General features: G+C 57.1%; 1 protein-coding gene across 1 annotated transcript; it reads left to right on the top strand.

Moving 5' to 3' along the window:
* The first annotated feature begins 23,730 nt into the window (after positions 1-23,730).
* ITGA3 (integrin subunit alpha 3) lies at positions 23,731-68,882 on the top strand. The gene is made up of 27 exons (XM_077806424.1): positions 23,731-24,034; positions 42,862-42,989; positions 43,617-43,699; positions 47,576-47,819; positions 48,441-48,524; positions 49,627-49,831; positions 50,372-50,565; positions 51,349-51,437; positions 51,820-51,956; positions 52,817-52,903; positions 53,134-53,201; positions 55,762-55,898; positions 56,222-56,368; positions 56,979-57,076; positions 57,351-57,516; positions 58,339-58,407; positions 58,768-58,847; positions 59,552-59,629; positions 60,148-60,250; positions 60,328-60,504; positions 60,939-61,046; positions 61,614-61,727; positions 62,571-62,669; positions 63,126-63,251; positions 64,986-65,140; positions 66,465-66,590; positions 67,257-68,882. The coding sequence occupies exons 1-25, from the start codon at positions 23,781-23,783 to the stop codon at positions 65,094-65,096; spliced, it is 3,186 nt and encodes a 1,061-aa protein (XP_077662550.1). The 5' UTR covers positions 23,731-23,780; the 3' UTR covers positions 65,097-65,140; positions 66,465-66,590; positions 67,257-68,882.
* The last annotated feature ends 706 nt before the right edge of the window (positions 68,883-69,588 follow it).

The following is a 69,588-nucleotide window of genomic DNA, read 5'->3' as shown; positions in this document are numbered from 1 at the left end:
GAGCACTCGGATCGTAGCTGGCAGCTGAGAACAGGTACCCTAAAAGCATGCACCAAGCACACAGTACTGAGACAAGAGGGAGGAGACGAGCACGGGCAAACTCAGTGCATGGCACAAGCCCACAGGTGCTGTAATCATGGCTGGGGGAAGGGGGAGTGAGTTCACCTCCTGAGATGGACAGAGAAGTCCAAGCTTCTTGGAACTATTATCAGCTCCACGAAGTGTCCTCAGTCAGGGGACAATCTCTCATGGAGATGAATGGGCCACTTCACAATGATGCGCAAAGGTATGTAGAGCCTTCTCCGTGTACAATAGGAACGGATTTGGGATTGGGTCTCTGCATCTCCCAGTCTCCTGGCATTGCCTGCCTCCGGCTGGGGCTATGGGTTGAGATGTGCCTCATCTGAGCTGTGGCCGGGGCGAGGGAGAGCCCAGGAGAGGAGCAGCCCTGGACCAGAACAGCAGTGGGGTTGCAGGTTAGGGCTGAAGTCTATTATCCAGCACACACGCGAACTAAGACTGGCTTTCACTGTTGCTTCCACTTCCCCACTCTCATGAGCTCCAACGCCAAGCCGGAGTTTAAAGGGCATGGAGCAGCGAATCCATGTGCCAAGGAGTGTCCCGTAATCCAGGTTTGAAAGGAGCACAGGATGGATCCGGTGGCCCTTGACTACAAGCCTGAATTCCCGTAGGACAGAACACAGGTACCCGTGTAATTTATAAAATGGGAACGTAACGCCGCTTACCCTAGTGTCAATTATTGGTACGGTCAAAGCAAGAACCACCCTGCCAGAGCCCTGTGCGAAGGGGCAGAAGCCAGGTCCTCAGCTAATGTAAACCAGCAGATCTCTGTCCTGGCCTACCCTAGGACTTTAGGTCGAATTTAGCAGCGTTAAATCGATGTAAACCTGCACCCGTCCACACGATGAAGCCCTTTATTTTGACTTAAAGGGCTCTTAAAATCGATTTCCTTACTCCACCCCTGACAAGTGGATTAGCGCTTAAATCGGCCTTGCCAGCTCGAATTTGGGGTACTGTGGACACAATTCGACGGTATTGGCCTCCAGGAGCTATCCCAGAGTGCTCCATTGTGACCGCTCTGGACAGCACTCTCAACTCAGATGCACTGGCCAGGTAGATAGGAAAAGAACCGCGAACTTTTGAATTTCATTTCCGTTTGGCCAGCATGGCAAGCTGCAGGTGACCATGCGGAGCTCATCAGCAGAGGTGACCATGATGGAGTCCCAGAATCGCAAAAGAGCTCCAGCATGGACTGAACGGGAGGTACGGGATCTGATCGCTGTATGGGGAGAGGAATCCGTGCTATCAGAACTCCGTTCCAGTTTTTGAAATGCCAAAACCTTTGTCAAAATCTCCCAGGGAATGAAGGACAGAGGCCATAACAGGGACCCGAAGCAGTGCCGAGTGAAACTTAAGGAGCTGAGGCAAGCCTACCAGAAAACCAGAGAGGCGAACGGCCGCTCCGGTCAGAGCCCCAAACATGCCACTTCTATGATGAGCTGCATGCCATTTTAGGGGGTTCAGCCACCACTACCCCAGCCGTGTTGTTTGATTCCTTCAATGGAGATGGAGGCAACACGGAAGCAGGTTTTGGGGATGAAGAAGATGATGATGATGATGAGGTTGTAGATAGCTCACAGCAAGCAAGCGGAGAAACCGGTTTTCCCGACAGCCAGGAACTGTTTCTCACCCTGGACCTGGAGCCAGTACCCCCGAACCCACCCAAGGCTGCTTCCTGGACCCGGCAGGCGGAGAAGGGACCTCCGGTGAGTGTACCTTTTAAAATACTATAAATGGTTTAAAAGCAAGCATGTGAAAGGATTACTTTGCCCTGGCATTCGCGGCTCTCCTGGATGTACTCCCAAAGCCTTTGCAAAAGGTTTCTGGGGAGGGCAGCCTTATTGCGTCCTTCATGGTAGGACACTTTACCACTCCAGGCCAGTAACACGTACTCGGGAATCATTGTACAACAAAGCATTGCAGTGTATGTTTGCTGGCGTTCAAACAACATCCGTTCTTTATCTCTCTGTGTTATCCTCAGGAGAGTGAGATATCATTCATGGTCACCTGGTTGAAATAGGGTGCTTTTCTTCAGGGGACACTCAGAGGAGCCCGTTCCTGCTGGGCTGTTTGCCTGTGGCTAAACTGAAATGTTCCCCGCTGTTAGCCACAGGGAGGGGGGAAGGTTGAGGGGTAGCCACGCAGTGGGGGGAGGCAAAATGCGACCTTGTAATGAAAGCACATGTGCTATGTATGTAATGTTAACGGCAAGGTTTACCCTGAAAGAGTGTAGCCACTGTTTTATAAAATGTGTCTTTTTAAATACCGCTTTTTTTTTCTCCACCAGCTGCATGTGTTTCAATGATCACAGGATCTTCTCCTTCCCAGAGACTAGTGAAGATTAGAAAGAAAAAAAAACGCACTCGAGATGAAATGTTCTCCAAACTCATGCTGTCCTCCCGCGCTGACAGAGCACAGACGAATGCATGGAGGCAAATAATGTCAGAGTGCAGGAAAGCACAAAATGACCGGGAGGAGAAGTGGCGGGCTGAAGAGAGTAAGTGGCGGGCTGAAGACAGGGCTGAAGCTCAAATGTGGCAGCAGCATGATGAGAGGAGGCAGGATTCAATGCTGAGGCTGCTGGAGGATCAAACCAGTATGCTCCAGTGTATGGTTGAGCTGCAGCAAAGGCAGCTGGAGCACAGACTGCCACTACAGCCCCTGTGTAACCAACCGCCCTCCTCCCCAAGTTCCATAGCCTCCACACCCAGACGCCCAAGAATGCGGTGGGGGGGCCACCGGCCAACCAGCCACTCCGCCACAGAGGATTGCCCCAAAAAAAGAAGGCTGGCATTCAATAAATTTTAAAGTTGTAAACTTTTAAAGTGCTGTGTAGCATTTTCCTTCCCTCCTCCACCACGCCTCCTGGGCTACCTTGGTAGTCATCCCCCTATTTGTGTGATGAATGAATAAAGAATGCATGAATGTGAAGCAACAATGACTTTATTGCCTCTGCAAGCGGTGATCGAAGGGAGGAGGGGGAAGGTGGTTAGCTTACAGGGAAGTAGAATGAACCAAGGGGCGGGGGGTTTCATCAAGGAGAAACAAACAGAACTTTTACACCGTAGCCTGGCCAGTCATAAAACTGGTTTTCAAAGCTTCTCTGATGCGTACCGCGCCCTCCTGTGCTCTTCTAACCGCACTGGTGTCTCGCTGCGCGTAACCAGCAGCCAGGCGATTTGTCTCAACCTCCCACCCCACCATAAACGTCTCCCCCTTACTCTCACAGATATTGTGGAGCACACAGCAAGCAGTAATAACAGTGGGAATATTGGTTTCGCTGAGGTCTAAGCAAGTCAGTAAACTGCGCCAGCGTGCCTTTAAACGTCCAAATGCACATTCTACCACCATTCTGCACTTGCTCAGCCTGTAGTTGAACAGCTCCTGACTACTGTCCAGGCTGCCTGTGTACGGCTTCATGAGCCATGGCATTAAGGGGTAGGCTGGGTCCCCAAGGATAACTATAGGCATTTCAACATCCCCAAGAGTTATTTTCTGGTCTGGGAATAAAGTCCCTTCCTGCAGCTTTTGAAACAGACTAGAGTTCCTGAAGATGCGAGCGTCATGTACCTTTCCCAGCCATCCCACGTTGATGTTGGTGAAACGTCCCTTGTGATCCACCAGAGCTTGCAGCACTATTGAAAAGTACCCTTTGCGGTTTATGTACTCGGCAGCTTGGTGCTCCGGTGCCAAGATAGGGATATGGGTTCCGTCTATGGCCCCACCACGGTTAGGGAATCCCATTGCAGCAAAGCCATCCACTATGACCTGCACATTTCCCAGGGTCACTACCCTTGATATCAGCAGATCTTTGATTGCGTGGGCTACTTGCATCACAGCAGCCCCCACAGTAGATTTGCCCACTCCAAATTGATTCCCAACTGACCGGTAGCTGTCTGGCGTTGCAAGCTTCCACAGGGCTATCGCCACTCGCTTCTCAACTGTGAGGGCTGCTCTCATCTTGGTATTCATGCGCTTCAGGGCAGGGGAAAGCAAGTCACAAAGTTCCATGAAAGTGCCCTTACGCATGTGAAAGTTTCGCAGCCACTGGGAATCGTCCCAGACCTGCAACACTATGCGGTCCCACCAGTCTGTGCTTGTTTCCCGAGCCCAGAATCGGCGTTCCACAGCATGAACCTGCCCCATTAGCACCATGATGCATGCATTGGCAGAGCTCATGCTTTGAGAGAAATCTGTGTCCATGTCCTGATCACTCACGTGACCGCGCTGACGTCGCCTCCTCGCTCGGTATCGCTCTGCCAGGTTCTGGTGCTTCATACACTGCTGGATAATGCATGTGGTGTTTAATGTGCTCCTAATTGCCAAAGTGAGCTGAGCGGCCTCCATGCTTGCTTTGGTATGGCGTCCGCACAGAAAAAAGGCGCGGAACGATTGTCTGCCATTGCTCTGACGGAGGGAGGGGCGACTGACGACACGGCTTACAGGGTTGGCTTCAGGGAGCTAAAATCAACAAAGAGGGTGGCTTTACATCAAGGAGTATTTCAGGCAGGACTTCACGGAGGGTTCCAATAAGAAATGGTGCACCTAAGTAATTGTTCTTATTGGAACAAGGAGGTTAGTCTGGCCTCTGATTGATACATGGCTAGATTTACCTCGCTGCACCTTCCCTGTGAGTGACTACAGTGTGACCTAGAGGAATGAGTCCCCTAGACGGGGGAGGGGGGGAAGGAAATGAGTACAAAACAAATCTGGTCTATTTCTTGTTTTGATCCACTCCATCTATCTTTTACATCTTTGGCTGGCAGCAGATGGTGCAGAAGAACTGCATGCCATCCACATCTCATGGCTGCTCGGCAGAAGATGGTACAATATGACTGCTAGCCATCCACATCTCATGGCTGCTCGGCAGAAGATGGTACAGTAGGACTGCTAGCAATCCGTATCGCCTGCCTGCTCACCATAAGATGGTTCAATAGGACTGACTGCAGGACTAAAGAGAATGACCTGGTCAAGTCACTCCAAATTTAGTCCCTGCTCCCATGTCTGCCCAGGCACTCCCAGCCTACGTGACCAGGAGCACCCCGGACACGACGATGACGGCTACCAGTCGTACTGTACCGTCTGCTGCCACAAGGCAATGGGTTGATGCTGCTGTGTAGCAATGCAGTACCACGTCTGCCAGCACCCAGGAGACATACGGTGACGGTTACCTGAGCGGGCTCCATGCTTGCCGTGGTATGGACAGGTAATTCAGGAAAAAAGGCGTGAAACAATTGTCTGCCCTTGCTTTCACGGAGGGAGGGAGGGAACGGGGGCCTGACGATATGTACCCAGAACCACCCGCGACAATGTTTTAGCCCCATCAGGCAGTGGGATCTCAACCCAGAATTCCAGTGGGCAGCGGAGACTGCGGGAACTGTGGGATAGCTACCCACAGTGCAACGCTCCGGAAGCCGACTCTAGCCTCGGTCCTGTGGAAGCACTCCGCCGAGTTAATGCACTTAATGCACTTAGAGCATTTTCTGTGGGGACACACACACTCAAATATATAAAACCGATTTCTAAAAAACCGACTTCTATAAATTCGACCTTATTCCGTAGTGTAGACATACCCTAGGACTTCATTGGCGCTATGGCTGATTTATACCAGCTGGGATCCAGCCCCATTGACTTCAGTGGAGCCACGGTGATTTCACCAGCTGAGGATCTGGCCCAAGATTTTCCCCTGTGTCCCTCTGTCCCAGCAGCTGCTGCTCCGTTTGTTTCTCTGTCCCTGCGGTGGAAAGGGATCTCTCAGCTCAGTAACTCTCCCACCAGCGACCCAGCTGCCAGACGCCCATGAGCAAGTCCCCGTGGGCCAGAGCAGATAGGATGCCAGCAGGAATTCCGGACACTCATCTGCCTTTCTTGGGATCCTGCCTTCTGGCAAGTTTTGTGCCTGTGGATCGTGGGGAATCCCTGGAGGATGGGCAGGACCTGGCAGGTTCGGGGCCAGTGGGACTGCATCCCTCTGTCTGACTTTTGTGTGTTGCTCGGGGAACCAGCTCCATCTAGTGTCCTCTTTGGTGCCACACAAGCCAGGGACAGCTCCTCATCGGCCCCCTTCACTGAGAGCTGCCCACTTGCGGCGAGCGACGGGAGAGGCATGGGGGTGCCTCTCAGGACTAGCAGGAAAATCAAACCAGAACCTCACCTCCTAGCTCTGTGGCTTGGGCTCATCCTTGCTCCGAGCCTCCGGGGCCTGCAAAATCAGACCGGGATTGTCCCACAAGCAGGCTGTTCGCACAGTCTGTGGCATTCCCTGCTGTAGGCTGGGCTGGAAATAGCCTTTCTCAGAGCGTCTCGCTGCTCCAGACCTAGGGCGGGAGCTGGGGGCTCAGAAGCAGCTTGAGGAATTGGTTGTCAAGAGGGCAAGGGGAGAGAGAGGGTATTTTAAACTGATCAGGGTGCCCAGGGAGTTTGGGCTCTGGTTTGAGTTTGGGCCCATCATCCAGACTGGGTTTTAATCTCCTCAGAAGGCCCGGTTCTTCCATTGCGATTAGAGCTGGGCCTGATGGTGATTCCTTTATGGCAGTAATGCCCCAAAGGCCCCAGCCTTTCTAGTCTCTCCTGCTCTAGTCGCATTCTTACAGGTGGTATCTGCGTACCAGGATACTACATTAACCTGGATTTGTGCTGGAAATGGCCTAACCTGATGATTACTTTAGATACGCTATTACCAGCAGGACAGTGGGGTGGGAGGAGGTATTGTTTCATATTCTCTGTGTATATATAAAGTCTGCTGCAGTTTCCACGGTATGCATCTGATGAAGTGAGCTGTAGCTCACGAAAGCTCATGCTCAAATAAATTGGTTAGTCTCTAAGGTGCCACAAGTACTCCTTTTCTTTTTGCGAATACAGACTAACACGGCTGTTACTCTGAAACCGTACATTAATGGGTGTCACTCTGAAAAGCTGGATAAGGCAGACAGGGGCCCCATCAAACTAAGCTGGGGAAAGAGACAGCCCCTACCTCAAAGAGCTCACGGTATAAACAGACAAAGGGTGTGTGTGTGAGAATACAACATACAAGCAAAGGGCCTGATCATGCATGGTGCTGAGTGCCCTGTAGGCTCATAGGAATCAGTGGAATAGAGGATGCTCAGTGTATCATAAGCTAAGGCCCAAAGGAATCAAGAGGGTGGTGGGCTGCTGACATGTTAGCCCCATCTCCCTCTCTCGCTCTAGATTTGTTTTAGTGAAATCACAAACACTTAGTTTTAGGGGTTTTGTATACTTTTAGAGGGGCAGTTTGGGGTAAAGGAAAAGGGAAAGAGTCAGGAAACCAAGAGTGAGACGTAATGGGTGATTGACACAAACAGATGAGACAGAGAGTGAGTTAAGTGGCTGGAGGAATATAAAGGGTAGAGCTAGTTTTAATTAAAAAAATCAATAGTTTTTGTGGGTTTTTTTGGGGGGGGTCTTTTAAACAAACCATGAAAAATTGTCCATTCACAAAACATCTTGTGATTTTTTAAAAAAAACAAAGGTAACTGGATACAATTAATTTAGGCTTGAATAAAGACTGGGAGCGGATGTGTCATTACACAAAGTAAAACTATTTCCCCATGTTTATTTCCCCTTCTGCTGTTCTTGTAAAGTGCTGGAAATGGCCCGCCTTGATTATCACTGCAAAAGGTCTGTGTCCCCCCAACCCCCCGGGCCCCGCTCTCCTGCTGGTAATAGCTCACCTTTCCTGGTCATTCTTGTTACAGTCTGTATGGTAACACCCATTGTTTCATGTTCTCTGTGTATATAAAATCTCCCCACTGTATTTTCCACTGCATGCATCCGATGAAATGAGCGATAGCTCACAAAAGCTTATGCTCTAATAAATTTGTTAGTCTCTAAGGTGCCACAAGTCCTCCTGTTCTTTTTCCATCCCTTGTTTTTCTTTTTTTCTTATTCATTCTTTGACAATCATTTTTTTTCTTCTAAACTTAAAAGGGGAGTGAGGGGAGTGTGTGTGTGTGTGGAAAAAGACCAAGAAAAGATAGAAAAAAAGAAATGAGAATGGTCTTGGAGGGAGACAAACGATCGGTCACTCTCAAACTCTGCAAAAGGACCATGTCAACATATCGAAACTTGCCCCAGAATTTTTTACCCGTTTTTCCATGAGCTCTAAGAGTGGGACAGTGACAACTCAAAGTTCACATACCCAATATGCCATCGCCACCGAGAACTTCAGGCCGTCTGGGACTAAATTTGTTTGCCAGAAGCGGGGAATGGGCGACAGGGGATGGATCACTTGATGATTCCCTGGTCTGTTCATTCCCTCTGGGGCGCCTGGCACTGGCCACTGTCGGAAGACAGGAGACGGGGCTAGATGGACCCTTGGTCTGACCCAGTGTGGCCGTCCTTATGTTCTTAAATTAATCCACTACTGTACTGTCTTTAGGAAGCTATGGCGTATTTATCTGTAGGAAGCCACAGCAGCCACGAGGGGGCGGTAGAAAGAACGCTTTGCACTTCAATAAATCATCCAAGGATCTGAAAGACTTTTATAGACTCTAATCATCCAGCTGTCCCCATGCAGCGGGTTAGGATTTTACAGATGGGGCAGCACAGAGAGGGGAAGTGGCTTGCCCACGGTAACACAGCAAGTTAGCAGCAAAGCAGGGATTAGAAGCCAGGAGTCCTGACTCCTCGTTCAGTGATTTAATCACAAAATCATCCTTTCTCAACTAGCAGAGAGAAAAGGAGAGAGGATTAAAAAGGCAGCGGGGAAGGATGGAGCGATAACAAAGGGTCAAGAAAAGTCTCTTAGTGGCAGTGTTGGAGGGGAGAGAAAGTTAAAGGGAAAGTGTCGGGTTGATTTATTATTTAATTGAGGCTGCATGGCCTAGTGAATAAGCAGGAGGCTGGCAATCAGGTTCCAATCCTGGCTCTGCCACGAGTCTACTGGGTGACCTTTGGCACGTCGCTTCACCTCCCCATGCATCAGTTTCCCTATCTGTAAACCCCGGATAAGGACACTGCCCATCTTTATAAAGCACATTGATAGCTACTGAGGAAAAGCACTCCATAAAGGCAGGCAGTATTCTCGTTAATCACGTTTACTTGTATTATAATAGCATGTCCTGGCCTTACACGGGATCAGGGATCCCTTTGTGTCAGGTGCAGCAGAAACACACAGTCATAGAATCATAGAATCATAGAATATCAGGGTTGGAAGGGACCCCTGAAGGTCATCTAGTCCAACGCCCTGCTCGAAGCAGGACCAATTCCCAGTTAAATCATCCCAGCCAGGGCTTTGTCAAGCCTGACCTTAAAAACTTCCAAGGAAGGAGATTCCACCACCTCCCTAGGCAACGCATTCCAGTGTTTCACCACCCTCTTAGTGAAAAAGTTTTTCCTAATATCCAATCTAAACCTCCCCCACTGCAACTTGAGACCATTACTCCTCGTTCTGTCATCTGCTAAAGTCCCTACCTTGAGGATCACCCCATTTAATTTTAAGGGACATTTGGTAAAACCATCCTTAAGAACAGCTATAAATGTTTCCATGATTCTAGTAAAATCAGTTTGGATCTAAACATCCCACTCCTACCCACCCCCACCCTTGACCCTGCAGGGAGACAGACCACCTTGAGTCCAAGGAGGAGAAGTGGAAAATGAAACTGACTAGAAATGGAAAGTGAAACTCATCATCCTGCTTTATATTCCTCCAGGGAACCAAGTGACAACCAGAAAACAAGCCTCAATATTGTAACTGACGCTTACACCCACCGCCAAATGTCACTTGATAACTGTGCAACAAAGGGCCCTTCTGCTCAGACTGGATTTATATCTTGACTCGATTTCTCCCTTTTACACATTCATTCAGATCAGAGGCCCGGGTCACCTGTAAGAGCTATTGGGAGCCACTTCCAGGTGAGACTGGCCAAGCCACTGGGAAACTTACAGTCGTCCTGATTGTCTTGGAGGAAATGACTCAAACTGAGACTGGCTCAGCACAGCTCCAGATGGCTTGGCCGGAGGGGGGAAGAACTCTGCGGGGACCAGTTCCACACCTTCCTCCTTGGCCAGGGGGCGGCTCCTTCCTGACTTGGCATGGGAGAGCTGCAAGAATCGGCTGTGGGAACACTTAGGACGAACATGCAGTGTAGACCAGGTGGGATTGCCTCTGCCAACATTTTGATCTTCTTTGATGAACAGAGATCTCTGAGCCGGTGACTGTCCCAGTTGCTGGGTCAGGTGCTCACGCCATTTGTCCCATGAAGTCATTGTCTCCAGCCATGCCAAAAGGCTGCATTGTTGTAAATGCTTCTTGCTAAGACTTCCTGCCTCTGGGATGCAGCCTCCTTCGCGGAGGGACGCCTAGGCCAAGAGGTGACGTCAACCGGGAAGGAGAGCAGGATGTACTCTGGGGATCCGCTGTGCAGTTAACAGATCCTTCAGCATGGACTAGGGCACAGAATGTCCTGCATCGTGGGATAGGTTTCCTGGAGCCAGCTGGGGTCACAAGGAGGTAGAGGATGCTGTGAACAGCCAGCTCTCTAGCGACCCAGAGCAGGGACTCAGACCTGAAAGCTTCGAGGCCAGGAGCTATTGCAGCCTGGCTTGTGAGCCCATCAGCTTGCAGGACAATGAGTTTATTCCAGGATGCAAATATGATTGTGGTTGGGACTGGATCCCAGGCCAGGTCCCTTTCTAGTTGCAACATAACTTTGACTCCTGGATCAGCTGCTGTGCAGAGTGAAGGCAGTTTTCAGCTTGGCTGACCTTACCCCCTGGGAAGGGGCTGTCTCTGGGCTTCCCCTCTGCCCTTCACAGACACCCCCGCTGACCCCACCCCTCCCAAGCAGAATCCAGGATGCTGCGTGGAATAATAGCATATGTGGCGAGGCTGCTGTGGGCTGGGCCCCAGCCCTGCAGCTCTCAGTGGTCCGGAGCTGATGGATTGACAAGGCTTTCCACGCTCAGCTCTTTGTGTGGCTGGCCAGTCCTGGAACCAGTAACATAACTACCCCTGCAGGTGGGATCCCAGCCTTTGGCTCTAGGCTCCTGCAGCCAGCCTCATTCTCAGCCCCGGAGTTGTGAGTTCCTGGGCCAGGTACCGCGCAGAAATCACAGCCCAGGGAAGCGGGGAGGGTAAAGGTGGCTTTAAATCACCTGAGTGCCCCCTGGATGCTGGGCTGCTCCAGAGCTGGTCGTAGATTTGGAGGCCGGAAGAGACCATCAGATAGTCTAGTCTGACGTGTATCTCGCAGGCCACTCCTGCATACCAAATCCAACAACCCTGGGTGTAAGTTAGACCCGCCCCGAGGCTGCTCCAATTTACAATGGTCTTGGCCAGCTCTGCAGCCCATTCCCCCTCACACCAAGGGCAGCAGTGCAGAGCTGAATATCTGATGCCGGGCCTGCCCTGCACTGGGGAGTTCCCCTAGGAGCCACTCCACCCCCGCTGTGCCCTCTGTCCGCTGTGGAAGCAACACACCGGCTCTCCGGCAGCCAGCAGGGAGCTCCTCTTGCAGCATTTGGGCCTGATCCTGCAGCCTTCCGCTGTACAGGTAGCATCCCTGGATTTGATAGCTTCCGGGGCTCGGGGCTGCAGGATTGGGCCTGTCCCAGCTTGTCACACCAGGCTCATCAGTAATAAGCCGGCAGCTACTGAGCATGGCTGGGTCTCTGCTTAAAAAAAGCTGGGGCCAAACAGGTGCGGAGAGGCTGGACATCGCAAAGGCTAGTGCCTTCAGTCTGGGCATGGGTCCCTTTTGGCCCCTAGGCCTGGGTGAACGCCCCTTGGCTGCTGTGTAACCATCCCCTTCCTCATCCCTGCCCTGTCACCCGAGCTCCGAGCAACCTCCCCTTCAACCAGAGCTAAGCGGTGGGGGGCGGGATGGGGGGGGCATCACCACCTTGCCTAGTACCAGGTGGCATCAGGTGGGAGGGGCAGTTGCACAGCCTCCCGCCAGGTGGGATGGGAGTGGGCCTTATCAACCCATCGCATTCCTGACGTTCCTCCCTGGGCAGGGGAAGGGAGGCGCCAGCTTCGGGTGTATTTTTAAAGGCTCTTTAATATCCTGTGATGTCGGGTCATGGCTCTCCCGCCCCATAAGGCCATGCCCGCGGCCCTCCCCAGTGCACAAACGCCGCTCTGCACGGCAAGCCCTGCGTGCTGCGGCCGAGACCTGTCATGATTTGGGGGGTGACTCGGTTTGGGGGGGGGGAGCTGGAGAGGTGTCTCGTCTCGTATAGGGGGCTGAGTGCCCGCTCCCTGAAAAGCAGGGCCGATTGGGCCCCCCGAGTCATTAATCGCTTCTGTAAATCATAGTCTCCGCTCGCGAGCCGGGTGTGAACAGCGTCCTGGGTCTTCTTTTGGTCGGCATCAAAAGCTGGGAGCCTCATAGGCCAGACACTTAAATCCCCATCCCCCTGCACTGCCTGGGGCTGCCTCTCTTCTGCCTTCCAGGCTGCTGGAGAATTTCGTCTCAAGAGGAAATGCCTCCCAAAGCGGAGTTAAAATCAGTGTTTATTCCTTTGCGTTCTCAGTTAATATTTAGCGTCCCAGGCCTCTGTGCACCAGCTGGGGGCTTCGCGAGCATCTCTGCTGTATCCCTGGCTGGGAAGGGTGTAGGGAGCAGGAACCGGGGTTTGAGTTTGTGAATCGCATCGTGGTAATGCCTCGAGGCCCCAGCCGGGGGATCAGGACCTTGCGATGCCAGATGCTGGGCACACGCGTAGGGATAAGATGGTCCCTCTGCTGTCTCTCCAGCTCCGCACCATCGACTTGCCATGTCACCTTCAGGCGCCGGGAGGGGGGCGACGGAGAAGGCGGACGCGTGTTAGTCAAACAGCGCGAGGGCTGGAGGGGCTACAGGGCAGCTTGGTGTGCCGGCTGGTGCAACAAGCCCGGCGCCATGCCCCCCCCTCAGCGCTGCAGCTCGCCCTTTGCAGATCCCGCTGCGCTCCCCCTTGTCAAAGATCTCGGCACTCCCGGCTTGTTCTGCAGGACGGGGCCTGCCAGCTCCTCCCGTGCCCCGACACGTCTGGAGTGGGGGCGAGATGAGCTGTTTCCTGGGGGGGTGGGCAGAGGGGGGGGAGAACAAACTGCCACTAACTAGCTGAGTCGGGCTGTGTGGGCCTGATTCTGCTCTCCCTCGGGTCAGCGTCAAGGACTGGCTCCAAAGCCCACGGAAGCCAGTGGACAGATTCCCAGGGAGTCCAGCGGGCTTGGGATCGGGTCCCAAATCAGAGCAGCTGCAGGGGAAGGCCATGCCATCACCTCAAAGACAATTGGGCCCGAGACCTTTACGGAAGGGATGGGAGCACACCAGAGCCTCAGCACCGAACCCCCGCAGCCTGCTGCCCGTTAGTTTATACCAGGCCAGGGAGGGGCGTTTCTGGGCCCTGGCACAGAGGGATTTGTTTGATCATACAGTGCACAGGAAAGAAATCAAGCGAGCAGGTCAGAGCAGAGGTGGCGGGCTGCATCCTGGCTCTGATGGCCGCGGCTGCTGCTTCCCTTCCTGCCCTGGCTGAAAAATGCCAACCCCCCGCTCAGCTCTGACTCACTTTGGGACTGGGTCCCAGCCCTGGCAGCAGGTGAAAACAAAACCTGCCTCTGGGTGACTCAATAGCTCAGGGTCGTTCCTGTAGGATGCCTTGTTGACACAGCCGCAGCCTAGCTAATCAGCAGCCAGGGCTTCGGTTCCTTCTCTGGAGGGGTAGGAGAGATGAGCCAGGCATCCTGCCGCGCTGCAATCCTGGGGCTCCCCCACCCCACTCCCCGGTGGTACCATCTCAGGGATCTCTCTCCCCCCCCCCACCCCACTGTGCAATCTCAAGGGCCTCCAGCTGATTGTTATGGGTATGGTCAGTGGGGTTGGGGACAGGCCTTGAAGGGCCTCGAAAGGGAAGACAAGCGCGAGAGAGGAGGGATGCACAGAGGCGGTGGAAAAAGACAGGAATCTGTCCCCACTGTGCTGTTTTGGGGGACCCCCGTGTCTCCCCATCTCAGAAGGGGGATCCCCCCCAGCACTCCCTTCTACCACTTGCCTTCTCTCCCTCTGCCTCCTCCAGGTAACAGCCATCCTCCTCCCCCCAGCCCCTTGTGACACGTCCCAGCCCTGTTTTTCCAGGCAGCTCTGTGCCTAGCTGCCCCCATCTCCAGGTGACTCAGGACTGGATGCCAGGCAGGCTCAGCTCAGTGGAGGGCCCCCAGGCGAGCACGGGGCATGGAGGCTGTCTTCTAGCATAGGGGCCTGAGCACCAGCACGGGGCAGGGAGGTGACAGACAACCAGCTCTGCAGGCTGGTGGCTGGCCTAACCAGCCCGACCAGTTCAGCAGCAAGAAGCAGGTGAGAGGCTTTCATTGTCCTCTGGTGCCCGACTCCCGGCATGATCCGGGAGGCTGCGGCTGAAGTATTCCATCACTGGGGTGGCGAGAAACAGGATCCATTTTGAAATCCCCCCACCTCCCTTCCCCCCAGTTGTGTTACTCTCAGGCCCTTTTAATCCACTCTGGCTGCACAAATGGTGTTAAAGGAGATGGAGAAGGCCCGCCGGGCCTGGGGCCCCCAAGTCAGCAGGAGGGCTCTGCATTGGCCCTGCTGGAGGCCAGGGGGTGTGTCTTGGGTGCACTGAACTATGGCTGTTCTCTGCAGGGCCCTGACATGCCTTGTGAGCACAAAGTTGGCTGAAAGCCGCCTTCGCCGTCCCCTCCAGCCCTTCCCCAGCAGCTGTGCAGGTAAGAATTGGGCCCCGAATTTCAGCAAGCTCTCGCTTAGCTTACTCCAACTGTCCCAGCCACCGTTGGATCCAGCCCTGGGAATTTCCCAGGGGGAGGGCCTTTCGTTCCTTTCCTCCCCCGACCCATTCTCTCTCTCTCTCTGCTCTTACATGAGGGATCAAAATCTGCCTCATAGCGGACTCTTGGTGCAACCTTAACTCTGCCGGGAATTATACACCAGCAGAGCTGGGCCCCTTGTCCTTCTGCTCTGCAGCCCGAGGCCTTGCCCACTGAGCTAAAGGAGAGCCTCACTCCACAGGTGTGGCCACAACGTTCACAAGAGTGCACTGGGCACTCCCTAAATGGGGGATCTGGCAGGTAGCTATTTAATGCTACAGCAACATTGCGGTGCTGGTTTTCATTGCCTCGTCCCCTCGGTGTTTCCCACAGCCCATCCCCGTCTTCCTCGCATCCTGCACCCTCACTCCGAAGGGAAACTAGCTCATCTTTTCCATCGCCAGCCAGTCCCATGCCCTCCTGTCATTCGCAGTAACATCCAGGAACGCTCCATAAACACAGCCCGGAGAGGCTGTTACTGTAAATATCCTTTGCAGATGAGCCCAGGATAAGAAACAGGAGCTGGGAGTGATGCCAGGACGGGGCACTGAGGATGATTCCCAATAGGCGGGGAAGATCTGTCAATTCCCAGCTCCCATGCCAAGGAAGTGAGTGGTATCCGGGAAGCCTGGTTTATCCCGGTGGGACTGCAGCCTGGTTGCTGGCCATTTTGCAGTCCCCCTGGGCTGCTGAAAAACTTTGTACAAAGGTTGATCCACCAGCTATAAAGCGGCCCTTTAATGCTTTGGCCCCGGGGTGATGCATCTCTCTGCCCCGCAGCCAGGGCTTCTCCGGAGCTTTGGGGCAGGTGCGATTCTGCTTCCAGGCTGTCTGGAGAGGTTGGGTGGCTGGGGTCTTCACTAGTGCCAGATGGTCCATGGACAAAGGAGGGGGAGGGGAGCTCAAAGGGTACAACCTGCTTTCTTTAGCATTCAAGGCCAAGAAGACAATGATGGTCCTAAAGGGCATCCCCGGGGCTGCTGGAGTTGGACGCTTGGGGTGTGATCACAGGGGTGGGCAAATTTTTGGCCCAAGGGCCACGTCTGGGTATGGAAATTGTATGGTGGGCCATGAATGCTCACAAAATCGGAGGTTGGGGTGTAGGAGGGGGTGCGGGCTCTGGATTGGGGCCAGAAATGAGGAGTTCAGGGTGCGGGAGGGGGCTCCGGGCTGGGACAGGGGTTTGAGGTGCAGGGGGAGGGCTCTGGCTGGGGGTACATGTTCTGGGGTGGGGCTGGGGATAGGGGGTGTAGGGTGCATTAGGGTGCTCTGGGCTGGGACGAAGGGGTTTGGAGGGCGGGAGGGGGATCAGCCCCTGGGGCACGGGAGGAGGTCAGGGTGCAGACTTCGGGCAGTGCTTACCTCAAGCAACTCCCGGAAGCAGCGGCATGTTCTCTTCCAGCTCCTACACGGAGGCACGGCCAGGTGGCTCTGCGGTTGCCCCGTCTGCAGGCACCGCCCCTGCAGCTCCCATTGGCTGTGGTTCTTGGCCAATGAGAGTTGTGGGGGCAGCAGTTGGGGTGGGGGCAGCGTGCAGAGCCCCCTGGCTGCCCCTACGCATAGGAGCCAGAAGGGGGACATGCTGCCACTGCTTCCAGGAGACACACGGAGCCACGGCATGCACGGAGCGGGGCAAGCCCCCGACCCTGCTCCCCGCTGGAGCTTGAGGGCTGGATTAAAACATCTGATGAGCCAGACACGGCCCACGGGCCATAGTTTGCCCACCCCTGTGCTAGCAACTGCTTCACAGATGGAGTTACAGAACCCTTGTTCTTTTCAGTTCTTTGTCCTACCAGTCCCTGGGCACATTTCTTCCACCAGCCTCTCCCAGGGCAATCTCCTCCTGCAGCTGATTATAACAAAGACCCCCTGTGACTCTTTCTCAGGGTAGCCAGGACTGAGAGTCAGCTTATTATGCCCCGTCTTCACCGTGAGGGAGTCCTACTTGTGCTTAGTTGGGAGACAGCTCCCGGACACCTGTTGCCTGGCAGCCACCCCAGCACTCTCCGCGGGTCTATGCCAGCCCTTACTTTGCCTTGTCGCTTAACAATAGGTGCACCCCAGTCCCCGAGTTCCTCTGATATCCCGCCCCTGTCACTGGCTACTCACAGTCATGCCTCCTGTCTCCAATGGGACAGTAAACATGGGAGCTTGGAAGATTCAGCGATAGATTCAGATAGTGAAAACAAGGATAAGTTTAGTCCCAAAGATTCAAGCTTGAAGGGGGAGTGAGTGAGGCTCTTGGAAACAAAAGGTTCCGTATAAAACAAAATCGTAACACGCTTTCTAGCACCTTAAACGGAACGTAGGCTAACCTCCCGTCTAAAGAAGTTTTATCTCACCCCCAACATCTTCCGCCGTGTTTCAAGCAAAGGTTTTGTTCTCATGAATGAAAATGCACTCCCTATTTACTTCCTCGGTAGAGGAGGAGGGGTGTCTTCTTTGTCTTCTGCCCCCACCGTCTTGTTGTCTCAGCTCAAAAATGGGACAGCCGCCCCCCCCATCGCCACACGGCTTGTTTCTCTGTGTGCTGCTCCTCTGTTGACTTCTCACCTCCTTGTGACCATTTGACGTCGTGTGTAAATGGACACCCATTGTGTTAACTTGCAATGCTTAATTTACATCCAACAGAGGGGGACAGGTAAATAAATGTCTCCTGTTTGAAAGAAAACCATCTTGTCAATGACTTTTTTTGCAGGCTTTCCAACTATATATACATAACTTCTTACATAGTTTCGGTACATAGACTTCACAATGACATTAATGACCGGTGTGACCTCAGCTTTCATTTAAGACCTGAGAGGACATTCTTGGCTGAGCCAGAATGTACGTGCCAGAATCAGGACAGTCCTGTGACACCCTCCCCCGCCCTCCCGCGCTTGCCAGCTGGCATTAAGGGAGTCTTTGCCACCCCCAAATAGCCGTTGCTTTTGCTCCTGCACCACAAAGCAGATCCCAGCACACGTCCCCATTCCAGCGCCTCCCGGCTGATGTTGGCTGGGGACAGTTTAGCCCTGTTTGGAATCGCTGCCTTTTCCCAACTTGCTCCCCAAGATGTGAGGCTCACCTGAGCCAGAAATTCCAGGGATTGTTTTTTGGGCACTAGACCCAGCCCTCTTATAGGGGTGGCAGATGGGGAGAGGCAGGGCTGGATAGATCAACAGCCCAGACCCTGCATGGCAAATCCTGCAGGGTCTGGGCTGCGTTCACCCGAGGGAAACCAGGACTCTCGTCTCCCTCCCATGCCACTCAGGTCCCCATTGACTACAGGACCAGGATCCCAAGCACCTGCTTCTATGGAGGTCCCCTTGTTCCCTGGCACTTGACACACAGGCCCCCACCTTAATCTCAGCACCCCACCCCATTCAAGACCCAGCCTTGGTGCACGGTGCTCATGCATTTCAGGAAGGGCATCTCTTTCCTGGGGCATGAAGTCATTCAGGAGTTTGCTGGGGGGTGGGGGGGTGGGTGGGCTTTGTGTGCAGGTGGGGGAGGGGGGGAGCCACTGCCAGGCAATTACAGGCCTGCCCTTTCCAAGGGGGATGTGTGGATGGAGTGGTGCCGGCTACATCGTGGGGGAAGTGAGTCACTTTTTTACAGGCCCAGGAATGCTGGGCATCGTCACTTTCCTTTTCTAGGCAGCCGGAGAGGAAACGGATTCATTGCAGGGTGGGGCACCGAGGTATCTGGCAGGATATTAAATGGGCAGTGTGCCTATTTATATTGGCACATCGCAGCATACCTGCCGTAGCATTCAAGCCTGCTTTGATTGGCTATTAAGCCTCCTGCTAGAGCCCTGGAAGGATCCCAAGGCCAAAGGCTTTGAGGCATCTTTACCTGCCTGTGATTTTTTTTGCCATGTGGGACTCGGGGGGCCACTGCCTTGCTGACACGCTCTGTGGCCATTCCCACAGTGCCTGAACTTGGGAAGGCAGAGAGCTGCTGCCTGCAGGCCAGAGCAGATGCTGCATTGCCCAGCTCCTCATTTACACCAGTTCAGAGTGAGTTCACGGCCAGGTGCTCTTTGCACAGGCGTAGATGACTGAACAAGGCACAGGGTGCTGGGGAATCATCCCAGGGATCTGCTGCCCAGCGGGGCCGAGTCCTAAGTCCAGCTGAATTGCAGGAGCTTGGTACTTCTGAGAATCAGGCTCACTTCCTTGGGGCTCGATCGCCTTCCCCTTCATACATTTCCTTCCTTCTTTGCTCCATAATTCAAGCAAGGGCAATGCTTTAAATCCACAAAGGTGGGGCCAACCAGCCAGCCCTCCCACACCTAACGGCATGGACAAATATTTGGAAAAGCAGGGAAGAGATAATAAAGACATAGCCCTAAAGGGCTCTCGCGGCTGTGGCTGGAAATGCAAAGTCTCCAGCCGTCCCCTAATGAGGAGACTCGAAGGGTTGGGCCGGGTGTATGAAACACCATGCGGTGGCTCCAAAGAGAAGGAGGGAAGAGTGAATGAAAGAATGGGGCTTGGAGCCTGCAGCTCCTGTGGTCTGTGCGACCTCTGTCACCAGTGGCTTCAGGCAAGTTATTTAACTTCTGTGCCTCAGTTTTCCCACCTGCAACACAGGACATTGTGAAACGTGACTGGTAGGTGCAAAATGCTTTAAAATCCTTGGATGAAATGGGCTAGAGAGGTTAGCCAAAGCCCTGGTCATCTAGGACGTGACACATGTCGCAGCACAACATGCAGAGCTATAGTTGAAGTAGAACTCAGCTCCGAAAGCATGAGCCCCGAATCACTGGAGCTCAAGGAGAATCTCCATCAACATCTGTCAATATAGGGCATATGATACACAGTCAAGCAGTTCTGAATCTATCCAGTGGAGGGCAGTGGAAGCATATACACCATAGCCAGTGTTACTGTTATTAGAGATTGGCCTTGATTGCAAAGTTCAGCTCCAAACTTGCCCCGTTTCTGTTTCAGGCCTAGCTTACTATTAAGGACACATCAGCTGTGCCCATGTGGCTCCCTTTTCCTAGCAAAATATTATGATGTATTATTTGTATTAGCATAGTGCCTCGAGGCCTCGTGGTGGACCAGACCCCCTTTGTGCTAGGTTCTGTACAAACCCAATCTTGGGTCCTTCCAGGTCATAGAAAAGCTGCCTTGCAGCAGTGATTTGAGGGAGACGGAGAACGAAGTGGCCAGGCCAAGGTCCAGGAAGGATTCTCATGAGCACCAGACCCTCCTGGGTCCTGTTCCATGTAGCTGCCGCTGTTTTGGTTACAAGAGACAGGTCAGAGGGCGAGGGCAGGAGGAAGTGGGGGGGGGGGGGATGACAAACTAAACATGACTTCGCCTTTTATCCCTGTCACTGAAACAATACGCATCGACTTGTACAATCAAACTGCACGGTTCAGTGGAGCAAGACTCTCTGCCCATGTGCTCGTCTGGAGCAGAGCAGATGTGATGCAATTGTACCTTGGAGCTGGCTGTTCAAGGATGCTGCATGCAAATATACGAGAGGTAACACAGTCGTGTCTGAATGCCGGAGACTCAAAGAAGCTGCGTTATCGTGGAGGAGATGCCGTCACATCTCAGGGCTAAGGAGGGTACTGTGGTGATGCCCTCACAGTGTGCAGTTACAGTCTCTAGGTAAACACCCAAACACAAATTTTTCCCTGTGTGCTTCCCCTAGCCTGGCAAAACTACACGCCACCCTTTCCTCAAAGCTTGCTGTTAAACACACTCTTGCCCTAAAGCAGCACAGTGAACCGTTCAAAAGCCAAGGCATGCTGCCTGTTTACCCTTAACTCTGCCCCTTGTGTGTGGGCAAGTTTCTAACCACGTGACATACTGCTAGATTTCAGCTCCCCTGGTGCTTTGAATGAGCCAGGGGTGTGAATGAGGTAGAACAGCAGGGAGGAAGGCAGATGCCCGCAGTGTGATTGCGGTCTCGCTACCCACCATGTACGAAAGAATCAATTCTGTGGAAATTAAATTCCCTCCTGATGACTTTTCATAAATAGAAACAATTGTTTGCATATCATTCTTTTGGTCAACGCTGGGCCACTCGTGCACCCACAGTGACCATTTGGGAGTCCGTGCAACCGAAGAGGTCTGTGCGAGATGGTGAACTCTCTGTCTGTGTCTGTCTTTCCCAAGCTGCAAACTCCCATTTGCCTCCTCCATGTGTAAGTGGGTGGCAAGGGGCTAACAGGAAAGGGTCGCTGGGTTTAAGTGCTCATCCACTGGAATGTAAATGGCTTTAGAAAAAAGCCCCTGCTCAGAGGAACTGGTTGGTCACCTAACAACAAGATCAGCTGGCAAAACCTGGTGAGGCTGACAGAGGAACTGGAAGGCTGTAAAGGGTGGAAGCTGCTGCTTCTCTACCTTGGCCTTTTTTTCAACAGCGTACAAGGAGCTGCCCCGAGGAATGGGTGAGATGGAGTGAAAGGCAATGCGCGTAGGGTTTATTTTGATTTGGGTCTGTGCACTTCGTGTGTGAGGAAATAAAGAGCACTTCCAGCATTCTGTGTGCCATGCCGCAGTGTGTTACGTGTTACGCCTACCACGTGCCTTGGGAGAAAGCTGAACTGTGACCCAGAACGCTCATGCCTTTGGGTGGTGGTCAAAGAGGGTGTGTTTAAACTACTTGGGGTTCAGTGTTGGTCCTGGGGGCTGAGGCAGATGGGCTGAGGAGGGGCTCCATTCACTACACACCCTCCCACCTGGATACTGGAGGAGGCTGGGGTCCTGTGGAAATAATTGTATGCGATCATTCAATTAAAGACTGTAGTATAATGCATACACACCAGGGGGTGCAGTTAAGGTTATGTGAGCAACTTTAGCCTTGGTGTTTCCTGGCTTTGTTGAGCAATTAACTTTGCATGCTTAATGGTCTCCCGAAATCGGTTGACAGAGGAGCTACTTTTGTATGCAATTTTGCATTAATTTGCCTTACTTAATATTTATTAATCAGCGTTCAATGCAGCGCTGTAGATGTATAGGGTATATTACAAAACAAGCTGCATGGCTTGGCAGGCTGCTCACGGGACTCAGGGTCTGATTTTCAAAGATCTCAGCTGCAGGCAGCTGCCCAGGGAGATTTTCAAAACTGCCGAACCTGTAGAGTAAGTTGGGAATTGTTTGATGAAATGACAGGTTTCAGAGAAGCAGCCGTGTAGCATCCGATGAAGTGGGCTGTAGCTCACGAAAGCTTATGCTCAAATCAATTTGTTAGTCTCTAAGGTGCCACAAGTCCTCCTTTTCTGTTTGGAGAAATGTTTTCCATCCAGAACCACTGATTCATGAGAACTGAGACTTTTTGCGGGAAAGCATTGGTTTTGACACATTTCTCAACTTGAAAAAAAAGAAAAAAAAAGGAAAAGTGAAAGGAAAAAACCAACAGAACGGCCCGTGGCTACATTTTCTGAATGAAACGTTTTGGTTTTCTGGTTTTAAATGTTTTTTTACTTAGACATGTCAGCGAATTTTAGTACAATATTTAAAAGGGGGTCAAAATCAAAATGAAATGTGTGGCAATTATCTAAATGAAACATTGATTGACACAAACCAATCCTCCCTCCCCCCCCCCCGCCAAGATTTTTGCAAATGGTTTTGAGATTTTTGACTTTTCATCTTGAGTTGGGATGGGAAACGTTTTCTGAAATCTTAAACTTTTCCCAGGACTGGAAAACTGCTTCCCACCCAGCTCAGCAGGGTGGGAGATGAACTTGGGGGACTTTCCCTGATAGGCTGCCAGTTTGAATTCAGGTCAGTACGGATGGAACGTTATTAACAGAAGAGCGGCCATATTGGGTCCGACCAAAGGTCCATCCGGCCCAGTGTCCTGTCTTCCGACAGTGGCCAATGCCAGGTGCCCCGGAGGGAATTAACAGAACAGGGAACCATCAAGTGATCCATCCCCTGTCGCTCATTCCCAGCTTATGGCAAACACAGGCTAGGGACACCATCCCTCCCACCCTGGCTAATAACCATTGATGGATCTATTCTCCAGGAACTTATCTAGTTCTTTTTCTTTTAACTTTTTTTGCCATCTGACGGCTGTTCCATGGTGTAGGGGAGAGGGACTGGGTGGGTTTCAGTTCAATCTTCAGCACAGCAGCTTCCTTCTCACAAACACCAGTACATGTGGCTTTGATTAGCCCACCCCACAGTGGCCTGCACTAGGCCGAGGGCTGAATGGGACCAAACCTCCCTTCCTGCCCCCCAGGGGCTAGCCTGTTAAGCCAGGCTTGGGTGCATGTTGTTGGAAATTGCGTGCGGATCGCTTGGTCTCTGAGCCCTATTTATTCTCGGTGTCTCCGGGGCTGTGAACCTGACCCCAAGGCCGCCAGGCCAAGATAAAATGTCCCGGGTTCCAATAATTCTGCGTCCTCCGGCTTTCGCCACAAAACCCAGGCACAGCAGAGTTGGACTAACCGCACGGGGCGACTTCCTTTTCCCTGGCGGGGCCAGGGGGCTGGGGGCTTTACTCCGGGCCGGAGGTGGTGGGGGGGGGGGCAAGGCATCCCTCCAGGTGGTGGGATGGAGCAGGAGGCGCTTGCAATGGCCACCCAGGGCTGAAAGCTTGTGTCCAAACGCCTGTATCCGCCTGCAAAACGCCCTGAGCATGGGGGGGGGAGGGGGGGACACACACCAGCCCCCCCCCCCCCTCCGGCCCTCCCCTCCCACCTAGGAACCAGCGCCCCTCCCCAGCGGCACGGCTCCTTTAAGAATTAAACTCTTGGGCCGCCGCGATCGTGTCTGTTCCCCGGAAGAAAAGGGCCGCGCAAGGTGGGGACGGAGGAGGTGGCTGGCTCGGCCCCCGCCCCCGCCGGCTGGAGCCCGGGGACGCGCTCAGCGCCCAGCGCAGGGGCGACCGGAGGCTGCTGCTGCTGCGGACCTCGCCCCGGGGGGGGGACCGGCCGGGAAAAGCCGGGGACGAGCCCGCCATGGCTCCGGGGGACCTGCAGCTTTGCCGCCGCAGCAGGGCTGGCCCCGGGCCCCGCCAGCAGCCGCCGCCGCCGCCCTGGGGGCGCCGGCTGGTGCGGCTCCGCCTGGTCTGGGGGGCTCTCTGCAGCCCGGGCGGCTCCGCCTTCAACCTGGACACCAAATTCTTGGTCCTGAAGCGGGGGGCGACCGAAGGCAGCTTCTTTGGCTTCTCGGTGGCGCTGCACCACCAGACGGACGGGCTGGACAGATACCTGTGAGTACCCAGCCGGCAAGCCTGCCCCCGATCCTAGCTCATGGGGATCCCCCCCCCCCAGCTTAGGGGAAAGGCGTTGGTGGGATCAGCTCCCCCCCCCCCCCCGGGTCATTCGCAGCCGGGGATCGTTGCTGGGGGGTCGCATTCGAGCAGCTGCTGTGGTGGGTGCAGCCCCCCTTCAGCCTGCTTTGCTTGCCCGCCCTGGCTTTGCTTGGGAGGAGAGGGCGGGGGGTGGGCTGTGAACTTGAAGTCTCGGCTGAAAAGCGTTGTGGGGGGTGGAGGGGAGAGGGGGTGCCAACTTTGTAACTGCACGACTTTATTATTATTTATTTATTTGCCATTTGCACCCCCCCCCCTCCTCCAGCCTGTGGGTGCATGGGGCTGCCCTAGGGCCCAATCTTGCAAAGCAGGGGGGGCTAACTTGACTCACTCCTCATTGAAATCCCTGGGTCACCATGAATAAAGTTTACACACCTGGGTAAGGTTTGCAGGATCAGCCTTAGCGAGCTGGCTGCAGGGGCATCCCTGCAGGCCAGCTGCTGATGCAGACCGGACCCTGTTCCTGTGTGACACAGTCAGCTTCACCCTCCAGAAAGCTTTTCCCAGGGGTAAGGCAATGAACAGGAGCTGAAGTCCAACCTGCACCCAGAACCTCCTAGCCCGAGAGGGTGAATAAGAGCTCTCCGGCTAATCTTGACACGTTCCCATTTTAACCCAGGCTGCCATGGGAGCAGCCCTGGGCCTTTACCGTGTTCGTCCCGGATCTCTCGGCAGAGGGAGGGTGGATAGAGCTTTTTAACGGTTTCCTCTGTGGTCCTTGCCCTGGAGAGTAACTGCAGCGCCATGAACCCTGAAAAATCCCTCCAGCGTCTCTGGAGATGGATGAATGGGTGAGAGGCTGGTGGCGAGGGGAGGAAAATTTCCCAGGGACCTGTTGAACATTCCTGTGATTCTTTACTAAACCCTTGCAAAAGAGCCTTTCAGTCAGTGGATTCTCTCTTGATTAACTAGCTCCCCCCTTACCCTGGACCCCCAGCTCTCTCGGAGAGCTCTATTTCGTGCTCTCAAAGGACTGACTCCCTTATCCCTGTGTAAATCAGGACTGGCTGATTAGAGTCTGTGAGTCCCGGTCGTGGGAGAATCTAGCTGTAGTATTTTTGTACAGTCGTGGCCGCTTGATTGCCCTGCACCCATGGGTGCTGGAACTGCTGTCACACCCACGGCTTGAAGTGGTTTCTGTTATATACAGGGTTTACAGTTTGGTTCAATGGCTCTCAGCACAAACGGTTCCAGCACCCCTGCCTGCACCTTGGGAGGGGGGGTCACCTTCCTCTGCAGTGTGTGGGTGACGGTCGCTCGCCGGGATTTCTGGGTGTATCTCACTTCATCAATTCCCTGCCGTTATGGGGGCCTCTGGCGCTGGTGCCCCTCTCTCCTTCCTAATCTCTGCCTGTCGTACATAACAGTCTAGGCTCCTGTATCATAGAATATCAGGGTTGGAAGGGACCTCAGGAGGTCATCTAGTCCAACCCCCTGCTCAAAGCAGGACCAATTCCCAATTAAATCATCCAACCGATTTTTGCCCCATATCCCTAAATGGCCTCCTCAAGGGTTGAGCTCACAACCCTGGGTTTAGTAGGCCAGTGCTCAAATCACTGAGCTATCCCTTGGTCTATCTTCAGTGGTTGGGTTTGGGGCGCGGATGCTGGGTGGTGGTGGCCTGTGGCAGACAGGAGGTCAGGCTAGATGACCCAGTCGGGTCCCCTCCACCCTTGAACTCTCCTGGTGGCCTTATGCTGTCATCGACACCAGTGCAAAATGCTCCCCTGATTCCGTAACGTGGCAGGGTCTTTTTGCGCCGGTGTAGATGTCGGCAGGAGGTACGGGGCAGCGAGGAGTCAGGTTCCCCCGGCTTTTGAAGTTGGGAGCCAGCTGAAGGGTCTGTTTCCATTGCACCAAGCGGGGATTGGGTGCCCTGCGGAGAGCTCTCACTGCAGCAGCTGCATGGGCTGCAGGCATCCGCTGTGCATTCCAGAGATTCATTGGAAATGCTCTTGATGAAGTGTGGGATTTTTATTTTTTTTTTTAAAGGGGGAGTGAAATGGTTTTTTCTCTCTCTCTCTCAAGAACAGCTGCTGGGGAGGAGGAGTGCACGGGTTGCGGGCTCCGTGCTGGGAAATGTTGGCTCACAAAGTGTGTTGGGGAAGCCTGGTGATTGCTGGGATCTACCCCGCTTGGGAGGGGCTGTTAGAGAGGAAGGCTGTCCCGGTGGTTGGGGCCCTAGCCTACGACTTGGGAGAGGTGGATTCAATTCCCTGCTCCGCCACAGACTTGCCTAGGTGGCACTGGGTGAGTCACTGAGGTCTAGCTCCACAAAGGTATTTAGTCACCTCGCTCTGTTGTGGATCTGGGCCTTCGCCGCTCAGGACACTGATCCCTGCCCTGCCTCACCAGGGTGCTGGGAGAAGAAATCCATTAAGGACTGCGAGGGGGTGGGGGCAGGTGAGTACTGAGAAACAGCTAAAAGCCCAGAGGGATCGAGAGCGGAGCTAAAATCCAGACTCTCGCAAGGTTCTTCTCTGCCTCTATCCCCCTAGGAGTCCATATGCTGCCCATGATTCCATCACCCCAAATCCTCAGCCACACCCAAACCTTGGTGACTCGGGCCTTTTTGCGGATAAAGTGATGCACCGAAGCCAGATTCCAAAGCAGCCCCCTTTACGTGGCTCACCCAGGGTGAGGATTTGGAAGGTGGACACCGGAGCCTTCTCCATGTTCTGCTCCCGGAAGGTCCCATGGGAGTGGGCACTGAGGGCTCTGGAAGGACAGAGGTGTTGTAACTGGGGCTCTCCAGAGAAAGGCAGCAAGGAAAAGTCCGAAGGGCAACAGCTGCTTTTGCAACCCTGACCCTGGGGCTGAGCTTTTCTGTCTCACCTGTGTTAGCTTTGGGATAACAAGACTGAGCAGACTGCAGGCTAGAGGACATGCTTGGGATGCAGAAGGAGCGGGCCAGTGGTGGCTGTTTGCACCCCATCTGCTGCATTGCACACTTGGCGAGGGATTTGTGAGTGCAGACTGCTTTCCTGTGACGCATCCGGTGTCAACCACACTCCACTGGCCTAGCTGCGTTGGTCGTCTGACATGAACGCATTTCCCCCTTTACGTGAAGAAGCAAACTGACCACCTGGGTCCTCTTCCCTAATGCTTGGATACAGACAGACCCTGTGGGTCTCTCTGGCTCCCAGCCTGCACTGGCACCACAGAGGGTCTCTTGAAATCCTGGCTTAGATTCAGTGGGCGTGGAAGGGACAGCTGGTTCTGCAGCTGGTGGGGCTGGGCTGCCAGGAGAGCAAGGTGACACAGATGGGAGAGAGCGCACTGGCTATCTGAATCATTAAGGAGCTGGATTTCCAAGTCAGCTCATCATGTGCTTAGCAGGAACACACAATCACCAGGCCAGATCAGACCAGTGGTCCACCTAGTCCAATTATCTGTCTCTGACCATGGTTAGCACCTGCTGCTGCTTCAGAGGATGAAACAGTATAATGGATAATTATGGAACAACCTGTCCATAAGGGAAGTTTCTTCCTGACCCCTGTCAGTTTGCAGCCAGCTTATGCCTTGAAGCATGAGTATTATGGCTCTGATCCAGCAAAACACTTAAACACATGTATGCTTCTTAGCTCAACTCATGTCAATGAGACAACTCGCGTTACTTAACGTTTCACCTGTGTTTTAAGTGGTTTGCTGGATTGGGGCCTGTACTAAGATGTGCTTTCATCCACTTGCATTTCATCTCTTGAATTTCATCTGCTGTCCTCTCTTCCTTTTGTTGGGGAAGAGGGAAAGGAGAACTGACAGGCATTTTCTGCACCAGGCATTATTTTTGATGCTGCTGCCATGTCTCTTCTATTCCCACATTAAATAGCTCTCGGGGAAACTTTTCCAAAGCGCCTGAGTAACTTGGGAACTAATTTTAAAAGGGACATTGGTGTTTAGAACCCTGATGTTTCACTGACCCTGTGAGTGCAGCGGTAAGCTCACTTTTGAAAGGGACTTTCATAGATTCCAAGGCCAGGATGGACCAGTGTGATCACCTGTAGAGCACAGGCCGGAGAACTTTCCCAAAATCATTCCTACAGCAGATCTTTGAGGAAAAACATCCAATCTGGATTTAAAAATGGTCAGTGATGGAGAATCTACCATGGCTGACCCTGGGTAAGTTGTTCCAGTGGCTAATTGCTCTCACTTAATTATGCCTTATTTCCAGTCTGAATTTGTCTAGCTTCAGCTTCCAGTCACTGGTGTGTTGTACCTTTCTCTGCTGGAGTGCAGAGCCCGTTGTTAAATGTTTGTTCCCCAAGGGCCCAAGTCATTTCAGGCACTCTGGAAAATGTTACTTTTCACCTTTTCAGTCTCTTCTTTGATCAGTTCAGCTGCCTATCGCTGGACCGCTTTGGTTTCTGAGTCGCCTTGTGGTTAAAGCACTGGGCCGGCATCCAGGACTCCTCGGTTCTCTTTCTAACCGTGCCACCGAGCTGCTGGGTGACCCTAGGTAACTCACCTCGGCCTGTGTTTGCAAGCGTGTTCACCAAGTCTGGTTGTGTCCACTTCTGGGCGCCCGCTCTGAGACATTTAAGAGCTGGATTTTCAGAGGTGCTGGGCACCCCCAGTTGCAGCTGAAGTCAACGGGAGCTCCAGGAGCTGAGCCGCTCTGGAGATCAGGCCTTAAGCATCCCAAGCTGGGCGCCCAGAGGTAAGAGGCTACTTCAGCAAATCAGGCCCTTGTTTCCCCTGCCCAGAGCGGGGGGTGTCTCACTGACCCTGAGCGTGCCTCAAGCCCTGCCTTGAAAGACTAGATTGGGCAGCAGCAAGGGTAGGTCCTTCCCTGTGCCCAGCTGCATAGGGTACAGGGGGGTTGCTCCTGTGAGCGCTAGGCCAGTAATGTGTGGGGAAGGGCCTGTCTCAGGGAATGCGTATCTGGACAGCAGGGCCTAGAGATGCTCTCTTGGCATTCCTGGTGCTCAAGGCAATGACAGCCTATGCAGGGGAGAGACTCCCTATCCATGGCAGATGCCTGGCTGGTATCCGGAGGGTGCATTGGCTCTGTTACCGCAAAGCTGTGAGAAATTACGCCTGTGGATTGGGGCGGGGGGAAGGAAATCCAGGAATTGCCCAACTGATCCATCCCAGCCTGTCTCCAACACTGGAGGCTACAAAGGAAGGTGCACCAAAGAAACCACAAACCCTAGCATGCCTGGCCTGTACAATGCATCGGGGGGAGGGGGCGCGGGGGGGATTCCTGCCTGACTCCATGCCCTGAAGCATGAGGATTGACACCCAATTTAATAGTAGCTGTGGAGTTCTCTGGTCCAGTCCAATAGCTAAGCTCTTAGACATTAGCTCCTTCTGGCAAGACGATGTAACCCAGTGGGTAAGACAGTGGGGTGGAGGAGACCTGGCTCTGCTGAGAGACACTGGACAACCCATTTGTCCTCTCTGTGCCTATGCTCTCCCCCCTCTTGCCTTGACCATGAGGTGTCTCAGAACGGATGCCCAGAAGTGGAAGCCACCAGCCTGTGAGCTCTTCAGGGCCATCTCTTTCTCTGGCTCTGTATGGCACCTGGCAAGCTGGGGCCCCGCTCTCTGCTGGATACTGTAATGTAAATAATAAAAGTGGGCATGAGGACGCAGTGTCTGGTCGTCTCAGATGTTCTTTTTTGTATCTGGAGTAGCAGCAATTGTTTAACTTCTCTGGTACCCCCCCTCCCCCCTCCCCCAAAGAGGATTTTGCTAATTCAGGAAATTCTTTTACAAGCCTTTTGCAAATAGTGCAGAATTCGTCATTAGCTGCCACTTCTCACTCTCCCTCTGCCCCCTCCCACCTCTTCTTGGGCTGGAGCCCTTCCTAAAATCACTAGGTGCTTAAAAACCTGCCCATTGCCTGCCTTCCAGCCATCTCCTGGCTCGCTGGCAGGCCAGTAATGCGTCCTTTCCAGTAATTACAAAGCCTATAAACTGATTCACTCTCTTTATCGTTGCTCTGGGATAGTGACAAGGGATTGCGAGCTTCAAGGAAGATGCTTTCCCTTTTAGAGGAGCGTGGATCCGTTTGTTTCTTTAACGGGATCGATGGTAAAAAGCCCCAAGTAAAGCTCTGCAATACAGGGACGGGTCTGCCACAGCTTTCAGGGAGGAGGAAGAGAGTGCGGGTTGGGGATGAGGGGGTTGGTCTAGATTTACTGTCTGGACAGCAGGTAAGAGAGGAAAAAGAATTGAGAAGCTAAAATGCCAACTCTATAGGTAAAGCAGCCCTGGACTGCTCAGGGTGCTGTGATAACAGGGACCAGAAGGGTGATAGCTACAGAGTCCTAATGCACGCGGATGGTGAGACTAAGGCCTGGTCTACGCTAGAAGATTAGGTGGTCATAACTACAATGCTCACGGGGGGGAACAATCCACAGCCCTGAACGGTGTAGGCATCGCTTGGTTAGAACATAGGAATGGCCGTAGTGGGTCAGACAGCCCAGCCCAGTGTCCTGTCTTCCGACAGTGGCCAATGCCAGGTGCCCCAGAGGGAATGAACAGACCAGGTCATCATCAAGTGATCCATCCCCTGTTATCCACTCCCAGCTTCTGGCAAATAGAGGCTAGGGACACTCAGAGTATGGGGTTGCATCCCTGCCCATCCTGACTAATAGCCCTTGACGGACCTATCCTCCAGGAACTTATCTACGTTGATGGAAGTGGGCCGCTGTAGTGTTTTAAGTGTAGACCAGCCCTTAGAAAGTGACAGGAGGGCAGACGCGAAGCGGCGAAAACGATCCAGGGTGCGGGGTGAATCACGCAAGATTCTGGGTGGGTTCCATGAAGCACCATTCATCCGAGCAGTTGGGCTGGGGACCATGGGGGAGCGGCCGGGATGGATCAGGAAGGACAGAGGCTGCTTGTAAATCTGCACCGGTTCCAAACGTAAGAGAAACGTGTGTGCACGCAGGAAGTTTTGCGTTGGTTTGACAGCCCCATGGGGCAGGGACCCCGTGTGTATTTGCTCAGCAAGGTCCCGATCCTGACGGGGTGCTGGGCCCAAGTCAAGACCTCTGGATCTGATCCCAGGCCAACGCTGGGGGAAGCCTATATCCAAACTGATTTAGGGCCTGTCTCATTGCCCTGTGCGGTCAGGTCTGTTGCATCCTGGGAGCTGAAGGGGAGCTGAGCCCCGTTTGATGGGCAGGCACTAAAGATAAAGGAGGCTCGGAGTGGGGCCGCTTCCCATTCCTGTTCTGCCTCCTTGGCAAAGGGGAGCTGTTGAGACATGTCACATGGGTCTGTTGTCACCTGGACCCGGGGTTGCAGGGGGCAGAGTCCAGAGTAGCTGGAAGCCTTTTCGAACGGGGACTGAAAATTGCCCAGACGGCTGCTAGAGCAGGGCCATCGGGGCCTACTGCATGGGGATGGCAGGGATTCTTGGGGGGCCCCCCTGCCCCATTGTGCACTCAGCCCCATGGCTTCCTGCCGGCGGGAGCTGAGGCTGTGCACAGTGCTTCCCTGCACCGGGTGTCTGCCAAGGACACCAGGGGTTGCTTTGCTCTGGCTTGTGCTTGGAGGGTGAAAGCTGCACAGTGCAGGGATTGTGTCATGTGCACGGTCTCCACTTCCTCTTTCCTCCGGGCCCGGGCTCTTGCCAGGTGGGCAGATGCTGGGCTAGCAGCCCAGAGGAGCTGGAGATGATAAGGAGAGAGAGAGAGCAAGACAAGTTAAAGCACAGATCAGGGTGTCCAGGCCAAATCCCGGCTGGTTCACTTGCCGCCACCCTCCCCAGTCATTCTGAGTGAATATAGCACTGGCCCAAAATGTAGTGCAGCATAGCTGCATGCTGGCGAAAGAAGCTGCCACGTCCCACCCCAGAGGTGGCTGCATCTTGGTGGCGGGATTGCTGTTTGTAAAGTGCATTGGGGTGAAAGGTGCCCTGGGGGGGTTGGATCTTAGCATTAGCAGGGAGCGCTTGGTCCCTTGGGTGGAGGCGGCTGGCTCTGCTGAGAGCCCAGGGCATGACAACCGCCTGGCCGAGGAGAGCCGTGCCTCGTGTCCAGCCCATTGTCCTTCTGCAGGAGCGAGGCCGGTACGGCCAGCACGATCCACGCCCCTTTGGCTGCTCCGGCGCCCACGTGCTCTTGGCTTGTCTGGCGCTCCCGACGCTGCCAGGTATTTGGGATTTTTTTATAGCCGGGAGCTAGGGGGAATGTCAGCGGTCGAAGCGTGTGCTGGCCTGCCAGGCGAGCAGGGGCAGCGCCCAGCCTGTGCCTTGAGCAAGAGATGGGAGAGAATTCCAGGGGCTGGGGCCAGATGGGAGCCTCTCTGCCTGCATCCCCTCCCCACCTTGCTCCCCTCCCCCAGCCAGGGCCTGTGGGGGAGTCACCACCGGTCCCTGCCGTACCAGCCAACACTGGATCCAGGGCAGTGGGGGGGGTGGGGGCGACCTCTCGCATTCCTGCCTGCTCCCTTCCCCGCCCCCCGCTTCCAGTATGCTGCAGCCCTGCCTGCTTCAGGGTGTGGGCAACCCCCCTTCTCCCCTGGCCAGTGAATCCTTCTGCAGCCTCCCCGAATGGGCGCCTTCCCCCAGGAGGATTATCCCCCGCCTGAGGGATCTGTGTTTACCCTGACAAAGCCACCAGCTTTGTCTGCCCTGATGTCCCTCGGTGCTGGAGGGATTCCGAGCTGGTCACCCGCCCTGGGAAAGCAGCTCATGCAGGAATCCTGCCCGCTTTAGGTGGTCTTTTAATTCCTGGGGAGCAGGGATCCAGAACGGTGGGGGTGACCCTAACTGAAACAAACTTTCTTCCCCCTCCCCGCCCCAAGTATCGGAGGCTTTTTGGAATGATTGGATATGGGTCCAAACTCTTCAATTGGTCCCGCACCTCCAGAGCCAGGAATAGAACCCAGGCGTCCTGGCTTCTGTCCCCACTGCTCTAGCCACTAGACCCCACTCCCCTCCCACAGCCAGGAACAGAGCCCAGCTCTCCTGGCTCATAGTCTTCTGCTTGGAAGAAATCAAACGAAACCCCTAACTCTGAACTTGGGGTCCAGAGGTTGAAGGGGGCTCTCCCCTACATCAGGGCTTGTCATCTGCTTACATTTCCCTGCCGTCCACTTCCTCTGCACCCCCACTCTGCAGCTGAGGCTTCCGCATTCCTGGAAGGAGACCTACAAACGTCTGGGGTTGGGGCAGGTGGGAGGACAAAGCTTTAACCACCTGTCCTAAGGAAAGGCGGCTGGATTTTTCCCAGAACGGCCTCACCGGGACCAGAGGGGAAGAGCATCTCCAGGCCTCCCTTGGCAGGAGGAAGCCTGAGGCTAGAAGCGGTGCTGAAAGGGGAAGTGGGGGCGTACTGCCCACATTCACCCTCAGAGTGCTCTGTGGAGGTTGCTAGTTTGGCTGAGCAAACCTCCCCTTCCTCCCAGCGCTGGTGAGCGTCGATGTGCCGTACGGGGCTCAGCCCCTTGTCCGGCGTCTGGGCTGCAGCTCTGCGGCAGCAGGTGGCCTAGCAGGCAGGGAAGCCGGCCTCGGAGCAGCAAGGGGATAGTTCTCTCTCCTGAAGGCCGTGCGGCAGTGGCAAGGATCAGGTGGTTGCTCCCACTGCCGGCGTCCCGGTGGGCCAGGGGATGTGTTTATAATGGGGAGAAGAGTGAATGATAGCCCTGCAGCAGGGAGGAATGCGCTCGCTCCACGCCGGGATTCACGCGGCTTTAGTGCTAGATTCCCTGCCCCCCGCCCCCCAACCCTCTCTCTGCCGAGCCAGGACCACCCACTTCGGGGTACGAGGGGAAGTCCGTCCCTGCCTTTGCGCAACCTGGAGATTCCTCCTCACTAGCTGTCCCCCCCACCCCTTCTGCAGGAGAAGAATTTGTTCTCTGTGACCTTTTGAGGCTTATGTGGGAGCCTCCGTCCTCGGCCAGGCCCCCGCTGTGTTAGGCGCTGTACAAAAAGCCAGCCCCTGCCCCAAGGATCCAGCGCCAGAGATGGCTGAAACCAGATCAAGGAGCACAAGGAAACAATGAGACAGTAGCGGTCCCAGATCACCCTGCTGCCTAGGTTACCTTTGCCTTGCTTCATGGATGGACACCCCCAGCTCCACCCTGGCCCCCTACTCCTGGGGCTGGGAGGCGATCCACGTGCATTCAGTTTTGTCTTCCTCTGCGGGAAGATGAAGAGGCTCTTCTGAAGTAGGGGGACCAGACAGCAAGTGTGAAAAATCAGGGGGGAGGGGAGTAATAGGCACCCATATAAGACAAAGCCCCAAATATCGGGGCTGTCCCTATACAATTGGGACCTCTGGTCACCCTATTCTGCAATATTCTAGGGCCTCCATCAAACCACCCAGTTTTCACGTATTTATCCCTTAGCCCACTTTGTGGGGCAGGGCAAAGCTGGTATCATCCCCCCCCCATGTCACAGATGGGAGCTGAGGACAGAGAGACTGAGTAACTTGCCCAAGGTCAAACTGGGTGGCTGTGGCAGAGCCGGGAATTGACGCCAGACCTCCTGAGTCCCAGGCTAGTGCTCTAACCACTGGACCATCCTTGCTCCTTCAGTTGCTTTCTGTTGAGGGTTCGTTTAATCCCTGTTTCTGCAGCCCATCTCATCCCCGAACTCCACCCTTGCCACCTTCTCCTGGGGACGGGAAGCAATACACGTGCATTTGGGCTCGATTGGCATTGTCTCTCTACCCCACTTTCCTAGGGGATCTAGTCCCTGCTCTGGAAAGCCCCCCCCCCCCCTTCTGTGTTCCCCCCGGGATCCTACACCACCTCCTTCTTGGTCTCTCAGCTGCCTGAGGGATGTGCATGCCCCCGTTCCCTGTTTGGAGTTGTTCTTGTCCTTTGCCGGGTGCGGGTGGATGAGCCCTAGGAGGAAGGGATTTGCTTTATCTTGCCCTGCCAGACATGTGCCCACAAGTTCCTGCGTGGGTGGCGCCCATCCCCTCTGACATCACGGCCGCTGCTCCCTGGGCCCCGCGGCTCCGTCTGCTGACAAATGCCCCGCCATCTGCTTGTGGTGATGATGTTCGTGTCCTCGATGCCCCAACGTGGGGCTAGTGGTTAGAGCAGGTAACTAGGACCCTGCACTCTTGGGTTCTGCTTTTGGCTCTGGGAGGGGCCGTTGTCTAGTGGTTAAAGCAGGGGACTCCAGGACCCTGGGTTCCAGTCCCAGCTCCGCCACTGACTGGTTGTGTGACCTTGGGTGAGTCCTTTCCCCTCTCTGTGCCTCAGTTTCCCTTTCCGTAAAATGGGGATAATAATGACTTAACTCCCACAAAGGAGGGGTGTGTGTGAAGCTGAATTCCTTAATGGTGGCAAAGGCGATCCTGGTCTGGAAGTAACTGGAGATGGACAAACTGCCCTCTCGCCTCCCCGGCTGCCACCTCCCATCTCGCCCCAGGAAGGGGGTGGGTGGCACCTCTTGCCCAGCGGATGTGGGGCCGATCTGCAAGCCGATGTGCTGTTAACTACTGACTGCTGGGGTGAGGCTTCGGCCCAGCTTCTCTCTCTGTGCCAAGGGCTTGGCCCGGCTCCAGGGCTTTATTTGAACAGCTCGCTCTTGGCTTAGCTGGCACAGGGCAGCTTTTTCAGCCCAGCTCTGCCGAGCAGTTGCCTTGGAGCCGGATTTTCTTCTTGCTGCGCAAGAGGGACCCCCTGACTCCTGCAGGCTGGTTCCCACTCAACCCGCTTCTCCTGCTCTGGGGGGCAGCTGGCACGTGGGATGGCTTCCCTCGGGCGATGAAGGCTCTTCATGGGCCCCTGGCCCAGGTACTTTGGCCCAGGCACCTCCTGGCTGCTTGGTCCTGCTTGCCCTGCGCCAGGCCACTTGCCCTTTGGCAGAGCCGCTCCCCCGGCCTGCTCTTCCATGACTGCAGCCCCCTTCCCCCAAACCCCTCCCCACCTCCCCCCAGGGTCCAGGCCAGCCTGGCACTGATTCCCGTGGAGAGGGGCTGAGAAGAGGCAGAGAGAATCTGCTCTGGGGTTGAAAGGTAGAGAAAGAGGCAGTGCACTTCTGGGCCCACCTGGCCTGGGCTGAGCCTCCAGACAGGGAAGGGGAGTCTGATTTCTGTGATGGGATGGGCTCCTCCTGCCAGGAGGTTCCCCGGATGCCTTGAGATGGGCCAAGCCCCGGCTGGGGGCGCGTGACGGAATCTGACGGTGCGATCCCTGAGCGCTGCGGTCCCAACCGCCGTCCAGCAGCCAGGGCTTCCTTCCTGGGCATGCCAGAAACCACTTACCCGCAGGGCCCCTCCCTGCATCAGGGTCACAGCACTGGTGCCCGGGCCGTTCTCAGCTCCGAGCGGGCTCCCTTTGGTTTCGGCCCTGGCCGCAGTGGGCAGGAAGCCCGGGCTGTGGCTTCTTCCAGCCCTCTCCCCTGTGCTCCACGCACCAAGGACGCGGGGTCTGGCGTTCGCGGGTTCACTGCGGATGCCGCCCTGGGGCGCAAACACAGACCACTCAGAGACTTGAAGGCCAGCAGGGCGCATCGTCGTCATCTAGTCTGACCCTTGCACGTTGCAGGCCGTAGCCCCTCACCCGCTCAATCCTGCGGTAGGCTGAGTTGCTGACCTCCTCAAATCATGACCGAGAGACTTCCCGTTACTCTGGTTCAAACCAGCAGGTGACCTGGGCCCCATGCCACAGAAGAAGGCGAAACCTCCCCAGGGTCTCTGCCAATCTGACCTGGCGGAAAATTCCGTCCCGATCTGAAATAGGGCGATCAGTTAGACCCTGAGCACGTGGGCGAGACCCACCAGCCAGACACCCGGGGAAGAATTGGCGGTAGTAACTCAGAACCTTCCCCGTCTAGTATCTCCAATGGCCAGTGATGGCACATTGGCTACTAGCAGTCATGGATGGGCAACTTACCATTGTAGGCAACTTCTGTACACCGTCCCCTCCATAAACTTATCAAGCTCCATCTTGAAACAAATTAGGGTTTTTTTGTTTGTTTGTTTGTTTTTTTGCCCCCACTGCTCCCCTTGAAAGGCTGTTCCAGAACTTCACTCCTCTGATGCTCAGAAACCTTGGTCTAATTTTAAGCCTAAACTTATTGATGGCCAGTTTGTATCCATTTGTTCTTGTGCCAGCCATGGTCCTTAACTTAAATAACTCCTCTCCCTCCCTGGTGTTTATCCCTCTGATGTATTTATAGAGAGCGATCAGATCCCTCTCAGCCTGTGTGTTGTTATGCCAAGCTCATTAAGTCTCCTCTTGTAAGGCTGGTTCTCCGTTCCTTCGATGGCCCTAGTAGCCGTTCTCTGCAGCTGTTTGCCTTTTGCACCTGAGTTGTTTCTCGGTCCGTCTCGGGGAAATCTGTCCTCAACCCTTGTTTCACCAGCATGTCTCATCCCAACCCACAGTGACAAGACGCGGGGCTCAGTTTCCCAGCCCATTCAGCCCTCTCCCCTGGGCCTGACTCCCCGGGAGCAATTAATCCCAGCTGCAGTGGTGGGGGGGCATGTGCATGTGGGCACTGGCCCAGCATGGACTGAGAACCCCCAAACTCCTATCACCCAAGAGCCATCAGACGGGAGGAGTCAGCAGTCGCTACCTATGTGGGACATGAATCTGCTGAGGAAGTGATGGGTCGTTTAACCCTTTGTAGCTGGGGCTAGCGCTCCTCGCCCTGAATGGCAGCATGTTTCCTGTAACTGCCAAGAGCATCGGGCATATGGACTTGTCCTGCCAGGAGGGCTGATCTCTGTGGAGAACCCAGCTTGCCTGCTGCTGTCCGGTGGCAGGGTCCGCGTTCGTGGGCCTGCCTCCTGGCCGTTGATTCGGAATCACCCTGCTCTGCCTGAGCTTGCAAAGTTGAGTTTGGGATCTGAAATTCACCTTTGGCAGGGGTGGGTGATTCAGGCCTGTCCCGAATCCCTCCTACAATACCTCGCTCTCTTGGGGAGGCCACCTCAGCGCTCCGACAGACCCTTCCCAGGCGCAGGTACCAAATATTGTGCTAAAGTACCCAGCTTGGGGAAAATAAAGCAAGATCTGCTCTGGTGCATCTAGGGACGAATTCATTCTGGACTCGGAACTGGCCGCTCCCCCATGATTGTCAATTTCCCCTGCAGCTGGGGTCCTGGGCACCTTCCTTAAATGGCTCTGTGCTGCTGATTTGAAAAGACTCCGTTGCCCCTGGATGCCCCCGCCCCTTGCCTTTGCACTCCCCGTTGGCATGAGGCCCTGGCACAGGGAAGCTGACTCACCCCCCTCTGACCCTGGCATCCTGTGTGAGTGAAGCTGGAAGTGGAGTGACTTGTCAGGAAAATATTTCCCCTCCTGAGCCGTGGGCACCTGAGTCACTCGATAAGCAGGCCGCTGCTATCTGCCTGTGCCTTCCGGCAAGTCCGCAGCCCCATATGCACCATGGACCTGCCGGGACTCGCCCAGGAAAGGGAACAGCAGGTGGGTGAGTGGGGGAAGGACTCACCTCTTCCATCTCAGGCAGCCAGCTCTGACTCAGAGCTAACTCAGCTTGGCTGCTTTCCACCCTCGCAGTCCCGGTGCTCTGGGAAGGTTTAAATTCATACCGCAGATATGTGTGTGTGTGTGTTTGTCGGGGGGGGGGGGCGGTCTATTCCAGGCTCTGCCACAGCCTCCCTGTTGGACCTTGGACAAGTCACTTAATCCCTCTGGCTTCTTTCCCGTTGCTCCAGCAGGGCGGGTCTGAGACCCTTCTCCGCCGCAGTGCAAGCCGTCCCAGTATCTCCCAGCCCCCTTAACTCTGCATCTCAGCTGGAAACGGGTTCCTCTCCCTCCCTCCCCCACCAGCAGCTATTATCAACCCTTTCTCCGTCTGTCTCTTGTTTGACAGCTGTGTGGTAAAGAGAAACAAATCGACACCAGACAGCACATGTGGTACATATCCAGGGTGTAATTGAAAGACACGCACACACACATCTAGGATATAAATGCCGTACGTCGCCGGCACCCATGCAAATATAACTGACTAGAGAGCGAGGATGGGCCAGTGGGCCCTAGCCTAGGACTTGGGAGACCCAGATTCCTGTTCCATTACAGCCTTGGGTCCAGATCCTCAAAGGTATTTCAGCCCTTAACTTCTGTTAGCCTCCCTGGGCCTTGGTTCTCGCCTGTAAAACAATAACCGTGGTGCCCAGCCTCCCTGGAGTGTCATGAGGGTACGTACAGTGGCGATTGTGAGGTGCAGATGATATGGCACCGGGACCCATCTAAATACCTTAGACAGACAGGTAGAATTTCAATAACTACCCTCCCCCCACCCCCAGGCTGCCATCTGTGCCCTGGGATTGGAGTAGATGAGTGTGCTGTGACAGGCGGGCAATGGGCGAGACATGGGTTCTACTCCAGATTCTGCCACAGACTCTTGATGAGACCGAAGGCAAGTCACTTAATCGCTCTGTGCCTCAGTTTCCCCATCTCTGTGCAGGTCTAATAATATTTCCCTACCTTGCAAAGGGGGCTGTGAGGATCGATCCATCTGGGTTCGGGAGATGCTCAGATACTTACTGATGTGGAGTTAACTGGACAGAGAGAGAGAAATTCCCCTGGTCTTGGCTGGACCGGAGAAGATGGGAGTCGGATCTAATTCCCACTTGGTTTTGGGCTTGCAAACCCAGAGTGAGATTCTGCAAAAGCCAAACCACCCTGGGTTTCTTGGCATAGGCTTTTGATCTCCATCCAGCTTCCAGGCCGGGCTGTGTGGTCTTCCCACCTTCCTCCAAGTTGGTGGAAAGTTGCTGGAACCTCTGGAGAGCCGAGCTGCGGAAGGAGCCTACTTCTGCGCAAGAATGTAAAGAAAGCTGCAGCTGAAACGGTTGAATATTGGGGGGGGGCATAAATTTCGCCACAGTGCGGTCTCACCCCGCCCTAAACAGGGCCAGATTAACCTTTTGTGGGCCCAGCGCCAAATATATTGGTGGGCCCCCATGGGAGCAATGGCGCAGGGCGCGGGGAGATCAGTCCCTGGAGCCAGGGGCTGGCCAGGGGCATGATATGGCAGGAGCGGCCCCGCTCCGCCCAGCCTAGTACGAGGACGCTACTTTTTTGCCAGATGCCCAGTGTCCTGCCCGGCCCTGTGCTGCCAACGTGCCCCTTCCTGTGGGGGGGTGGGCCTGTGGCATGCCACACAGCCGCCCAGCCCAGCACCCTCCTGACTCCCTATGGCCAGAGCCCCCCCTGGACTTGCTCTGCCCAGCACCCCCCACAAATCCCCCACTCTCTAGTGCCCCAGCATACCCAGATCCTCCCCGCCCCCTTACAGCCCAGCACCCCCCACCCCCAGACTACCCACTCCCTGCCTCCTGGCTGCACTTACTGGCCCTGCTGGGAGGCAACTGTGTCTGGCGCGAGGGTCTGCCCCGGCCGGGCTCCCTCAGTACCCACTTGCCTGGAGGGGCCCAGCCAAGCCCCCCACACTGTCCCCCTGCCCCTGACTGCCGAGACTGGCCAGGCTTCTGCTCCAGTCCCAGGTGGCTCAGCTCCGGGGAGACAGGTGGGGCCCCACAGGTGGTGGGAAGCAGAGACAGCCCGGAGCCGGAGGTGCCCTGGGGTCCAGCCAGGGGGCAGAGAGAAGCTGGGGGGTGGGGCCAGGGGGGGTGGAGAGGAGCCCTCGGCTGGCCAGCGGGCAGGCCGAGAGGAGCAAATGGTGGGGCAGGGGAATCCAATGGGCTGGCAGGGTCTCAGGGCACAGGGCAAGGAGAGCAGGCTGGGGCCCCCTTCTGAGCATGGGCCCGGCTCCATGGGGCCGCTGGTGCCATTGTAAATCCGGTACTGGACCTAAACACTTAAGCAGTGATTTGCTGTTTAAAGTGGAAATCTGCCTCCCGAGAAGTGACTGTAAAACCAGCCACCTAACCTGCCTCATCTGCCCCGCCACTGTGTGCAGCGGAGGCCGACAACAGACAGTTTGGAAGAGATCTTAACTGTGGGGCTAGGGGGCTTCAGCTGATCTCTGTCAGAGGTCAGGATGAGACCTTCTTGTGGGGCAGATATTACCCCACAGCTGCCGACTCTGTGGATCTTGCACCTTCCTCTGGTACTGGCCACGGTCAGAGATGGGCTACTGGGTTAGCTGGACCTTGGGTCTCATCCTGTTCCCGCACACTGGTCTGCATCGGGGTTTAGAGCCAGCTTAGAGAGAGCGGTGGAGAAATGGATCCAGGGAGGGCTGAGAGCGCCTGTCTGTACAAACCCTCGTTGTCCAGCCCGGGGCTATTCCACCGACTCCTTTAGGGGGTGCCCGGTGGGATGGGATGTGTGCTTTGGCTTCTGGTGGATGGATGCCACCTGCCATCTCGCACAGCAGAGGGGCAATGAACTCCTCTGGGGGGCCCAGGAATCCAGATGGGATCAAATCTCGGCTTCTTCCCTCCCTGATGCCTCGTCCCTCTCAATCATACGCAGCCTCCTAACGGGGAGACATTGAGTGGTGGGGGGAGATAATTTTGTCATGGTGACACCCAGCTGCCTCTCCTAGTGGGGCCCCATTCCTGCATCACCTGGGAAGTGTAGCTGTTAGGAAACGCTTGCCCTGATCTGTTCCTTGAGGAGGAGGAGGGTGCGAGGAAGGTTGACGTTTTGGGGCGTAGCTCCCTGTCCTGTATGAAGACATCTCGGGGCCGGCTGAAGTACTCTCCGGTGCGACCTGGCTGACTCTCCGTGAGCGGTAGCAGGCAAGGCGCGCAGCTGGCAGGAAGCAGGAAGGGAGATGTTAACTGCAGTGAATTAATATTGAGATGGGCTCTTTGGCATCCCACCCCTACGCGCACACACGTAAATAATACCTATCCATGGCAATAGAGCTTCCTGCTGCTGCTCCCGCCGAAACAGGGAACGAGTGAAATTATGTAAACAGATCTAGAGTGTAATAGTAATCTCAGCGCTCGGTGACAGACAGTCCGACTGACGCAGGAGCAATGGGATTTGGGGGACGAGCCCTCGGTGACGGAGAGTCCGACTGATGCTAGAGCAATGGGTTTTGGGGGACAAGCCCTGGATGATAGACAGTCTGACACTAGAGCAGTGTGGTCAAGGAACAAGCCCTCAGTGACGTACAGTCTGACTGGCGATGAGGTTCGGGGAACGAGCCCTTGACGACGGACAGTCGGACTGACAGTGGGGCAATGGGGCTCGGGGGACGAGCACTCGGTGACAGACGGTCTGACTGACACAGAGATGAGCTGCTGACAGGAGAATGCCCAGCTGATCAACGGGCAGAGCAGGCTGGCTGGCCCGATGCAGCTCCGGCTGCCCTTTCCCCCGGCAGGCTGCATTCAGGATTAGCTCCTGGTATGCTGGTCCCTGGGGAAAGGCCAGTGCGGGCTTTGGTGTGGATTGCTTTGGGGCCTGCGTGCAGACTGCAGTCTGCCTGCGGCCAGCACGGCCTTGTGACAAACAGCTCTCCCACTGGTGAGCAGCCGTGTTCCCTCCAGGCTTGTCTCTAGCTAGGTGTTCGTACATCCCTAGCCCAATCTCAGGGCCTTCAGGCACTACTGTAACAATAACAACGGGGGTCCGAGGCCCCCTGTAAGCTTCTTGCCCGTTATGGTACATTGCTGTGTGCTGTTAAGCAGCAGCCACGTTCCACCCCAGAGGTGGCTGCATTTTGCTGCTGAGTGAAGTTGATTCTCTTTTTGCTGCCTCTGTGTGTGTAGTGGGGGGTGGGGGGCGTTGCAAGGAAGGATTTAACACTTGCACAGCACTGTGCGATCCCAGGGGGGAAGGCTGCTCTAGGGAGGGTGCAAAGCACTAGGGTTACGATTCCCAGGCCTCTGAGCTCCTTTGCTCCCTTGTGTCTTTGGCAGGCTGCTGGCTGGAGCGCCCCAGGACGTGGCAGCTGGGACGGAGAACGCCACGCGGACGGGGGCCATGTATTCCTGCCCCCTGAGTGTCTCCACGAACGACTGCAAGCGAGTGGACATCGAGGAGAAGAGTATGCCAGCGCTTCTCAGCCCCCTTCGCCCCACCCAGGGCAACCCACCCCCAGCCAGCCTAGCAACTCGGGAGGTGGGGGTTAAATACCACCCATCTTGGGTGATGCTCCCCCTCTGGGGATGTGCTGTCTTCAGACGCCTGACCCCATTCTGTCCTCTCTCCGCTGGCAGACGGGGGAGCCACGGGGTGCAGCGAGGGTCCTGTTAACCATTTAAGAGCTGAACCCAAGCTGGATAACGGGCTGTCCAGGGCAGGGCTTCCGAAAGGGAGGAGAGAACAACTCCTTTCTCACTGCGTACATGTCCCCTTCTCCACCCCAAGCTCTGTCTGTTCCCCCAGCCCTGCCCCACGGTAGCATGCTCTCCTGGGCAGGCAGCCCCATGTTTTCCCAGTCCTGGGCTTTCCCTGTGCACTGTCCCATGCTCTTCTGTGGTGACTCACTCATGGCAATGACATGCTGCAGAGGGCTGGGGGACTCCAGCCCTGCCCGGGAGGGTCTTTTGCTGGGGGGATCCATGTCCCGATTGCATTATTTGAGGGCAGGCACATGAGCAGGGGAGGGGGCTACGCATTCTCGTGCCATAACTGCTCGTGCGTCATTGTCTTCTCTGCTCCATGTGCTCAGGTGAACCGCGGAAGAACATCATTGAGGACATGTGGCTGGGGGTGACCATCGCTAGCCAGAGACAGCCCTCGGGGAGAGTGCTGGTGAGTGTGGCCTGCTGGGATACCTTGAGGGGCTTTGGTGGGGGAGCCTGAGCGTCACACCTAGGACACGATTCACCATTGCACGTGCCTTGCACAGCATTTACACCAGTGCAAAGCAAATTCAAAACGAGGGAAGGGAGCATGGCCTAGTGTTTAGAGCTGGGGACACCAGGCCTGCTTCTCCACTGCCGGCCTCGGTGTCAGGCTTCATGCCCAGGCAAAGTGGGTGGGAAATGCCCCCAGGTCACTCGCTGGTGGCACTTTGCTCAGGTGTGTAACTGGCAGGACCTGGTGCATGGCGGTGGGGAATCAGACCCCTGTGCATCAGGACTCCTAGGTTCCATTCCTGCCCTGATCTTGACTATGGTCAAATCACTTGCCTCAGTTTGCCCATCTGTAAAATGAGACTGACGATATTGACTGCCCCCACAGGGTGGGGGAATATGAGGGTGAATTAATGAATGGAGGAGGAGGGGCTGCAGAAGAGCAATGTAATGGAGCAGGTTGCAGCTGCAATTACACTTGGTAGAGAGGTGCGGCCTGTGGAGACTACAAGTCCCAGCATGCAATGCGCCAACTTGCTGCAGAGGGCCTGCTGCATGGAGCATTGCATGCTGGGATCTGTAGGCTCTGTGGGCAGCCCCTCTGCATTAAAGGAGAAGGCAAGTGCCTGTTAGTTGCAGAGGTGTAGCTCTCTCTAGGGCTTGAAACCATGCAACTGCCTCCCTCTCTCTGCGCCACCCCTCCCTCACCGTCTCGTCGGCTTCGCTCCCATCCGTTCCTTTTCCCTGGGCTTTCGCCGAGCGAGGGTCCGGTTTCCACCTTGCAATGGCAGCCTGGAGGAAACCAAACCCCGGCAACAACCTCGGTGCCAGCTGCTCAGCCCGTTGGCCTCTGGCTGAGGCCGCGTGGGAAAGAACGTGAAACAATCCAGAACTAAAAGGGGAAGGCAGCCCCTGGGGGATTCAGAGCGGAGCAGGGCTTAACCGTTGCCGGTTGCAGTTCTGCTGAGTGGCTGGCTGCAGAGTTCTCTCTGCTCGGTCTCTGGGAGGTCCATGGCCCACCCCAGTGATAACTGGGCTCTGCGGGAATCTGTGGGTCTGGCCGTCCGTTGCCCCGTTGTTTATACCATGCAGATGGTTCACCGTCTGCTCCGTGGTAACGTTTGACACCCGCTCTGCCCTGTGTAGTTAACGTCTGAGGCGCGGGGCGATGGAGAATCAGCCCATAGATGCCTAAAGGGCCCAGTTACCTCGGTGATGGGCTATGGATCATTTGCTCTCTCTCCTATCCCTTTGCTGGCAGGGGTCCCAGGCTGCTCCTGAGCTCGCGCTCTCTGTCCGAAACCCCAATTCAGAGGCTCAGGAATGGGGGGCAGACCTGGCGGAGGTCAGGGGAGGCTAGCGACCCCGCAATGGAAATATTGTGGGGGCTCCCCCGACTCCTCCTATTCCTCTGCCCCTACTCCATTTGCCGGAAGCTTCCCCCTACCGCCTCTGTCCCCCCTTTCCCCAGGGATTCTAGTTCCAGACCCATCTGCCTTCTTTAAAGCACATTTGCGGCTGGTGTCACGGCCTTGGTGCCTGATGTCTGTGCCGTATCCATAGCGGGCCATGTTCACCCCTGGCGTAACTCCGTGCGCTCCCCTGAAGGTGACTGAGCCCCAGGAGGGATCTGACCCAGAGCAGAGAGAGCGGAGTGTCGGCTTCACCCGCAGGCTCCGTGCCAACCCCCCTCTCCCCCCAGCAGGTGTGTAACTGGCAAGACATGGTGCACAGACGGTGGGGAATCAGACCCCTGCAGTGGAGTGCATCAGGACTCCTGGGTTCTATTCCTGCCCTGATCTTGACTATGGTCAAATCACTTGCCTCAGTTCGCCCATCTGTAAAATGGAACTAATTATGTTCAGCGTTGTTCAGACTCCGTGATCCTTCCGTCCTTGGCTTTCCTGTTGCGGCTGCCATCCTCGCAACTACCCAGCCAATGCCCACCCATGCTTCCCTGCACACATGTGAGCATGCCTAGGTATGCACGTACCCCGATCTTTTGCATGGGCATTCACACCTATGCCGTGCCCACTGGCATCCAACCCATCCCCCTTTCTACATGCATGCTCCGATACGCATGCATCCACTGGCACTGCTTCTAAGCAGTGGGCTCTCGGGCTATGTGGACTGCTGCTCTGACCTGGAGTGGGAGGAGTGGGATATCGGGGGCTATATGCACTGAGCACCCCAGCTTGCATGCAAACACCCCTGTCCTTGCCCCTGGCATCTCACAAGGCAGATCTTTGCCTGGCTCGTGGAGCTGCAGTTTCCATCTTCCCCCTCATCTGCCAATCCTCAAATTGGTTCAAAAGGCCTCAATTAAATTAGCCGAAAGGCAAGACGGCACTTTGGGTAACAGGAGCTATATCTCCACAGCTGTGATTGGGAGGGCAGGTCCCCAAGGGGCAGAACGGGGATGTCTGCGACTGCTGGCGCTGAGTGAATAGCAGACCGTTCCACCCAGAATGTCCCACAACCAACCCCATTGGCTTCTAGGGGGCTACGACCAGGGAACAATCTCATGAGGTGGGAGAGGAGAGGAAAGGAAGGCTGGCCAGTGGTTAGGGCTTGGGAGACCAGAGGTCATGTCCCTTCTCTGCCACAGACTGTTTGTGTGACCTTGGGCAAATCGCTTAGCCTCTGAGGTCCTCCTCTGTTTTTCGCTGCCGTACCTCACAAGGATAAATAGACCAAAGGTGCTCAGATAACGCACTAATAGGGTTATGTAAGTACGATCGCTAGAGACTGCCAGCGTTGCTGGTTCTGGCTGGATCTCTCCCTCTGTGTAACAGTGTTTAGCTTAGTTCTGCCTTGAGTGCAGGGGACGGGACTAGAAGTCCTCTCGAGGTCCCTTCCGGTCCTATGATTTCTATGCCTTCGTCTGGCTGGGTGCGGGGCTCGAACCTGGGAATCTAAATGGATGAGCCAGCACTGTTTGAGCCCAAAGGGCCACGCTGGGTTAGCATGGCGTACGCGTGCTTCCCCTTCCCAGCCCACCAGAGAGGGGAAGAAGGGTAATGCAGCTTTTGCTTCTACCCGGCATGCATTGAGCTGAAATGAGGATAGCATATGCAGTTACACTTCTTGTTCTGCTGCAGACCTGGCACGGTCGGGTCCGTGGCTGGGACTGTGGGAATACAAATAATAGTAATAAATTAATTCCAAGGGCCTGGTGATTGCCAGGCGCCAGGGCTCATGCTGGTTGCCAGCTGGGATCAGGAAGGGATCCCACCTTACGCCAGGGTACAGCATTGCAGAGTCTCATGAGGGTTTAGGCCTTCTTCTGGCTTGAAGAGATGGTGGCCTTGACTCAGGGGTCTGATTAGATATGGCAGGAGACAGGAGGAGCTGTTGGTCTGATTTCTGGGGGCAGGAGGCAGGACGCTGGAATAGGTGGGCCCGAGCTATGGTTTGATTGGAGGTGGGTATCAGGTTTGCCGTGCTGTTGGTTTGATCCGGTACAGGACAAAGTATGACACAGCAGAGGATGGACAACTGCTCCAATCCAGTAGGGCAAGAGGTGGGGAACTGGAGAAGATGGACCTTGGTCTGACCTGGAGTGGCAGGAGGTGGGATATGGGGGCATACGGACTGCTGCTCTGAGCAGGAGTGGCAGGACTGGGATACCGCGGTATATGGACTTCTGCTCTCCCCTGCTCTGGGTAGGAGGTGGGATATCTGGGAATACGGACTAGTGTCGCTGGAGGTGGCTAGCTCTGGCCCATTGGGCTGACCCAGGATACCAACCCCTAGGCAGTAGCCCCAGTGCCCCGCGAGCCCCAGACAGCAGCGTGCTTAGTACTCACCCCGGATGCTCCTGGCTCCCCAGGCCTGCGCTCACCGATACACTAGGGTCCTGTTGTCTGGCAACGAAGACCAGCAGCGCATGGTGGGGAAGTGCTACGTCCGCGGCAATGACCTGCAGCTGGAGCTGGCTGACGACTGGCAGACCTACCACAATGAGATGTGCAACTCCAACACCGAAGAGACTGGCATGTGCCAGATGGGCACCAGCGGCGGCTTCACTGCCAACACTGTCTACTTCGGGGCCCCGGGCGCCTACAACTGGCAAGGTCCGTGCTGCCGCCGGCTGCTTTGGGTCTCCCGCCCCCTCACCCCGGCACTGCCCTTCCCCCAGCCCATCTGCCTGGACCGACACGGCCTCTCTGGGTACGTCTACACCGCGAGAAAGACCCACGGCACGGCCGCAGCTGGCCCGGATCAACTGACTCGGACCGTGGGGCTGTAAAATTGCAGTGTTGGTGTGTGGACTTGGGCTGGAGCCTGGGCTTGGAGACCCCGCAAGTGGGGAGGGTCCCAGAGGCCTGGCTCGGTCCCAGAGCCCTGGCTCCAGCCTGAGCCCAAAGGTCTACGCTGCAGGTTCCCGCAGCCCGAGGCCAACCTAGCTGATCCAGGCTGAGACTCGGGGCCGCAGGGTTTTTAGCGCAGTGTAGACGTACCCTTGATGTGGCCGCAGCTGCCCGAGGGATGCTCAGCCGGCGACACCACGAGTATTGAGTGGCTCTGCCAGGGGCGGAGGGCTGGTGGGGAGGGAAAGGGGCAGGGACTGTGCCGGGGAGGTAGCACAGGCCAGGAAGCAGCTGGGGATGGGGATGGGGATGGGGAGAGATTCCTGTGTCTGCTGCCACCTGCCTCTGGCTTGAACTGTTCCATGTTTCCCTCCCCGGCTGCAGGGACGAACTACGTTCTGCAGCGAGATAGCTGGGACCTGGTCGACTTCTCCTACCCCAACCATGACAACGGCAACATCTACATAGGTACCTTCCGCTGCGTCTGGAAGGGACGTCCTCCCCCCCTCCCCCCACCCCCTTGCCCTCCCCATGTAACAACGTGGGGGGTGGGGATAGAGAAGGGCACAGGGCCTCAAGAGACCTGGGTTCTAGTCCCAGCTCTGCCACTGTCTCCCTATAGGATCCCTGGGCAAGTCAGACAGCCGCTCTGTGCCTCAGTTTCCCCAGGTGTAAACTGGCTGTCTGGTTTCCTCATTGTTCCTGCGAGGGAGTTCCGATGCAGCGCGGTGGGCCTGGCCTTCCTGCTGGCAAGCCCAGGTGCTCCCGGCATCGGAGTCATGCCACTCAGGTCCAGCCTAGCGGGGTGCTTCAGCCATTGCTGTTAGCGGGCTGGGAGCCAGAGGGAATCCCGCTCTGATGCCCCTTTCCCCACAGACACATGCTGAAATGGGAACTGGAACAGGGAAGCACCTTTAAAGCCCAGACGCTTCCCTGACCCTCTGGGGCTGGCAGTGAAATCTCCCCCGGGCCAGGAGGATGCTGGCGACGGTGTCTTTTGTGGGGGCCTTTGCAGCCTACGTGCCATGAGCTTGCTGGGCCTCGGTCCACTTCCCAGCATCCTCCACGCCAAACCCACTGCTGCTAATTGTCCCCTTGGCTGTCAGCCTCAGCAGGGAGGCCAAGGGCTGCCTGGACCAGAGACAGCTCATGCCGAGGGTGGGTCCCTCTAGGCCAGGGCTAGGGGGGCAGCTTGCCCTGCCACTAGGCAGCCTACAAGTGCACTGGTGGTACAGAGAGGGCATCAGCTTGCCAGGGGATCAGTCTGGCGGGTCTAAAGCCTGTTTAAGACTCCAGTGGGCTTTGGTGCTTTGGCCCACACAGCCCTGTCCCCCCCAATGGGTCCATTCAGGGTTGGGACCAGGGTTGGCACCAGTTCTTTGTCCATGCAAAGACTCACACTCTGGGCAATGCCGCTGTCCGTAGCTGCTAGCTAGGGTCCGTCCCAGCTGTGCTTTGCCTGGGATCCCCACTGCACTGGATCCCCCCAGGTTGTGATCCCCCCCCCGCCCCTCCCAGCGAGGGGCCCTGCAGCTCCCAAGGCCTGACGCCTATCCCCACCCTGCTCCAGGCTACACGGTCCAAGCCGCCAGCGCCGTCCTGCACCAGAGCCAGGTGACCCTTGTCACTGGAGCTCCCCGTCACCAGCACGCGGGCGCCGTGTACCTGCTGACGGACACCCGCAACACCCTGGAGAAGAGCCTGGTGCTGCCTGGGGAGCAGGTGGGCTCCTACTTCGGGAGCGCCATCGCCCTGGCCGACCTCGATAATGATGGGTGAGCTCTGCAGCCCTGCGAGCGGGAGCGGCCTGAGGAGAGGGGCTCCTCTGCATGACGGAGACCTTCATGGGTTGGTGACTCCACAGGGAGACCCAGGATCTCCATAGCTTTGAGGGGGCTCCATAGCGTTGAGGGGGTCTCTGTAGACAATAGCTCGGGGGGATCTCCATAGCCCATAGCTTCAATGGGGGCCCAGAGTTTGGAGTTGGGGGGGCTCCATAGCTTTGAGGAGAGGGATCCCCATAGCTTTGGGGAGATCTCCATAGCTTCGAGGGGGGCCCATAGCTTTGGGAGATCTCCATAGCCCACAGCTTTGAGGGGGGCCCATAGCTTTGGGGGATCGCCATGGCCCATAGCTTTGAGGGGGTGTGTCTGAAGCCTGTAGCTTTGGTGGGGGGTCTCCATAGCCCATCTCTTTGGGGCGGGGAGGTCTCCAGAGCACTGACCAGGTCTGATCCACCATCATAGTCGTCCTTGGCCCCTGGCCCTGCTGTTGCCCCTTGGCCCTGACCCCGCCCTTCCTGTCCCCGCTGGCAGGTGGCAGGACCTGGTGATTGGGGCCCCGTACTACTTTGAGAGGAAGCAAGAGGTGGGCGGCGCCGTCTACGTGTACATGAATGAGGCCGGCCGCTTCCAGAACTGGTCCAGCCTGGTTCTGAAGGGACCCAGCAACTCAGCCTTCGGCTTTGCTGTGGCCAGCATCGGGGACGTCAACCAGGACGGCTTCCAGGGTGCGTGGGGCTTCCCCTCCCACTCGGGGGGCTTGTGATGGGAGATCTCACTCAATGTCCGCGGGGCACTAGAGTGCCATGGGGCCAGGGAGGTATAAGGGTGGCTCTTGGAAGAGGTAGCTGGGAGGGTGTGGTGGGGGGGTGGTTGCAGGGTTTGGGGTGCGGTGGGGTTTGGGGGTGCGCTGGGGGTATGAGAAGGCTCTGGGGTGGGATTAAAGGACTCTGGTGTGTGTGGGGGTTGTGTGGGTATGGGGGAGCTCAGGATGGTGTGGGGCTTGGGAGCTATGGGGTGGCTCGGGGTAGTGTGGGGTTTGGGGGATTCAGGAGGTGGTGTGGAGTTTGTGGGTATGGGTTGCTCAGGGGTGGTGTGGAGGTATGGGTTGGCTCTGGGGTGGGATCGGGGGCTCTGGTGTGCGTGGGGTTTAGTCTGGGTGTGCAGTGGCAGTGGGGGGCTCTGGGAGTGGCATAGGGTTTAGTCAGGGTATGAGGTTGTATGGGGTTGGGGGGTATGGGGTGGCACTGGGGCAGGTGTGGGGTTTGGGGGGTATGGCTGGCTTGGGGTGGTTCGGGGATTCAGGGGGTGGTGTGGAGGTATGGGGTGGCACTGGGGCTGGTGTGGGGGTTGGGGGGCTCAGGGTGGTCTGTGGGGTTGGGGGAATGGGGTGCCTTTGGGGTGGCTCATGAGTGGTGGGGATTTAGTGAGGTGCTGGAGGTGGCTTCTGTGGGGCTGGAGGAGCTGGGGTCTCTGGTGGAGCTTGTGTGACCCTTTGCCTCTCCCCACAGATATCGCCATTGGGGCTCCCTTCGAGGGCCCTGGCAAGGTTTACATCTACCACAGCAGCTCAGGGGGGCTGGTGGCCGAGCCCCGGCAGGTAAAGGCACCTTGCGCACCCCATGTCCCCCCTAGGGGGCGCTTTGCAAAGGGCGAATTCCATTGGGCAGAGCCAAGTTCTGGCCAGGGAGGGAGCTGTGGGGTGGCCCCACCTGGCACAATCCCTCCCCACTCCCCCGCCAGGGAAGCTTTGGCATCAGGAACAGGCTGGAGAATGCTCCCCTCCCTAATCTGGGGGTGGATGATGGCTGTGGGATGGGATGGTCCTAGAAGGGTGGTGGGATGGGGCAAAGGCAGTTGGGATTCCCAGGATGTCCCCAGGGTCCTGCCAGACTGAACTGCTGGCCCGGGGGTGCGGGGTGGTGGTGGTCCTGGAGCGGCCACGGGTGACTCCCTTTCCTCCCCCATCCCCTGCCCTGCAGGTGATCAGCGGGGCAGAGCTGGGCCCGTCCGGCATCCAGACCTTCGGGTACTCCCTGAGTGGGGGGCTGGACGTAGACGGAAATTCCTACCCGGATCTGCTAGTGGGGAGCTTGTCAGAGCAGATAGCTCTGCTCAGGTAAGGGGGTTTGGGGTTGGGACAGGGCATGCTGCCAGGGCAACCTTTCCCCTGCAGGGGTAGGCCGAGGGTGGCTTCTTAGGGGCAGGTGCTGTTATGAGGCTGGTCTCTGGACCCACAAGTACAGGGGGATTGTGTGGGGCTCAGCATGGGGTGTAGTGTGTGTGGGGCGGGGGGGGCTCTGGTGGCTTCAGTGGGGATTGAACCGGGGACCTTCAGCAGAGGCACCAGCTGCTCCGCTTGAACAGGAGTCAGAAGCAGGTGTAGGTACGGGGTGGGATTGAGGGGGTCTGGGGGTGGCAAAAGAGGGAGACTCAGGGTATTGCACAACTGCCCCCTACAGGCGCCAGTGGGGCGTTCGCCTCCATGGCCCATTGAGCCCTTCGCCAACCATCAGTCCGAACAAGGACAGGGCTGGTGCCCCAAATCCCTCCGCGCTCATGTCACCCAGGCCCCCTGACCAGACAGCGGACCTCTTTCAGCCACTCCTGTCTTGGGGTGCATTGAAAGCAGGGGAAAGGCTCAATATCCCTCTGCCAGCTCCCTGAGCCCTCTAGCCCTGAACCCCAAGATTTTGGGTCCCCTGAGCCACGGAGGGGCCTTGCGCTGAGAAGGAGCCATGAATGGTGTGATGAGAAAGGAGAATCCCAGCCTCTATATGGGACAGAGACTGCCCTCACCGCCACCCAAAACCCTCCACTGTGCCCCCCAAAGCCCACCCCCTGCTGGGAGGTGGGAGCACTGGGCTGCTGCAGAGCAGGGTGGCGTCGGGCAGCTCCTGGCGCTGGTGGGCAGAGCTGGCGGCGGTTCCTGGTGGGAGGGAGGCTCGGCTGATCTCTTCCCTTTCTCTGCCTGCCCAGAGCTCGACCTGTGATCAACATCTTGAACAAAACCTTCACGGTGAGCCCCAGCCTGGTGGACCCGGCCAAGTGCACCCCACACTCCTGGTAAGGGTCCCCCCAAAATCGTCATCCGTGCCCCCCCGGGTGGCAGGGCCCCTGAATAGCGCCCCGGGGCTCATGGGGCTAGCTCTGCGTGGGCAAGGAAGAGCCCTGCGGTCCCTGTTCCCGTAGCAGCCGTGTGGGCTCTGTGTCTGCGGCCAGAGCGAATGGGACGTGTCTGGGATCCTGCCCCATCCTGCTGTCGCTGACCCCGGCCTCCTCTCTCGCCCCCGCAGCATCCAGGTGCAGATCTGCTTCTCCTACAACCAGAGTGCTGGGGACCCCACGTACAAGGAGCAAATCAGTGAGTGGGCTGGGGCGGGAGGGGGTGGGTGAGCGTACGTGGCCACGCACACCTGAGTGAGAAGCAAATGTGCTGCAAAGTGACCAGCGGGTGTGCACACGCCCAGTGTGAGCAATGGTGTGCGTGTGCAATGGTGTGGTGGGACAGCAAGATGCATGGGGAAAAGGCGATTGGGGGAGGGGTTCCCAGGATCCAGGGGGCTGCCCCAGCACCACTGAACTGTAGAAACGGCGGGGGGAGGGTTGCAGCAGCAGTGGGCGTCTCCCTTGCATGCAATGGCGGGTGTGTTCACACAGGAGCACTAGCGTGTGGATGCATGCAGTGGTGTATATGTGTGTGCACATGTGCAGGTCATGCCGTGGGGTGTGTGTGTGCAACGGTGAGTGTGTTTGCACGTGGGCGCTGGGGGGTGTGTGTGTGTGTTCAGTGGAGCAGGTGCACGTTTGCGTGCCTGAGTAATGGGTGTGGGTGCGTGTGCACCGGTGCGCACGTGTGCTTGTAATGGTGCACGCACTGGCGTGTGCGTGTGCGATGGGGGGGTGCGGGGGTGCACGTGCACTTGTAATGGTGCACGCACTGGTGTGTGCATGTGCGATGGGGGGGTGCACGTGCACTTGTAATGGTGCACGCACTGGTGTGTGCATGTGCGATGGGGGGGTGCACGTGCACTTGTAATGGTGCACGCACTGGTGTGTGCGTGTGCGATGGGGGGTGCACGTGCACTTGTAATGGTGCACGCACTGGTGTGTGCGTGTGCGATGGGGGGTGCACGTGCACTTGTAATGGTGCATGCACTGGTGTGTGCGTGTGCGATGGGGGGTGCACGTGCACTTGTAATGGTGCATGCACTGGTGTGTGCGTGTGCGATGGGGGGTGCACGTGCACTTGTAATGGTGCATGCACTGGTGTGTGCGTGTGCGATGGGGCGGTGCGGGGGTGCACGTGCACTTGTAATGGTGCACGCACTGGTGTGTGCGTGTGCGATGGGGGGGTGCAGGGGTTCACGTGCACTTGTAATGGTGCACGCACTGGTGTGTGCGTGTGCGATGGGGGGTGCACGTGCACTTGTAATGGTGCACGCACTGGTGTGTGCGTGTGCGATGGGGGTGCACGTGCACTTGTAATGGTGCACGCACTGGTGTGTGCGTGTGCGATGGGGGGGTGCAGGGGTTCACGTGCACTTGTAATGGTGCACGCACTGGTGTGTGCGTGTGCGATGGGGGGTGCACGTGCACTTGTAATGGTGCACGCACTGGTGTGTGCGTGTGCGATGGGGGTGCACGTGCACTTGTAATGGTGCACGCACTGGTGTGTGCGTGTGCGATGGGGGTGCACGTGCACTTGTAATGGTGCACGCACTGGTGTGTGCGTGTGCGATGGGGGGTGCACGTGCACTTGTAATGGTGCACGCACTGGTGTGTGCGTGTGCGATGGGGGGGTGCACGTGCACTTGTAATGGTGCACGCACTGGTGTGTGCGTGTGCGATGGGGGGGTGCACGTGCACTTGTAATGGTGCATGCACTGGTGTGTGCGTGTGCGATGGGGGTGCACGTGCACTTGTAATGGTGCACGCACTGGTGTGTGCGTGTGCGATGGGGGGTGCACGTGCACTTGTAATGGTGCACGCACTGGTGTGTGCGTGTGCGATGGGGGGGTGCGGGGGTGCACGTGCACTTGTAATGGTGCACGCACTGGTGTCTGCGTGTGCGATGGGGGGTGCACGTGCACTTGTAATGGTGCACGCACTGGTGTGTGCGTGTGCGATGGGGGGTGCACGTGCACTTGTAATGGTGCACGCACTGGTGTGTGCGTGTGCGATGGGGGGGTGCAGGGGTTCACGTGCACTTGTAATGGTGCACGCACTGGTGTGTGCGTGTGCGATGGGGGGGTGCACTTGTAATGGTGCACGCACCGGTGTGTGCGTGTGCGATGGGGGGTGCGGGGTGCACGTGCACTTGTAATGGTGCCCGCACTGGTGTGTGCGATGGGGCGGTGCGGGGGTGCACGTGCGCTTGTAATGGTGCACGCACTGGTGTGTGCGTGTGCGATGGGGTGGTGCGGGGGTGCACGTGCGCTTGTAATGGTGCACGCACTGGTGTGTGCGTGTGCGATGGGGGGGTGCACGTGCGCTTGTAATGGTGCACGCACTGGTGTGTGCGTGTGCGATGGGGGGTGCGGGGGTGCACTTGTAATGGTGCATGCACTGGTGTGTGCGTGTGCGATGGGGGGTGCACGTGCACTTGTAATGGTGCACGCACCGGTGTGTGCGTGTGCGATGGGGGGTGGGGGGGTGCGGGGGTGCACTTGTAATGGTGCACGCACCGGTGTGTGCGTGTGCGATGGGGGGTGCACGTGCGCTTGTAATGGTGCACGCGCTGGTGTGTGCGTGTGCGATGGGGGGGTGCACGTGCGCTTGTAATGGGGTGTGTCTGTGCGTGTGCAAGGCGAGCATCTGTGTGTGTGCATGGCCAGCCTTTGCCCTGTGTCTCCATGGGGCCTGGCTGCCCTGCTGCGGGCGGGGGGGATCTCTGAGCCCCCTCTCCCCCCTGCTCTCTCCAGGCCTGCTGTACACCCTGGAGGCTGACAAAGGCCGGCGCCCGGCCCGGGTGAGGTTTGCCGGGACGCACTCCGCTGTTTACAAGGGCGTCTTCACCATGCCAGCCGCCAAGTGCCATGATCTGCAGCTCCTCCTGCTGGTGAGCAGAGGGCAGCGCAGGCCGAGCTTAGCACAGGGCAGCGCGGGGAGGGTGTGAAGTTTTGGCAACGGGTGCGAGACAGCTGAGTACCTGGGGCTGGGGCGTGGAGGGGCCTTGCAGGATCTGGGAATAAAGAGCCAAGGGAGGGGAGGGTCTGGCAGCAGAAAAGCCAAGAACCCCCTGTCTAAATCGGGACTCAGCGTGCGTGGGGGGGGCCTGGAGGATCCGGCCCCCGGGGAGCCCCAGTCGCTGGGTCTGATCTGCGCCGGCCGGGGCGGGATCGCCATTATTGCCGGCAATGAAACCCGCCGTCCTTCCTGCAGGAGAACATCCGGGACAAGCTGCATCCCATAGTTCTGCACATGAGCTACTCCCTGGAGGAGAAACCCAGGCACTTCCAGCTGGGGCCCCGCTCTCTCAGCGCCTTCCCCGTCCTGAACGAGGATCAGCCCCGGAAGAACGACACCGAGGTGGGCCGGAGCTGCCGAGCGACAGGGAAGGGGGGGAGCTGGGCCGGGCCGAGGGGAATGGCACCTACGCAGCGCCTGCTTTAAGGGCTTTGAACTTGTTTCCGCTGCAGGGTGTGGGAGTGGGAGGCTTGTGGTGATGGGGTCTGAGCAGGGGAACTGGGCGCCAGGACTCCTGGGTTCCATTCCCAGCTGTGGCAATGGCTCTGTGTGAGTGGGGTCTGAGCAGCGGACTGGGTGCCAGGACTCCTGGGTTCCATTCCCGGCTCTGACACTGGCTCCATGTGAATAGGAGGGAGGCGTCGGCTACTTGGGTATAACCGACCTGCCCCCAACTCTGAGGACCTGCCCCTCCGTGGGGAGGTTTCTAACGGAAACACGTTTCCATAATCCACACTAGCGCCGGGGTGTGCCACATCCCTGCGAGTAGCCAGGACAACTACAGGATAACGGCCTACTGCTGCTGCTGGTTGATGGAGTGCCTCCCTCAGCTCAAGCGGCCGAGGCCCCCTGCTTGAATGCTGATGGTCTTGGGGTCAGAGCCCGCCCAGCGGGGTGGGTGGCCCCGTGCTGGTTGGGGGCAGCCCGAGTGAATGACCAATGCCGTTGTCAGATTAACTTCCAGAAAGAATGCGGCCTGGACAACAAGTGCAACAGCAACCTGCAGCTGCAATGCGCCTTCGTCAACGAGCAGAACCAGCCGCTGCCCCGGTGAGAGACGGGCGGAGCCTGCCCGGGCACCCTGCCCCCTTCCCGGGCACACGGAGCCAGCTCAAGGCGGGGAGCTGCCTCGGCCTAAACAGCCCCCTGGGGGAAAAGCATCTCTGCCTGGGCCCCACTTGCTGGCGGGGGGAGGGGACGGGGGTGTCTCTTTCCTGGTGGGACCCCGAGAAGTTCCCCTCTTGTCGGGGGAGGGCCACCCCCTGCCCATGTGGCTGGGGGGGCCGGTGCCCCCGGGCTGAGCGCTGTCCCTTCTCCGGCGCAGGCTGAATGGGACCCAGGTGCTGCAGTACAGCCGGGACGTCCGGAAGTTGCACCTGAGCGTCAACGTCACCAACGTCCCCTCGACGGGCACCAATGGCGAGGACGCCCACGAGGCCCAGCTCAACATCACCGTGCCCCCCGCCCTGCTGCCCTCCTCCGTCCGGCCCGTAAGGAGCCCCCTTCCCCTGCTGCTCTCCCCGCTCGCTCCACGCTGAGAGGGACGCTCCCCCTGCTGCCATGGCATCTTCCCCCCTCCCCTCCTCTGTACCAACCCCCCTACCCGCTTCCTCCTCTGTGCCGAGCCCCTCTTCCCCTCCGGCAGCCGCGCCCTGCCCAGGAGCGTGCTGCGGGGGGAGAGCTCGGGACTGGGCCCAGCTGGGTAGGATGCAAAGCGTGTGTTGTGGGGGGGTGCACCAGCCGTCCCCCCAGCCCTGCAGGTGGAGGAGCCCTCTGTCTGTCCATCCGTCCGAGCCCCAGGTTGGTTTCTGTCCCGGTTTAAAGCCCCTCGGCAGGGCAGGAGGGACGTGGCTTGTGCCCACCGCTGTGAGGTGCCGTGCCCCATCGGGGCTGGCGAGGGGCACCCGGTCAGCGTCCAGTGGAGAGAGGGGGCCTGTGCCCCCAACTGGGGCCAGTTAGCACTGCGGGGTGGGGAGGGGCAGGCAGCCTGGAGGCCAACACCCTGGGTATGGGCTGGGGGGTGGGATATGGGACTGGCTTTCCCTTCTCTCCATGCACTGCTCCCAGGATGGGGTAGGGGGCACCCTCGGGGCTGGTGGGTATCAAGGTCCAGGGTCGGCCCTCTGGCGCGTCTGCTTCTCAGGTAGAGGTGGGCAGCTGGGGGGGGGGGGGGGTGTCCTTTCTGGGCTGCGGGGGTCGGCAGGGCACAGGGATGGGGCAGGAGGCGGTCGGATGGGGAGGTTTCTCTGTGGCGGGGCTGGGCTCAGGGGCCGAGCGGACGGTGACGCCCCCTTCCCCTGACTGCCCCACAGAGCGGCGCGTGCACCTTTGAGGAGACGGTGCTGTGTGACCTGGGAAACCCCTTCAAGAAGAACCAGAGGGTGAGCGGCGTCTGGCCCCCCACGCCCCAGCTCAGAGGGAACAGTCCCGTGGGGGTGGGGCAGGGGGCACCGCCAAGTGGGGCGGCCGGTGGGGCTAGGACAAGAAGCCTGGGGGAGGGCATGGCAGCCTGTGGGCACCGACCGCCTTGGGACTCTTGCAGCGTGGGTGGGGGTGGGTGCCAGGTGTCCACGGCCTCCACGGTGGGTGATCACTGGGCGTTCCAATGAGATCTGAGCTTCCCCCACCCCAGGGGTCTGTGGCAGGGGGGTGGCGGGGCCCCCAGCCTGGTTGGTAAAGCCCATGCCAGGCATGGCCCTACGGAGACTTGGCCTTGCAGCGCTCTGTCCCCTCTGGTGCAGGCAGAGCTGATCATCACCTTCGAAGCCATCGGCATCACCCTGGACACCCGCGAGGTCGTGGCTCAGCTCCAGCTCTCCACGTGAGTCCCCTGGAAGGGCGCGGGGGCTGGGGGGTCCATCTGCAAGGGGGAGGGGTGCTGGATGAGTGAGTTAAACCAGCTTGGGAAGCAGCTCAGCTGGCAGGAGAGAAAACGGGAAGCAAGGCCAGGCCTTTCCATAGTGAACAATCCACCCCCCCCACACACACACCCCTGCAGCACTTTGCCATCGATGCCCAGGGATTGCTTCGCCTGCTGCAGAAAGGCGACCGCCTCTGGGGCGGAACGGGGCAGTTAATTAACAGCGCGTAGCAACGTCACGCAACAGTCTCGGAAAGGAAAGGAAAGCGAATGCTGTAGCCAGCTGACACCGCAGGCCAGGTGGAATGCAACTCCCTGAGTTATGCCGGGACACGGGGGCGTCCAGAAGTGCCATGGGGCCCTTAATGAGCACAAGGAGTCAGGACCAACTCTGAAAAATCGCACCTACAGCGCCCCCTATCCCTGTGCTGGGGAATTGGAGTCCGCGCAGAGTGACCCCCTACTGAGCCACCCACACCGTTCCCTGCAGCGCAGCGCCCCTTAGCGCCGCTCTGGGGTCAGCATCGGCTCAGGGCTCGGAGAGCGCCCCCTACGGGCTCTGAGGCTGATGGGGTCTGGCTGAAGAACCTCGTGTGTGTCTGTAGCCAGAGCAGGGAGCGAGGTACGAACTGCCCCGTGATGTTATTTCTGCCCTGTCTCGGCAGGCTGAGTTACCAGGAGGATCTGCAGCCAGTGTGGGCCGAGCTGCAGGTGGACTACACCGTCCAGGCGTCTCTCACCCTGTGCGTATCTCTGGGGCTCGTGCCCCCCTCGGTTCAGCGGGTTCTTGGGTCCCCGAATTCCAGCCCCCGGGAAGCACCTCTGTCTCCAGTGAGAACTGGGTGCAGGGAGTGTGAATTGCGGGTGCTGGGCCCCACATCTCGCCCTGCTCAGAGGCTGGCGCCCCATAAGGAATCTGGGCAGGGGCTGGGGCTGCATGGAACCGAGAGGCCTAGCCCAGGAGTGTGTTTCCTCTACAGTCGTTGATGAAGAGACCCTGCGTACCCCCAGGCATTGCTCCCATCTACCCAGCCTGGGCTGCTGCTGGGTCTAGGCCCTCTATGCCCGGCTTGGGCCCACTCAGGGCCCCCCAAGCTCAGCCCAGCCCAGGGCCCCCCAAGCCCAGCCTGCCACTTCCAGCTCTGAACCTAGTTTGTGCAGACCCCAGCAAATCACCCCTTCCTACGCCCCACGTCCCCTCCCCCAGCAGCAGTCTCCCCTGCCCTGCCTTGCTGACCCCAGCTGCTCTCCTCCCTGGCAGGCTGTCCCCGCCCCTCCAGACATCCTTCAGCGGGAAGGTGATGGGGGAGTCCGCCATGAAGAGCGAGCTGGATGTGGGGAGCCCGGTCAGCTTCAATTTCCAGGTACGGAGGCTCCCGATGGGGAAGCGTCGCCGGGGGAGAAGGCGGTGGCCACGTCCCAACTGGGCTTTGCATTGCAGGTGAGCACCAAGGGGGAGTCTCTGGGCTCGCTGGGCACCATCGTCCTGGGCTTCGAGTGGCCCTACGAAATCCACAACGGCAAGTGGCTGCTCTACCCCACGGAGATCCTCGTGAGCGGCAACGGGGACCAGCACTGCCAGCCACCAGGGGGCGTCATCAATCCCCTCAACCTCAGCGTGAGTCAGGCTCGGCAGTCCCTGCTCCCTGCCCGCCGGCACGCCCTCTCCCTCGCCTTTCGTGCCTCTTCTCTGCCTCGCCCTGCCCTGCCCTGCCCTGCCCTGCCCCGCCTCTCCCCACCCCGCAGCTAAACTTCGCTGCACTGCATCGGCACCCACCGCCCCGCGGGGAGCAGTGCCATCCCAAAGCGCCGGTGGGCAGCAGCTGAAGGCATGGCCTGCAGCCAACACCTCCAGGGCGACCTCCTGCGGAGAGAGTCAGGCCAATGGTTCCTGTGTCCTCTGCCCCAGAGAGGTGGGACTCTGAGCCCTGGTGAGGGGTCGCCAACCCGTGCACCCTCTGCCCTGCTTTGCGTCCTCGGGTGCGGGAGCGTGCTCAGCCCTCCATGAGGTGCAGACCCTGGCGGCGTGTAACCGACTCCCTTCCTTTCCAGCTCCTCTCCAGCTCTGCCCGGCAGAAGCGCGACCTGGAGACGGCGCTGCAGGCCGAGCCCCCCGTCATCCTCGCCACCTCCAAGAAAGCCAAGTCGGAAACATTGCTGGTGAGTGCTGGTCTCCTGGCAGCTTCAGCCCGGCCCCGGAGGAGAGCTGGGGTCCCTGGTAGTGTCTCACTATTCACACACCCAGCGCAATCCATAGCCTGTCCTTCACGGACCCCAACTCCAGAGACAATGACTGTGGGATAGACCCCAGCTCCGCCTGCTCCAGAAGCCCAAGAGCTCAGGGGGAATCTCCGCTAGCTGGTGGCAGTGTGAGATCTAGGACACGTGGTTGAGTAGTTCTGATTGTGCCCACTGGAGGGCAGTTGTCTCCCAGGGCAGTTGCCTGGGTTACAATGGTGTGGTGTCAAAGAGTGTCAGCTGATCAGGGCTGTAACTGATGGATATTCTGCACATGGTGTTGGGGCCTAACCATCCAGCACTGATTCATTTCAGAAGCTCCCCCACCCCGACTTCTCTTCACAAGCTCCTAGCCCAGCCTGGAATGGGCGTTACTGTCTGGGCGAGCTGCTCTGACACAGAGACGCTTCCCCTTGGGAAGACCCTCCTATGTACATCCGCCTGGACCCGCCCACTAACACGCCGGCTTTTTTTGTTTCCCGCCCCCAGAGCTGCTCTAAGGGATCGTCTCGCTGCATTTGGTTCCAGTGCCCCATCCGGGACTCCAGGCACACGACGACTGTCACCGTCCGAGCGCGGGTGTGGAACAGCACCTTCATTGAGGTCAGCGCCAAACTGCCCAGGCTCCCCTACTGCTCTGGGAGAGTGGATTTTATCAATGGGGGGGGAAAATCAGCGATGAGATATTTAAAATTCATGAAAGACGGATTCACACTAAGCACAATTAGTCGGCGGAACTCATGGCCACAAGATAAAATTGGAGCCAGAAATTTAGCAAAATTACCAGAGGCCTCGGCCATTTATATGGATAGCAGGAGTATCCCTATAAACACTAACAAACTCAGGTTTAAGCTAATCTTGCACTATCAGGATGAGAGCAGGTTTGCCCGGGCAGATTGCTCCACATCAGCCCGCTGCAGGGGTTTCTTGCACCTTCCCCAGAGGCAGCTGGTGCTGGCTGCTGTCAGAGATGGGGTACTGGGATGGATGGTTGGTCCGGCACTGCCGGGGTCCCTGTGGTGCCAAGCCCCTCTAGGCCGCTGGCTGGAATATGATGGAGGGAAGGCAGTGACCAGACACTGCATGCAATGAGTTGGGAGGTCTCAACTGGGTTCCTAGCGGCAATGGTCACCCCTCTATCCCGTACTCCGGCTGGCATCGCTCGTCCCCATTCCCAGCAATCTCTGCAGTGGGGCCAAAGGCAGAATGAGCCAAAGGGCCTAGCTTGCCTCTCGCCTGGGGTTGGCCCCTGCAGGAAGCTTGGCCAGGCAGTATTTGCTCCAAGGACGACGCTGGACCTGCAGGGCCATTGGGGTTCATCAGCACCAAGGTGGGGGAGAAGGATGGGGGGGGAGGGTGTTAAAGTGGAGATACACTCCTGGCCCAGGTTACAAGCCACCCCATTTCACGCTCCCCACCCTTGTCCCCCCACCCCGGCCTCCACAGGAGTTCAGTGACTTTGACCGTGTCAAGGTGGATGGGCTGGCGACGCTGTTCCTCAAGACAAACGTTCCCACCATCAACATGAAGAACCACACGGTGCGGGTGAGTGAGCCCGGATTGCTTCCTTCTCTGGGTGCAGGGCGTGTGTTTGCCTGCTCTTGCCTCCAGCGCCTCCTGCTGGAAGTGGCTGGAACTGGAGTAGCTGGGAGTTCCCCCCCCGCCCATAGCCAGTGCTTCTACACCATCCCTGACAGTGCCTCCTGCTGGAAGTGGCTGGAACTGGAGTAGCTGGGAGTCCCCCCCGCCCATAGCCAGTGCTTCTACACCATCCCCCGACAGCGCCTCCTGCTGGAAGTGGCTGGAACTGGAGTAGCTGGGAGTCCCCAGTCCCCATAGCCAGCTCTCCTGCACCACCCCCGACAGCGCCTCCTGCTGGGAGAGGCTGGGACGACAATAGCCAGGAGCTCCTCCCTCCCCCGCGCCCCCCCCCTCCCCAGCCAGGTGCACAGTTGTGCAGCTGCCGTCCCATCCTCTCTGTTCATTGCGTTTGGCTCCCAGTTCTTCGTGGACATCGACTCGGAGCTGGTCGAGGAGCAGCCGGTGGAGATCGAGCTGTGGCTGGTGCTGGTGGCGGTAGGGGCAGGGCTGCTGCTGCTGGGGCTGATCATCCTGCTGCTGTGGAAGGTGAGAGGGGCTGCTGTTCCCTTCGGAGCGCAGGGCGGGGGGTGAGGGATTCCTGCTCTCCGTCTAGGCTGATACAGGAGCCGCTGGGAGTGAGTGACAGAGCTGTGGGAACAGCGCTGAGGCCTGGCATGCTCAAGACACCAGTGGACCATGAGTCCTGCAACCCGGTGACCGCGTCCGTAACGCATTCCGAGGCCCCCAGTTTCAGCAGTGCGAGGGCCCTATAGAAAGCTGCTTCTCGAGAGATTCTCAGCCTAGAGAGGTTCAGGCTAGGCTGGCGACCCCGCAGTCTTTCATCGTGAAGGGTCCCGGAGTCCTTTGCAGACGACACACAGAGATCTCTTCGCCCATCGCTGAGATGCAGCCACCTCTGGGGTGGATCATGGCCGCTGTTTAGCAGCACACAACTAGGCTGTCAGACAAGATGCAGAAGAGCATCAGAAGGGGATTTAGGGAGACTGACTGTATTTACCCCAGGTGGAATGGGGTTAACGCCCCACTTATATGAAGCATCGAGGAATGATTGGCAGTCGGGAGCCTCTGCTTTATGCCAGGGCGTGAGAACAGTGCCCCCTGTTGAATCACTAGCATCACTCCCTGCAGCAGCATCTGAGCTGTTCCTTGGAGCTCTCCGTTCCACCCCTGCTTAGCTTGACTGGGTTCTAGCAAATTGGGATAAACTGCCATTTTTGGGGGTGGGGCTGAGGAAGATTTGGGCTTCTCTCAACCCCTGCTGTCTCTGGGGCTTGTCCAGCGTGCGTTCGGAGCAGAGAATGCCATGAGCCTCCCCTGGGCCCGGTTGAGCTGTGTGAATACCCCCGTGGGATTGCACGTCTGGTGTTCCGGCTGTATTGTTTTAAATACAGTTCAGCTTTGGAAAGCGAATTCTCCTCTCTCGGGGATCACGGCTGACAGCTTTGCAGGATAGCAGCCCTGATACTGGGCGGCATAGAGGAGCTGGAAACCCCAGAGATCACCCCAGCTTGGGGAATCCTCCAACACTGCTGCCCTGCGCTCTTCCCAGCACTAGAATATGCTAGGTATATGCTCCAGAGATGGTTGGGGTGTGGCCGCATTGCTCTGAGCTCCAGCTTTTCTCAGCTGCACGATGGTCCCTTGGGGTGTAAATTAGAGCAGTCCCATGGCCTGCTCTACCTTATCCCACCAGCCCCAGAATCCTGGAGGTTAAAAGGTGGTGTAAAGCCACCTTTGCCTCCACTCCCACCCCACTGGGCTGCTCCAAATTCTGGAGGGGGCCCTGAGGAAGTCTCCTCCTAACCCTGCAAGTGCCACCTGGGGATCTGAGAGTTAAGCTGTTTTTTCCCCCCTTCAGTTGCACAGTAGGAACTTAATTGATGATGCATGATCCAGAATAGAATCCGGATTGCTGCTTCCACTCCGCTAGGCTAGCGGGAGCGAACGGGTATTTCAGGCATCACGGGGGAGCAGATCAGGTGAGTCAGAAGGGGCCATCTCTCAGAGCAGAGTTCAGTTAAGCTTGTTCAATGGGAAGCCGAAATGACCCAGCTGATTAGGAAGTACGTCCATATCCCCAACTCGCCTCCCCGATCCGGCCCTGCTACGCAGGGTTCCCAGAGCCCTATATCAAGCGATACATGCAAGAGATCAGCCCGTCTGCCACTGAGAAGCAGCCACCTGTGGGCTGGAGCCTTTCCTCCCAAGGGATTCCCCGCCACCCATTGCCCCTGACCGGTGTCACCTGCTTCCTCGTAGTGCGGCTTCTTCCGGAGGGCGAGCACCCGCGCCATGTACGAGGCCAAGGGCCAGAAGGCGGAGATGAAGATCCAGCCGTCTGAAACGGAGCGGCTGACAGATGACTACTAGCTCGGGGCTGCCCCTTTGCCCTGAGAGCCCACTCCATCCTCTTGGTAATGACCGGGGGGCGGGGCAACACACAAAGGGGCGGGGCCTATGGGATATTGACTTCTCACTTCCTCCCTGTCTCTGTCATGCCTTCTCCTATTAACCCTTTCCCTGTCTGGGCTGCATCTCTCCGTTGAGGGGCCCACTGAGTTTCCACTGGGTCTCTGTGTGTGGTCTGGTCTGATACCCTCGCAGCCAGGGAACAAATCATCTGACTGCATTTTCGCTGGCACGCCCCTAACCCTAATCCCCCTCTGCTTTTCCCTGGCTCCCCTCCACCTGCCGCTGGACTCTGCACAGGCTCCATGGGGGTTCAGAGTGTGTGTGTGTATCCGCTGTTCCACTCAGTTGGCTCTAACCCACGTTTGCGATTGTCTCGCTCTTTGCTAGCTCGGGATCTGCCCCGAGGGCCCTGCCGTATAAGCCCCGATGATGCAAAAGAGGAGTACCTGGGGAGGATACAGCACCAAACCTCGGGGTGGGGGTGAGGAGGGAGAGGGTGCTGCACATTTGTGGCACCCCATGACCGTTTGCACGCGTTGCTCGGCTGGATTAAAAGGGCATCGCCACCCTCATGCCTGACGTGTCACTATCCCTCACCTGTGTGATGGCGTGGGCTGAGCCTTGTGCGTGGGACAGCTGCACCAGTGGGCAGAGTCAGAAGAAACCCGAATCGAGAGAAGGGTAGAACAGTGGCCCAGGATGCTGCTGTGATGCTAGGGGGTGCTGATGCCGAATGAGGGAGTCGGGATCTTCCCACAAAGGACCAAACCGCCGCTGACTGCCCAGGGGATAGAACTGCAGATGGGAAGGAGAACCAGCAATTCCACGCACGCCGTCCAGCTGTGGCTGTCTGTCCAACTGTGCTGCCGTTTAACTAACGCTAATGTCTGTCTCCCCCTTTCCAGCATCACTGACCAAACGTTTCTCAGAGCAGCCTCTGGATTCTGTTGTCTCTCCCGCCGGGGAAAGAGTCAAAGTCTGTCTCTGTCTCTCTTTTCTCGTTTGCTCTTGTTCCTTTTGTTGTAGTTGTTTCTATTTTTCTGATCTTTTTTCTTTCTCTCTTTTCTTTGGTCTTTTTCTCCCTTTCATCTCTCTGATTTTGAGCTCATTTTTCTTTCTGATCTCACGTGCTGTCTCTGATTTCCTTCAGATGATTCTCTGATTTCTGTCCCTGATTTCTCGCTCCCTGACTGATTGATTTCTCTCTCCCGCTCTGATTTCTGTCCCTGATTTCTCTTTCTGATTTCACTCTCCCGCTCTGATTTCTTTCTCTGGCCATTGAAGTTTGATGTTAACCTCCATCCCCTTCCTCTCCCCTCTGCCCAGTGTGACTTCTTCAAGCGGACCCGCTATTACCGGATCATGCCCAAGTACCACGCGGTGCGGATCCGCCAGGAGGAGCGCTACCGGCCTGCTGACGGCTTCCTGCCCCGGAAGCACAAGAAACACTGGGTAACAAATTGGCAGGAGTCGGAGAAGTACTACTGACCCCTCCCTCCCCCTCCCGCCACCCTGTCTGCTCGGCTTGCCCTGTGACCACGTCGCTGCTATGTGTAACTAGCCCAGGGACCAGCCCCCTGTCAGCGAAGGACATGTTATTTATCCTAAGTTATACCGCATAGAAAGGCAACCCCAAAGCTTTCTCGAGGGGCCTGGGAGCAGCCGTGCAACACGAGACCCGGCAGTGGGAACACGAGGGGCTTTTGTTTTGCACAAATGGATTATTTCACACATATAGACACACTCTTCTGCCTGGGCATAATTGCTGTGTGTTCGGTCTGGGCCCCAGCCCTCACCCTGCCCCCAGCTCTCTCGCTCTCTGTCACGCTCGCGTGTACTGCAAAGTGCCTCCTTACGCACAGACAGCGTGTGGTCTCGCACAGCATCTCGGCCGTGCACTTGTGCACAGATGGTTGGGTCTTACCCGATGCTCTTGGGTGCACAGAGCATTGCTTTGCCTGCCCTTTACACACACACACATGCGGAGATGAGCTCTCATGCAATCAAGTCCCCGCACACACTTGGAAGCTTACAGCATTTTGGTGTGGGTTGTGACGAGACCCCAAGACGCCCACGAACCACCTGACACCCCCACCGCTGTCCCATGCTTGCCCACAGATGACTAGTGCACAGAGCATGCTCCTCCTCCGGGATCCGGCTACACGCACGGCCCCTCGTGCACAGACTCGCTTGCACCGATTCGCTCGGGTGGCGATGAATGCAGCACACGGACACTCGCCCTGACCCGTGCGGTCTTTGGTGCACGTTCATGGTCGCTGCTTCTCCCCGGGACCTGCCAACGCCCCCGCTCAGCCGCCGGCAATGGTCCTGGCATTCTGCACCCAGACAGAAGAGGGGAAGCGGCTCCCCTACTCGGAACCCCCTGCTCCTGTAGGGGGATGAGCCAAGGCAACACCCTTCAGCCTCATCACGGCCCCCTCCATGCGCCACACTGGATGTTTTGCCACTGAAGTTTCTTATGTGAGAGCTACTGGTACCTTTCCCGGCTTGTCCCCTGGGCGTCCTTTGTTTGGGGCGGAGAGCAGCCGTTCGCCGATTGTTACTGGGGTACAGCCCATGGAGAGCCGTGCTTTTGGTCTGGGAAGGGTGGATGTTGGGGTGGGTGGGGGAGGCAAGGCCAGGCTTTGTCATCCCCGCGGGATGGTCCCTCCCCATCGACTTGCAAGCAGCAGGTCTCGGCTCCCCTCCAAGGATGGGACAGGTAAGGGCTCTTTTCAGCCGAGGCTTGGCTGTGTAACCAGCCGGATGCAGGGGTCAAACACTGCCTGATCTTTATTGACTCCTCTGAAGGAACAGACTGTGGGCCCTATGCGTCCCAACCCCCCCACCCCAGCCCCCCGCAAGGCTGCAGGCTGGGATCTCGCTTTGAGCCTTAAACTGCAGGGGCTGATTTGAGGCTACTGCAGCCTTGATCCCTGTGTGGCGTTATGCCCCCCCCCCCACCCGTTAGCCCTGCTGGAGCCGATGCAACTAGAGAAAAGTCTGCTCTGCGTCCTGCTGAATCTGCCCTTGTCTAGGGAGGTGCTGCTAAGTCGGGGGAACCTCAGGGCTCTTTGTAGCTGCAGCACCAGCTTCCTCCCATTCATGGTCCCCACTTTCTGGTAGCTGGATCTGCTTAAGCCTAGAGCCGGTGGTCCCCTCTCCAGCTACTCCTAGGGAGTAGCACAGGACTTGACCCCAGGGGTCCTGCAACAGGGAAGGCCTGGCAGGGGATGTTTTCACAGGGTTACCGCTGATCCTGCCCCAGTCAGCACTCTGCCCCCACGTGGCCCCCTCTGCTTGCTGCAGGCATCACCGGGCCTCCCTTTCCCATCCCAACCGTGCAGCTGAGTTTTCATGCTCCGTCGGCTGGAAGGATCCATGGGCATGAAACGTTCTGTTCCCAGCACTCCCTAGCCGCTGGGCACGTTCCGCTTGTGCGCTCTTGCTAGGGGGCGTTCTTGCAGGCATCACACAATGCTTTAAGTGGGAGGTGTCACCCTGGTTTACAATAAAGGAACCTGCAAGAATGAGAGTTTCCTACGCTGACCACTCTCTGACACTCCCTCTGTGCCCTCGGCTGGGGATATTAAATTATTAAGCGTGTAGTTGGGGTTCTTTTGCTGTTGATCACTGGAGTTCGTTTCTTTTATGGTACTGGAGGGCTGGAGTCACTGCGCCTTGATGTGAATATGCTTGAGCGGTTATGATGGTGTCAAATAAAAATTGCTCCTTGATTTGTAACATGCAGTTTCCTACAGTCCACCTTCCACCCCCCCCCACCCCCAGGCTTAAACCACAGGTGCACACTCCGGGTATTCACCATACGTAGCACTTTTCAGCAGTAGATCTCAAAGTGCTTTACAAAGGTGGTCAGTTTCATTACCCCATTTTACAGAGAGGGAAGGTGAGTTGCTAGGAGCAGGGCTGGGACTAGAACCCACCACTCCTAGGTGCTTATTCATGGTGCTCCCCATTAGGCCATCCTGCCCATCTCTACCAAGCACCTTCTGGACTATAAATGGAGCTTCAGGTTGGGGGGGTAGGGGATCTCAGGCCACCAGGCCTGATACTTCTCTCGCTTCTGCCAGCACAAAGCCAGAGCAACGGTGTCTAATTTACAGCCTCTTTCGGAACTGGGTTCTAGGCCAGGGCCTACATGGTAACACTGGGCAGCAAAGGTGGGTTGTTGATTAGCCTGGGAACCAGGGTCCGTTAGCGGCCAGCTGCCTCCATAAGGAATCCTCCTTTGGATTCGTTACAGCCAAATTGTGGAAGACACTACACCAGCATCCTGGGGAACAGAACCTGGCCCGCTGGGTGCTGACATTAACCCATTTGAAAACTGCAACACCTAGAAAGGAAAGATGCATTTTTTTTAAGCATGGTGCAGTGGGGGCTGGGTTGCAGGAGGGGGGCAATCTAACTAATAATCTGTGTTTGTACAGCG

This window comes from Eretmochelys imbricata, chromosome 27 (genome assembly GCF_965152235.1).
Source record: "Eretmochelys imbricata isolate rEreImb1 chromosome 27, rEreImb1.hap1, whole genome shotgun sequence".
In the NCBI taxonomy this organism is placed as follows: domain Eukaryota; kingdom Metazoa; phylum Chordata; order Testudines; family Cheloniidae; genus Eretmochelys; species Eretmochelys imbricata.
Note: the sequence above shows the minus strand (reverse complement) of the source record. Positions and strands in the feature narration are given on the sequence as shown.

Coding starts and splice junctions, on each gene's coding strand:
- ITGA3 (XM_077806424.1), top strand. CDS start 23,781: ATGGCTCCGGGGGACCTGCAGCTTTGCCGCCGCAGCAGGGCTGGCCCC. Junction 47,820..48,440: donor GGGCGCCTACAACTGGCAAG/GTCCGTGCTGCC, acceptor CCCCGGCTGCAG/GGACGAACTACGTTCTGCAG. Junction 55,899..56,221: donor ATCTGCAGCTCCTCCTGCTG/GTGAGCAGAGGG, acceptor TCCTTCCTGCAG/GAGAACATCCGGGACAAGCT.